Source organism: Vigna umbellata, chromosome 1 (genome assembly GCF_029865625.1).
Source record: "Vigna umbellata cultivar VRB3 chromosome 1, Vumbellata_1.0, whole genome shotgun sequence".
In the NCBI taxonomy this organism is placed as follows: Eukaryota; Viridiplantae; Streptophyta; class Magnoliopsida; order Fabales; family Fabaceae; genus Vigna; species Vigna umbellata.
The window spans coordinates 95,232,882-95,304,665 of NC_142165.1; the positions used below are offsets into that span (position 1 = coordinate 95,232,882).

Below are 71,784 nucleotides of genomic sequence, written 5' to 3' on the forward strand. Positions count from 1 at the left end.
TTGTAAGTCACGGTCGTCTCATATGGTAAAAGTGTACTCGGTTTTATTCCTAAATCAAACGGTAATCCCTCAGTCTTATTCCATTCTAGAACGAGCGACTTCTCAGTCTCGTTCTTAGTGTTCGTCCTCATTCTGAGTGAGGACTGAACGTTCGGTTTTTGTTGTTAGTCGAATTGGTGTTAAAGATGAAATTAAAATGATGTATAATAAGAAATGGAAAGTATATGAGATGGATAAAATGATGTGGAATATGAACGAGCGTTCCGGGAAGGAACGACTCATGTATGAATACTGGATTTGGTAAAGTATGACTGTGAGCATGCTAAGCTGGCCGTTCATCCTGATGTTCCGTGAGTACTCGTCTTCACGTAAAGGAGGGTAGGTCATGTGTCGGAACGGCAGGAGGTCCTAGTCCTTAGGGGTACTTTGGACAGATAGGGCTAACCTCGGGTGGCAGCTGTTGAGTGTATCCCAGTTACTACATCAGCCGGGTGCACGAACGCCTGTAGCTACACAGATTTCATACAGTCCAGACGGTCAGTCTAGTGATAGGCTTCGTAGTGATACATGTGTTGAAATGCTCTTGTGTGTTGGATTGTTTAACATATATGTTGATGCATGAATTAAATTACATAAGCTACCCTGTGTTTTCCTTGTGTTGTTTCGTCTTGTGCATTCGTCTTGTGCGTTCGTCTTGTCGCTGGAATGATCATCCGTGTGGATGTGAGCAGAAGGAGACGTGTTGCTGGAAGAGGCGTTGGAAGAAGAAAACTTGGTCGAAGTGGAAGTAAAGGCCGAACCGTAGGATGTTCGGTTAGTAGATATAGTTTATTATGAGGTGATCGTTCGGTCACCTCCTCTCTTTTGTTGTTATCTGACCGTTTGATTTTTGGCTTTTGTAAACCGTTCAATCATGTTTTCTCTTATCTTACACAGTTTAGTTGGAAAGTTTATGTAAAACCGTTCGGCCGTAAGCTTTAGTGTAAGACTGAACTGATATATTATTAAATGTAATTAATTCTACTATATGATTTATTACTGTATTTTTGGGATGTTACACTTACCCTTACATTCCCTTACAGTTATTTGAGCGATTGCATTATCCATTAGCATTAACAATAACTATATGCTAGCCAGATTCATGTCCACAGTGGACAAGGAGGAGTTGCAACATCATGTTGAGCTCTAGGAATGGTTGATTAAAATTCACCTAGACAATTAGAACAAAATGTGATAGAAGGTTAAGAACTTGATCCCTCTACAAAAAGTAGAGGACTTCCCATTTAATTTTATCATCAATATTATGTTTATAATTTTGAGTAGCAACTGTCCACCTATCTCTACACGAAAACTTTTTTATATGAAAGTACCGATGAAGGACGCTCAAACTGCCTGGTGTAAACGAAGCAAAGAAACTATTTTATTTTCCTGAAATGCAAACGTATCAACTTTAAACAATCAAATTCACTCAGGAAAATAAATATTACATTGTTGACAAATAAACATTGCTACCAACAGGAACTCAGCACCTACGGAAACAGGCCGTACAAACTGTAAAAAGTTTGATAATTTTGTTAAAATGAAAAATGCAATGTCAATAAACACCCGATGGCTGAGGCCTGGAATGTTGAGATCTCTCAAATAAACATCTAAAAGTGTTCACTTGGGACCTCCAAATTTGCTCATCATTTTCGCGATTACAGGAGCCACCTTAGGATTTGCTTGATGCTTGGCCAAATTAGCAGGGTTCTTCATAACTGCACCAAGCCAAATAAGCAAAAAAAAAAAGAAAAAGAAAAAGCAGAAATTAGAGTTAATAACCAGCAAATCAAATGTTTTCTGCATATCCATCTCTAAAAACATGAACGCAATAAGTAAAAATGGGTACATTTTGACATGGTTAGCCTATCAGGGTCATCATCCAACTTCTTATCGAACTTGACATTTCCTGAGCTGGTTAAACTAATATGGATATGAAAAATACTGACTGACAGGGAAGTTTCTTGTGAATTCAAATGTAAAGGATAGAAAATGTTCATTGTTTTCACATTTATATAACCTGTACCCAGCCCCAGCCCCACAACCCATAGCCAAGTCAAGCAATTTCATTTAGTTTTGGTGCCCGAACAAGATAGGAAAAACCTAATGCGTGAAAACGAGGGGGAGAGAAGGGAACTGTATATTTCTCAGTCCTATCCACTAGAAACAATCGGCAAATCCCATCCAAATAATATGAAAAAGTAATTATTGAGAATTTAAATCCAAAATACTAACCATGCAAAGATAAGCACGTGACATTGAAAGATATAAATGAACTATAACAGAAAAAGGATGGAACCAAACAATAGAACTGATAATTACCGTCTTGAAGAGCAGCCATAACCTCTGGATCACTAAATGCCGTCATCAGATCAGGATCCTGAGAAATGTGTCAAGGAACATTCAACATCAAGACAAGAATAAACATGAAATTGAATGTTGATTAGGTTGATAAGATTTTTCTTAGAGCACCTTAAAGGTGCACAAGATCCAAAGTCCAGATTTACTTACATTCAAGATCTTGCTAAAATCAACATTTCCTGGCACCCCTCCAGGCATGCCGCCTGCACCTGGGAAGCCTCCAGGCATGCCTCCTGCACCTGGGAATCCTCCAGGCATGCCCCCTGCACCTGGGAAACCTCCTGGCATGCCCCCAGCACCTGGGAAGCCTCCTGGCATTCCCCCAGCACCTGGGAAGCCTCCTGGCATGCCCCCAGGAAACCCACCAGGCATGCCTCCAGGATTTCTACTGGAAGATGATTGCTCTTGCTTCTTAGCTTTCTCATATGCAGCCTAGAAAAATACACAGCAAATTAGTAACAATTAAATTATATGGATATTACAATTTGTTGTATGTCCGGTGTTTTTGGCATAAATCAAAATTGGGAACCTGAGCTTCAGCACGACGGTGTTGCCTCTCACGCTCCTTTCTTTTCTCCTCTCTTTCTTTATGCAGCCTTTCATATTTACGACGGTGTTCCTCAATTTTGTGAGCATTTGGCTCCACCTAGGAATACCAATGTCTTTTATGAGAGACAAAATAAATTTCAAGGATATGAACAGTATATCATAAAGGTATATTACAAGAAACTTATGACTTTTACATGGATATTATCCCGCAGTATAAATAAACAACAGATTGCACTGGCTGTATACTAGAGGTGTAACTATTGTATTGTTATCAATGGAAGATCAATGATATGAAGGGTCAAGACAGCAAACCTTTTTAAGTACAGCGTTTATTTCCTCATCGTAGTCCAACTTTGAAGCCACATGAAGATCCTTTGCAGCTTCTTCCCATTGACCAAGCATTGCTCGTGCAATGCCCCGTGACTTGTATCCTTTAGCAGAATCGGGATTAATCTGGAAAAACAATACAAAATAAAAATCCTTGCGTACAGGTGAGATACACACTAGTATTAAAAGTACTGCGAGAGGGAAATATAAGAATATGGTCCATAGAAGAACAGGGATATGTTATTGAAATCCATAATCCTTCAATCCAGTTGTCATATCATATGAAAAAGCGGAAGCAGGAAAAAATAGCCAGGAGTGCATACAGTACAATTTTAGAAGGATCATACTTAATTTGTAACATACAAGAAAATTTTAGTCTTCAGAGCCCCCCAAACTAGTTCGGGCCTTGATAAAAAAAATAGCCTAGATCCTCTATTTCCAAAAATCATGAATTTCGTTCGGGAAAAAGGTCACCCCGAAAGAGTAGTGGGTGCATACCAATAATTTTATTGAAAAGAATCAAGATCTTAACCCATTATGTATCTTAGAGTGGATATCCTCTAGCTCACATTTGAGACAAGTTTAACTTAGAGCATTGTTCCTCCAGAAAATAATGCAACAAAAAAAATAAACATTTACAGTTATTCACAGATCTATTAATACAAGCAAGAATGTAAGCTTGTCAGCCTAAACTACAGAGGGGGAGAATATAACCTCCAAAGCAGCATTTGCATCACGGATTGCAGCATTGGGTTTCTTCATTTTGATGTAAACAGTAGCTGTAAATAATTTATAAACTATTAAGAATGAATCCTTATCTTGATGATAAAAATAAACAACTACAGAATGTTAAACTAGACAATTATATCAAGTTATACCTCTAGTTGCATACATTATGGCAGAGGTAGGATTGAGTAAAATTGCTTCCGTTAAGCTCTCAGCTGCCTCCTCCAACTTACCTGCATTACATAGTCAAATAATTTCCGATTACCGTTACCACCATTACTGTTTAAAACAATACAACCAGAGAGAATAGCCTAAACACTTCATAGATGTTTAAAATTGGGGTGTTTGCCAGTAAGATTAGTGGGGGAATATGTAACTTCAGCTGTTCAAAAGATGTAGCATATTTTGTTAATAAAATCTTTTTATCCATTCAAAATTCAAGAACAGAGGCGAGTTACTTAATTGTTTTCCTATTACAATCGTTGTTTTGTATTTGTTTCCTCGTACATCAATTCCTAAATGTCAGAGTCAGGTTTGATAAAGGGAATATGGTAAAATGTGCTTGAAGGAATGGAATGTAGAATCATCCATTGACACAAAGACCACATGTTATGTTATCTAGGGTGCGACATTATAAGGTAATCTATGGTGCCACATTATAAGGTAGGGAAGACGCTTCCCCACACCACACAGAATTTGAAATGCTGCTCTTTGACGAGAAGACTAATATCAGAATGTGACAGTGCACAATGCATGATCATTGTGTAGTGATCTGTTTACCTAAATACTTTGAGAAGAGTTAGTAATTATTAGCTGGTAAGAGGTCACAGAAACTTAAAATGACAATGTAGTGCATGAAAATCTATGTCATAGCATTGGTTTAAAAAAAATTAAGAATAACTAAAGAAACGATGCATCTAGCTTCATAGGTGGATCCAGACACAATACAAATGATGTCAGTTACATCTTACGAACCACACGATTATACAATCTTCATTGTACCATATAACTAAGCTTTCATCCATTAACCCGACAGGGTTCCTTCCTGCTTACCTAACTAATAGGTTCAGTGGGATGTTTTATACTAGGACAAATAAATATAGGAGGCAGTTATAACCTCCTGTTGTGTATAACTGACTATTATATATAGTCTTGTAAGAGGCTGTTGTTAGTAGTTTTTTAAGGAGTTTTGGAGGAAAAGGGTTTTGGTGGATTGTTAAGGTCCTCTCGAATGACCTTTGTGTTGGAGGAACATTGTTGTAATCCTGTCACATTGACAGAACAGTTTGGTTCTTAATAAAAGTCATTCAAGAACCTGTCTTGAATGTTTCTGTAAATTTTGGTTTGCCTATCAAAAGGTATTCAGAGCTTCCTTCTTGGCCCTGTGGTAGTTGTGTTGAATGCGTACGGTTAAGACCATAATGGAATCCAAATTAGGAAGTCTTGAACTAGGGATGAAATTACAAAAAAAAATAATAAAATATAATATAAAATAAATTAAATATAAATTAAAATTTAATTTTAAATAAATTTAACCTAATAAAAATATAAATTATTTTTTAATTAAATTTAAAATAATAAAATATAAATTAATTTTAATTTTAATTTGTTGTGGGTAATGGATATCCTAGTGTGATATCCACACCTCCACACCTGACCCATTTATTGACCTATTTATAAACCGGTATTAAAATACCCATTATCTAGAAATAATAAATACCATGGATATCAACTATGTGGATTTTATCCGTCGCCGGTATTTTTGTTTGTTATCCCTATCTGGAACACATGACTCAAGAAGATAGATGTGATAGACTAAAAACGGAACGTCTTCAAAGAATCGAGAATTTGATTAGTGGATTATCAAGAGTGGAGGAAAATATCACCTGAACACCTAGGTCTAATAATGTTGATTTTTCGACCCAAAAGATTGTTGAAAAAGATCAAGACAGCAAAGTAAATGCCAGTTCAAGGTGGCACAAATTGGATATACCAATCTTTATAAGGGAAGATGCTTTTGACTGGACCTAATAGATTGGACAGATATCTTCGTTTGCAAGAAGTCTCCGAGGTTGAAAGAATGCAAGCAATGATGGTGGCCTTGGAGAGAAAAGCTTTAAATCGGTTTCAATGGTGGGAATCTTACAACCAATATCCCACTTAGGAATCTTTCAAGATAGCAATGGTGCAACGTTTTCAGCCAAATATGTTGAGAAATCCTTTTGAAGTTTTGCAGGCGTTGAAACAAACAAGAAATGCAGAAGAATATGTAGCAATATTCAAGGTTGTTAAAAGGAATGAATCAAGATTATCTTATTCAGATATTCTTGAATGGGTTAAAGGATGAGATCAATGCTGAAGTCAAGCTGTATAAACCTTCAAATTTGGCTGACCTGATGATGACAGCCCAAATGGTTGAAGATAAAATTAAAGTTTTATCCAAAGGAAAGGGTTCTATTGACAATAAGGCTGTGACAATATCTAAATCTAATTGGATGACTAGAACTTTTGGGCGAGAGGGAAATTCTCAAGTGGCTGCTACGGAAAAAGGAAGTGAAGTAGGAGGCATAAACAATTTGGTTGGGAGAAACCAGGGTTCACAATGAAATAGAGAATCATCCTTTAGATGCTTGACTTATGAAGAAATGCAGAACAAGATTAAGAAAGGGTTGGTTTCAATTGTGATGAGAAGTTTGGTCCAACCCATGTCTGCCACAATAAACAATTTCACATGTTGTTAGTTACTGAAGAAGAGGGAGTAGATACGGATGACTTATTGGGAGGTATGTAGGAATTGCTAAAGGGCAATGCAAGTGAGCAAATTTTACAACTGTCCATGTTTACTTTGGCTGGACTGACTACCAAGAAATCATGAAAGTTTGAGGACACGGGGGAAGAGAAGGTGATTGCTATGCTGGATTTTGGAGCTTCTCAGATGAGGCCATTCAAGGCTTATACGGACATGATCCCAGTTTTGAAAGGAACAAAAAACGTAAATCAGATGCAAGATGAACAAGATGTGATTTTAAAAGCATTAAAAGATTACTTGTGCAAAGCACAAGACCAGAATAGGCTTCAAGCCAACAAGCACAGGAAGGATGTGGTTTATAATGAAGGAGATTGGGTTTTTCTAAAGATCCGACCATATAGATTCAAATCCTTAGCAAGGAAACCTAATGAAAAATTAAGTCCTCGCTATTATGGTCCTTATTAGGTAGTGGAACGCATTGGCCAAGTCACTTACAAGTTGCTCTTACCAGAACACAGTGGCATTCCTCCAACGTTTCTTGTTTCCTTGCTCAAGTCAGCACTTCAAGATGTTTCCTCTCAACCCTTACCCCCAATGCTATCCGAAGAATATATGTTGGAAGTCATTCCAGAAAGTTGCTAGATACATGCATTAATTCTACATGTGCATTAGAAGTGTTGCTCAAATGGCAAAAACTTCCGGAGATTGAGAACAGTTGGGAGTCTTCTGCTTCTATCCTCAGAGTTTCCAAATTTTCACCTTGAGGACAAGATGAAACTTCTTGGGCGGTGTATTGATAGGTTCAGTGGGATGGTTTATACTAGAAGAAATAAATAAAGGAGACAGTTATAACCTCCTGTTGTGTATAACATACTATTATATATAGGCTGTGAGAGACTGTTGTTAGCGGTTTTTTCAAGAGTTTTGGAGGAAAAGGGTTTTGGGGGAGAGTTAAGGTCCTCTCGAAAGAGCTTTGTGTTGGAGGAACATTGTTGTAATCCTGTCACATTTACAGAACAGTTTGGTTCTTAATAAAAGTCATTCAAGAACCTGTCTTGAATGTTTCTGTAAATTCTGGTTGGCCTATCACTAACCATCAACAGGAATTCAGAACCCAAGCCATTAAAAAATTGTTATATACCATATGGTATAGAATTGTTTTTCGTCCCTTCAAAGAATCATTGACACAAATACATACGACCAGTTGTCTTCCTTATTGCGTTTGTAATTTCATTTCTTGCGTATTGCTTGTGGATCCATACACTACCCAACAATCACTATGTAAAAACAAATTACTTTTTGTCCCTTCAAAGAATCGTTGATACTGATACGAACGACCAGTTGTCTTCTTTATCGCGTTTGTGATTCCATTTCTTGTGCATTGTTATACCCAACAATTACTATGTAAAAACAAATAAATTAATCACATAAATGCATCAGCATTATACACTGTACGATGAAGGATACCTTCGGAAATAGCTTCCATGGCTTTAACTTTTGCCATCTGCGATGCGTCGCGACTCTCTTCAGTGACCTCAACAGAGGGGTCTCCCATCTGAAAAGTGACACACATTTTCCATAACAAAAATCCCAAATGCAACCAAAATCAACTAAACTAATTACGTTTATTCTAAAAGTTAAACAAAATAAAACCTTCTGCGGAGGATCATCATCAGGCTCGCATGTTTCACCCTCGAGCTCAACATCGGATTCAATTATTTCATCTTCCTCTACTTCTTCCACCTTCTCTTGTTCCTCCGCAACATCCTCTATGTCGTCATCGCTCTCCACGTCCCTCTACCGTACGCAACACAAAGCATCACATATTACGTAAGGATTCACACACAACGCGCGAAAATTAAAAAAGTAGCGGCAAGTAACGCTAGGGTACCGATTTAGAGTATGCAGATTCGGGAAGCTTGGCGTCGAGACTGGGAGGAATAATAAAAAAAAACAAAAAGTTAGTAACTTAATAGAAGCGTGGTTTGGAAGACGCTAATATGAATGATGATCGAATTGAACTTATTCACCTTTCGAGGTAGTCGCGGAAGAAAGAAAGTGAAGGATCGGCGAGGAGGGAAGGGTTGGACTTGCACTGTTCGATGAAATGCTTCAATTGATTGAGTTTGGATGCATCCATTTTCTTTCTCTGTGTGAGCGCGGCGGAGTGCTTTCTTCGGCTTTTATGGTAACCGAGGCGACTGAGTTACTTACATGACGGGTCTAGACTTTTCTTGACGGATTGGGCTTCTAGTAGCTTCCATTCGATAGGTGTTACCTCTAATTACCGGGGCTACTATAGTTCTTAACGCTTTACACACTCCCAGCCAGAATTGGATTTGGGAATATTCAATTCGATGGATTTAGAGAATATATATAATATCTATTTCGTACTAATAGTTTAAAATTACTTTCAGTTTAAACTTAATCAGTATAATAAACAGTACTTTTTCATTAGTTGTTTACCTTTATTATAATTTTATTTTTATTTTTGTAAATCATGTAATAAATCAAAAATTAAAATTGTACAATTGTTACGGTGCTAAACTAAAGGTTTAATTGTTTTCTTTGTCCCCAGTTTGGTTGAATTGTGTCAAATTCATCCTCATTTTTAAAAAAGTTTCATTGTCGTCCTCACGTGGTGTAAAAGTGTCAATTGAATCCAAACATAGAAAAAATTTGTGTCAATGTAGTCATCTCCGTTAAATACACACTAACGGTGTTAAGTGGCTGATTATTTGGCACTAGAGAATTAAAACGTGGCAAATGAGTCACAGTTTCCCCTTTCCTCCCCAAGATTCATCTCCTCTTCTCCAACACAAAACAGAAACCCCCACTTTCTCTTATTCTTCTTACTCACTCGACAACCACGCACAAAACTCAAATCTCCCTTTCCCAGCCGAGATCGGCCACCGCATCATCTCCGCGCACACTGCCGCCTCCGTCAGACCGGCCGCTGCGTGTCGCCGTCCAAGTCGTCGCCAACTCATTCCCCCTTCCTCTTCGCGCGCGGGAAGAACTCGCCTTGCACCCTGCAACCGCCACTACCTCCACCGAAGTCGGCCGCCGCGAGCCTCCGAGGCCGCCAAGGGCCACTCTGTCCGATCTCCTCTTCTGCCATAGCCTCCGCGCCCAGTCGCCACCTTTCGGACCACGAACCAGGGTCGTGCCGGCGATGGAACCCGCTGCCCTCGCCGGAGCCCACTTCCTCACCGGCGCCGTCACTCTCCTTTTCTCATTCCCTTTTTTCATTTATTGATTAGTTTGGTGTTTCGACTTCTGAGATTAAGAACGATAGATGTGTGTTGTGTCCGAAACAGTGGTGGCCCCTTTTTTTTTTTGAATTAATCTGATGAATGTTGTATCATAGAAACGTTGAGGGAATGGGCTAATCTGATAGGTTGTGTTACAGGCTGAGGATGACAAAATTTTTGGTGCTTGGTGTTGAAGTCAATGAACATGAGGATGTTGAACTAATGATGCAGTTTGAAATGTCAATTTGTCACCCTTGTTTTAATGTGTTGGATATAGCAGAGGATAAAATGGCTTATTCCAAAGGACAAGCTTTGAGTGTATTGGCATGGAATCTGTGATTTGGTCTGTTTATTCGGTTTGATACAGGTGAATGATGATCTTGCATAGCTGCGGCCAAAATTGTTACTCAGGTTGAGGGAGATCTTGTTAGATAGAAAAAGGTTTTTCACCAAACGCGTTCTGCTTTCAAAAGCCGCAATTGCGATTTTTCACCCTTCCTCAACTCAGAAACACTCTATCTCAAATATCTCAAATATCTCAAATATCTCAAATGCCGTAATTAGTTTTCGTTCACAAATACCCTAAATGAATTCTGATTTTAATTTTCCCAATTCAATAACCTATTTCATTGACACGTCATTGACACGTCATTACCACTACTGTGACTCATTTGCCACGTTTTAATTCTCTAGTGCCAAATAATCAGCCACTTAACACCGTTAGTGTGTATTTAACGGAGATGACTACATTGACACAAATTTTTTCTATGTTTGGATTCAAGTGAAACTTTTTTAAAAATGAGGACGAATTTGACACAATTCAACCAAATTGGGGACAAAGGAAGCAATTAAACCTAAATTAAACTAGAGTATTAAATATTCGTGGTTTATACTCAATTAGAAATGTTTATACTAATTCATGATTAATAAACTTAAGAGAAATGTTATAATGGGAAGACATAATTTAAATCATATTTTCATGAAAATGTATTGGTTTCGTAAATATTTACTGATGTGAGGATGAATTATCAGGTAATTTTACAAATAAAGATATGTGTGTGTTGATTTAGTTCACGTTGAATTTATTTTTAAAATACGATTATAAATATATTCTAATTTAATTAAAGAATTTTAGAAGTTTAATCTACAATCTAACTTAATTTTATGAAATCCATATTTAAGATAGTAATAGATCAATTTTTATTAGTTCTATGTAAATCATAGTTTTTGTCAATATAAAGTTAAAGTTGGAAAAGGGCTTCCATAAATAAAGTAGCTTTTGAGTACTCTCGACATATACATTTAATAGTTTTTTTTCTTATATAACAGTTTTATTTTTAATTTAAGTATATAGCACACTGTAGATAATATTTACATGAATAGCACACTTTTATAAAAATTCAGAATTCAATTGTTAGGAAACTGAATTCTCACTTCTTATTTTTGAAACTTTTTACAAAAAAATATGTTAGAATTTGGTTGTTCAGAAATCGAATTCTGATTTTGTTCTTTCAAAAGTATATACTGGAAATCTTCAACGGTATACGAAAATCATCTAAGATTTTAACAGTTTTTCAAAACTGCTGAAAGCTTAAAACATTTTCTTTGAAGGCTTAAACGATTTCCGAAAACCGTTGAATATATTAACTTTTAAATATTTTTAAAATTTTGCTTTTAATTTAAAATTAACAAATAATTAATTTATTCTAATATTATTTAATATGTTACACTATATTAAATAAAATTTTACATTATTATTATTAATATTATTATATTTATTTTTATTTTTAGTTTCATTATTACAATTTTCATAATAGTTATTAAAATAATAACATATATTAAATTATATTAAAATAAAGTAAATATTTTCTAAATTTGTAATAAAATTAATTAAGAAATTTGTTAAATTCAAAAATATTACGTTAAAATATTAAACCAAGTTAATTATTAATTGAAATTTAAATAAAAAAACAGAATTTTTAAACATATGTTAAACTTCAAAAACCGTTTAACATTTTTTTTAAATTTTGTTTTTAAATTAAAATTGATAAATAACTAATTTATTTTAATATATTTTAATATTTTCAAATATATTAAATAACATCTTATATTATTATTATTATTATTATTATTATTTTATTATTATTACTTTTAGTTTTATTATTTTTATTATTAATTTAATAATAATAATAATAATAATTTATAATTAATAATATTATTATTAATTTATAATAATAATATTTATAAAATTTATAAATATTAATAATTTATAATTTAATATAAATTAATAATATTAATATTTTAATATATTAATAATATTAATATTTTAATATAATATTTATAATTATTATTAAATTAGTAATAAAAATAATAAAACTAAAAGTAATAATAATAAAATAATAATATAAGATGTTATTTAATATACTATAAAATATTAAATCATATAAAAAAATTTATTTATTTCTTAATTTTAATTTTTAAAAAAAATAAAAAAAATGTTAAACGGTTTTTGAAGTTTAACATATTTTTTAAATTTTGTTTTTTTATTTATTAACTCACTTTCATCCAACCTACCATTTGTCTTACCTAAACTGACAAATTCATGTATTTAACTTTTCTTTTCCTTCCGTTTTTTATCGAGCAATTCCTCACTTAGGGTGGTGGTTATGGAGATGTAGTGTTTAAGTTAACAAGGGAAATTGTAAAGGGGAAAATCAACAATGGTACCTTTAATTAAAAGAGAATAACAACGATAATAAATGTATTCTCAACTAATAAAAGAGTTTACATGAATAGTAATTAATAAATGTATTGACTCTTATAATAAGTATTTTAAAAATTATATTTATTGAACATAGTAAATAGGGATGACAACGGGTCGGGCACGGATAACGTGATACTCGAACCCGACTCGCATATAAAAAATTGTACTTGTTGTCCGTCCCGCTACTCATCGGATACCCGCATAAAAAAAACCGCAGATTTTTTCCTACCTGCAGATACCCATTTTCTTGTCTGAAGCTCAGGTGCAGGGAGCAAAAATAGAAAACAATAAAAAGTAATAGTAAACATATAATAACATACGAAAAAAAAATTATGGGCTGACCCATTTACTTTCTTAGATCAGAACCACTAGGGTTTATTCTTCTCAAACAAAGGGGAGCAAGCTCCTTCTTCTTCTTCTTTGTTTAAGTTAATCTTTGTTGCCCATCAGAAGCTTCAAGCTTCTTTCTTCTCCCTCCCTTGCGGACAACCAAACCTTAGGGCGGGAATGCTCTGCGTCTCGAGCAGAGGCACAACCTCGCGGCGGCGAGAATGGTGACACTGTGGGAGGCGCGACTCAGGCATGATCTCGCCTTCGTTGGCAGTTGGTGGTGGACTCGCAAGTTTTTTTGTCGCGTCAGGAGACCTTCTTCTTCCCTTCTCTATGTCAGGTTCGCGCATCAGCCATAACCTTAGAGGGTTTCGCATAGGGAGATATCCTTCTCCATCTCTTTTTTAGCGGACAACCAGCCTAGGGGATCGTTCTTAGCATAGCAAAGGCGCGACAATGTAGTGACGAGGGCGCGATAATTGCGCGACGAGGGCTTCTACGTTTAGCAGCGAGGGTTTCGTCTCCTCATGTCGTCGACCACTCCTTCTGCCACCTTTGTCGCCTTGCCGCAGACTAAGTTGTCACCACTTCTACGTGACCTTATTGTGATATGAAGAAAAAACCCTAAAAAGGATCTTTATTCTGATTTGAAAAAATAAACCCTAAGGGACTTGGGCTTGACCCAATTTTACAAGGAACATAAAAGAAAGCCTAATTGAAAATTAGAAAAAGAAACTAAAGGATAAAATTATAATTTCATTTTTCTAACAGGTAGCGGATATCCGCGGGTACGGACAGTTTGATACCCGAATCCGACCCGTTAATAAGCGGATATTAAAATACCCGTTACTCGCGGGTACCTTTTACCTGCGGGTACTGAATACCCCGTAGCGGATTTTATCTGCAGGTACCCGCAGATACAAATTTTTTTGCCATCCCTAATAGTAAAACTATGTTTAAGATTAATTTTCTTGTGTCTAAAACACACATAGAGTAATATATTTATAATGAAGAATGATACAAGTATATAGACAACTTAAATAAATATGGTAAATAAAAGATATTGTTAAAAAACAATATCAATAATATCTACAATATCAAAAGTCTATGTTTCCCTAATTAACATAAAACACAATATATTTAACATACTTTCTCAAGTTGGTGCATATAAATTGTACGTACCAAACTTGTCACAAATATAATCAATTGTCAGTCCCCTTAAAGACTTAATGAAAATATCTACTACATGATCATTTGAGTTAATGAACTCAATGTTGATGTCTCCATATATAATATTCTCCTGAATGAAATGACAATCAATCTCAGTGTATTTGATCATTTCATGAAAGACAATATTATAACTTAAAAAGAGTCGCCTGATTGTCACATATAATTGTCATTTGAGTGACATTTCCAAATTGTAACTCTTTAAGAAATTGTTTAAGCCAAACAAATTCACAAGTGACTAAAGTCATAGCTCTATATTCTACTTTTGCACTAATCTTACCATAACATTTTGTTTCTTGCTCTTATAAGAAATCAAGTTACTATCAATGGAGACACAATACCAAAAGGTGGATCTTCTATCAGAAGGAGGTCATGTCCAATCAACATCTAAATAATAAACAACTTTTGTGTGATTATTGGCACCATATAATAGACATTTTCTAAGAGATCCTTAAATGTACTTTAATATACGAATGACCGCATTCTAATGATCTTCGCATGGAGAATTGAGAAATTGGCTAACCATAATGATTGCAAAGGAAATGTCAGGATGAGTAATTGTAAGATAATTTAATTTTCCAACTAATCTTCTATACTACTCAAGATTTGAAATACGTTCTCCCTAATTTGATAGGAGTTTGGTATTATGATCCATGAGTGCGTCAACAAGTTTTGAATTCATCAACCTAGTTTTCTCCAAAATATTCAATGCACACTGTTTTTGAGATATAACAATACCATAGTTGAATTGTGCTACCTCAATACCCAAGCAGTATCTGAGTTTATTAAGATCTTTGATATGAAAATGATTGCATATGTGTTATTTTGTTTGGAAGATGCCATGGTGGTCACTATATGTAAGAACAATGTCATCAACATATACTATTAAATAGACGCATCAAACACTTGAGTGATAGTAAAAGACAAAATAATTTGTCTCACTTCAAGTCATACTAAATTGTTAAACTACACTATTAAACTTGTCAAACAAGACTCTAGGAGACTATTTTAGTAATTGTTAATACTTTATTTTTTTCCTTTTTAGTTTCTTAAAAGTCCATTCTTAGTTTTTTTTAGGTTGTAAATAATTAGGAATAAGTCAAATTTTAGTTAAGGTCTTAAAATATGATTTTTGTAAAATTGTTGTTAATTTTGTTGTTAGATACTTAAAATGTCTTGAAATAATTTGTCTCTCTCCCTTTTAGAAAAAATCTAAGAAAGGAAAAAAATAAAAATAATTTTTGCTTAGATAGGCCTTTAATTTTGCATATTTTGACTTTAACACCTTTCTGAATTCTCTCAATTTGCATAGTGGTCTCTAGTCAAGGGCTGACTTGGACTAAAGGAATTTGACCTAGCTGAGGTGGAGGGAAAACGCACAGTCACAAAGGCGCAGGCAGAACAATTTGGTTTTTTTTCCCAATTTCAGGGTTGAACCATGGTTGGAGGTTAACCTAATTTTGCATCATACCTAACTCATGAACCAGAGCACACATTAGCTGTGCCATTGCCTGAAGATGGAGTTGTCTCAAGGGCCTGCAGTGTTTTGAAGAGTTAGTCGTTGACCAAACAAAGAGGAGTTGAAGAATGTCGCTCAAGAGGAACCCTTTTTCAGTAGTTGTAATTGCACTATGGGGCTCGATCTCAGCTTTCGTTTTCCTTTCTTTTTCTTATGTAAAGAACAATGTGAAGAGAGAAAGTAGATAGATACCTACGAACCACCATAGAGTCATCATTCAATCATTCATTTTCTTTTCTTTTTTCACTAGGAATATGATAGAATGGAAGTGGTGAGCAAAGTAACCATGGGACGAGTCTTGAATCTGCTGTGTGAGGCTAGTATAGCGCTATAAGTTCTTGTGAATACAAAGTTACCTCATGAATCTGTAATGTAACCTTCTTGTACAATCTTCTTTTTGAATGCAATGCAGCTGGTTATTTCTGCCATTATCTGTTTTCGATTATCAACTTTACCAATTTTTTTGTCTTTTAAATTCAGTTCTTTTACTTTTCATGCACCAGTTAGATCTTTCTTGCATTATGGTATTATCTTTGTTACAATCTTATGTTTGCTTTTCTTTGTGTGTGTTTACGTAAGTCCGCATCTTGGTTTGAAAAGGGTGTAGGGAGAAACTGGTTCTTTTAAAAAAGATTGTTACTTTAATTTGAATGGTTAGTTTCTGGTTTCTGGGTTGGCATTGTAGCATTAGTGATCAGAACTTGTAAGTTTCTCTTCAGAATTGAACCTCAATATGTTTGTGTAATTGAACAAGAATATGTATTATTTCAGTTTCTTAAAGAAAGGCTATAAGACCCCAGAGTGAGCTTGTTTTGTTCAAGAAGTCTTCTTGAAGCAAATTCATATTCAATTAGCCAATTAAATTGAGCATTCAGTCCTAAGTTTTGTGATTTTTCTTGTATCTTATGTTGTTGGTTCTCTTTTAAGTTTGAATACATTTCTTTAATTTCTGCCTTTAACAATTGTCTGTGATTATAAGTAGAATATTTCCTTAGTTTAAAACCAATTCATCTTGCATTTGCACCTTGCCTGAATAATTTTTCTGCATCATGTTCTACTTCTGCATTAAGTTTCCATACTCTGCATTGATCTTACTTCCTGTTCCAGTGCTGTGCATAGTAGTTGACACCCAATTGGCTATTTTAATTTATGCATTTGCTTTCTCTACTTTACCATTTCTAAGCATAATTTCAGATTTATATTATTGTCATTGTGTGTTTGCTGTCATTTAGTTTCTGATTAGGCAAATGCTCATTTTAACATTTAAGTCAATTACTCATCCGCTTGGAAATAGACCCTTTTCATTTGTTTAGGTCATTACAATTGTATTAGCATCCTAGGAACTCAGTTTCTATTAGTAAACCAAAAAAAGTGCACAAAAACACATGTAGTCTGTCACATAGGAATCTCAATTATGTAATCATTTTCCAGTTTCATGCATAATCTGTAAATCCCACTTAGAGTTTTTACATACTTTGCATCCTCTTTACCAATTTAATATTGTTAGATTCATTTCATTGCATTCTTTGCATCAGTTTTCATCAATTAGACCATTCTATGATCAATTCACATGCATACACTAGGTTCATTTAGATAGGATCATGCATTTTTTTTATACAGCCATTAGATATTCGTTTAAACTCATTTTTTTTTCCATTGCATTTTATACTATTTTTAGCAAGGTCAATTATACAATTTATAGCTTAACATGTACCACTTCCTTGGATTGATATTGCCTTATGCAACGTTAGAGGGATTTATTGGATTTTGTTAGCCTTAATGCAATTATAAGGCTGTTTAACAAATGGCGCCGCCATTGGTGGGGAATTGAAGACTTAAGTTGTAGTTGTATAGTTAGCCTTGCATTCAATTTTTTTTTTTCATTTTGTTGTTCTTAAAATTTGTAAATATGTGGTTTTTTCAATTCTATGTTTTTTTTGTGTGTAATCCCTCTTTTTGAATATATGCCTAGTTGACAAGTTTTAACTCATTAACAAACCTACCAAATCATTCAAGTACTAAACTTAAGACCAAATATTGTTTCTTAAAAAGACTTGTATAATACTAAATAATCATACAATTAATAACTAGACTAAAGACTTGTCTTAATATTATAGAAAAAACATGATTACTTTAATTTTCTAAAAATAAAAAAATAATTAAAACAAAAAATTTGAGAAACCAATCTACTACTTCTAACAAAGAACTGGAACTACTGTAATGATTAAACTAAAAGTAAAAGTTAACTAACGTATAGATAACAATATTAACGTTTCTCTCTTTTTGAAAAACTAGTTTCAGTGTGCATAAAGCGTTCATCGCATTAACATGCATGTGTAAGTGCTCTAGCAAGACAAGGCAACACAGTTATAGAACATAGCAGAAACGTATAGAATAGATGTATAGAAAAGTGTATATATTGTTCAGAAATATGGTAGAAGAACGACTTAAACATGAATAATTTTTCTACTCATTACTGAATTCCAAGACTCGTTCAAGTTATAGGAGAGTTTAATATTCATATATTAATATTAAAAACGATCTTTTCATAATTGAATTGAGTTGTGGAATGTTTAGTTTATATATTATATATGTCATAAGTAATAATTATTCTAGTAACCTACACAAACATATTAATCAAGAGGCAAAATTAAGAAATTATTCTGTCTGTCTTCTAGGTGTATTTTAGGTTTGAAAAGGTGCTTCTAAAGAATCATTTCACCAATAAAATTTTATACTCAAAATAATGTAAAATTATAAAAATATTTGACTAACCTCACTACATTTATTAGCGTACACAAATATTTTTACATTTATTTTTAATTTTTTCTTCTTCTTTAAAAATATAAAAATTTATTCTAGACCATACTTAAAAAGTAAATATGTGTTTAAACAAGACCAATAGTTTTAAACCATGTAAAAAAATGTTGGAAAGATTATTCACAAAAAAAAAAACACTCACAGCTCTTTACCATAGAGTTGAGCTATGGGGTTCATGCCCGTTTACACGTAACAAAAGGTTGCACTTTCAGAATTTCTCAACAAAACCAAGAGTCAACGACAGAAATAAATAATAGAATTTGAACGGCCAAGCTCGTTATATTATATGGGTAGCACTACTAACTAAACAATATGGGCTTCTAACATATGCATATATATGCCTCCTTTGTTTTGTACAAGATCTATTTTCTATTATACGTGTGTTCAAAGCACACTCAATTAAAGAACCTTTGTTTATTCATCCGTCAAGCAGAAACCTTCTGCTAAACATGAATGCTTTCATTTTCATTCTTCTCACTTTTGTGTTGAGCTTCCATATTCATTTTGCTACAAGCAGTTCAAAAACATATATTGTTCATGTGAAGGGGCCACAGGATAGGACACTCGCTGAATTAGATGATTTGGAGAACTGGTATCATTCATTTTTGCCACCTACGATTATGAGCTCTGAGGAACAACCACGAATAATTTATTCATATCGGCACGTGATGAGTGGTTTTTCTGCAAGACTGACGGAACAAGAGCTGAGAGAAGTGGAAAAGAAGGATGGCTTTATCTCTGCTCGCCCCGAAATGATGCTACATCCCCAAACCACACATACCCCACAAGTTTTGGGGTTGCAGCAGCAAACGGGACTGTGGAAGGAATCGAACTTTGGAAAGGGAGTAATTGTTGGGGTGCTGGATACTGGAATCGTGCCTGACCATCCTTCATTCAATGATGCAGGAATGCCACCACCGCCACCCAGATGGAGAGGAAGATGTGAATTCCAGGTAACAACTTGTAACAACAAAATAATTGGAGCAAGGTATTTCGGCCGAGAAGTGAATGCAAGGAAAGGAGCAGATGCAATAATTGATGAAGAGGGACATGGGACTCACACAGCAAGCACAGCAGCTGGTGCTTTTGTTGATAATGCAGAAGTACTAGGAAATGCCAAAGGCACAGCAGCAGGGATTGCCCCTCATGCTCACCTGGCAATATACAAAGTATGTTTGGAAAAAGACTGCCCGGAAGGCAGTGTATTGGCCGCATTGGATGCAGCTGTGGAGGATGGCGTGGATGTAATATCAATATCCCTTGGCCTAAACGTGTCTCCTCCCTTTTTTTATGATAGCATCGCAATAGGCACGTTTGCAGCAATGCAGAAGGGAATCTTTGTAAGTTGTTCAGCGGGGAACTCTGGCCCTTTCTCTGGCACCTTGGTGAATGGAGCCCCTTGGATCCTCTCAGTTGGAGCAAGCAATGTTGACAGAAGCATTGTAGCAACAGCAAAGCTAGGAAACGGGCTAGAATTTGACGGCGAATCTGTTTTCCAGCCTTCCAATTATACTCCACTGCTACCCTTAGCCTATGCTGGTAATAATGGCAAACCTGAAGCTGCACTTTGTGCTACGGGATCCCTGAACTATATTGACTTCAGCGGCAAGGTTGTTTTGTGTGAGAGAGGAGGGGATACAGGAAGAATTGCCAAAGGGAAGGAAGTAAAGAGAGTTGGTGGTGCAGCCATGATTATCATGAATGATGAAAGCAATGGCTTCAGTCTCTTTGCTGATGTACATGTTCTACCTGCAACACATGTAAGCTATGATGCTGGACTTAAGATTATAGACTACATAAATTCAACTGAAACACCCACAGCTACCATTTTATTCAAGGGAACTGTAATAGGAAACTCCCTATCTCCGGCCGTTTCATCCTTCTCCTCAAGAGGTCCCAACTTGCCCAGTCCTGGTATTTTGAAACCGGACATCATAGGACCAGGCGTCAACATCCTAGCTGCCTGGCCATTCCCCCTTAACAACAATACTGATTCAAAATCCACTTTCAGCATCCTTTCCGGCACATCAATGTCATGCCCACATCTCAGTGGCGTAGCCGCTTTGCTCAAAAGCTCTCATCCTGACTGGTCACCAGCTGCCATAAAATCTGCCATAATGACTTCTGCAGACATAATGAATTCTGAACACAAACTCATTGTTGACGAAACACTTCAACCTGCCGATATCTTTGCCACAGGTTCTGGCCACGTGAATCCATCAAGAGCAAATGACCCCGGGCTAGTTTATGATATCACGCCAGATGATTATATACCTTATCTATGTGGTTTAGGCTACAGAGATACGGAGGTTGGTATCATTGCACATAAAACAATTATGTGCTCTGGGATTTCAAGCATTCCCGAAGGAGAGCTGAACTATCCCTCATTTTCTGTGGTGCTTGGTTCCCCACAAACATTCACAAGGACTGTAACAAATGTAGGTGAGGCGAACTCGTCTTATGTTGTCCAGGTTACAGCGCCAGAAGGGGTCAATGTGAAGGTCCAGCCAGATAAACTGAACTTTTCAGAAGCAAACCAGAAAGAGGCATATTCAGTGTCATTCAGTCGTATAGAATCAGGCAATGAAACTGCGGAATATGCTCAAGGATTTTTACAATGGGTCTCTGCCAAACACACTGTAAGGAGTCCGATCTTAGTCATCTTTGTGTAAGGCAACATTTGCTAGCATCGAGCAGAATTACAATGGGACCAGCTACAACTGGGATATCTTATAATAAACTTAAATTTAGGAATTATGTTTTTATATTTATGGTCATCATAATACAGTTTTTATAATAATTGAAAATAGATTATGCTTTTATATTTATGGTCATCATAAATTTTTCGTTTCAAATTGACTTTTTACTTGATTTTGTTCTCAATTGAATTCCAACTTATGAAAAATTAATGTAATTGAAATTTTACCGTTAAATTGGCTGGACTGAGTTAATATACGTTGATGTTGCACATTGATATGTTGACTTGATTTTTTTAAACAAGACAGTGAAATGGAATTTTGTATTTTTGAAAAAGAAAATTAGGAAAAGAAATACACCATCGATTCGTCTTTCAAAACGAACACATGAATTGTTTTATCTCCTTTTGTAGAAATACTAATTATACATAACAGAATATCTATAATAGTTAATTAGCATACTAATAACCTGAACATAAAAAACAATAATTAATTATACATAACATTTGTAATATTTAAATATTTAAATATTATATAAATACTATAAAAATAGTTACTATATTTAAGATTATATAAATAGAAGATTCATGATCTATATAAATCTGATAAAAAAAAGAATAGCCAAATTTAAAAATATATTCAGAATTAAAAATCAAAAGGAAAAAGTCAAACACGCATTCACCTTTAATTTAGGCTATGATTAACAATCAAATTTAGAAGACAGGGTCCATTCTTCCTCTTACCATACACAAATTTTAGTGTTAGAGAAAGATCGCGTGTATGTTCCGAGTATGGTTATGTAATTTTGTATTATTTTTGTTTTGTTTTTATATTCTTGTAATTATATATAATTAAAAAATTTCTCTCTCTCTATATATTTATTGTCATTATGATTATTAGATCATTTGTTGCATTAACTTTTTATTTAAAATTATATTATTTTTTTATTCATTAATTTATATTTCTACCATTTAATTTATGTATATTAATATGTTTGTTCTTTTTCTATGTTCTTATTATTTAATTTATTTTAGTAGTATATTGATATTTTTTAATCTCTAATTTATTTGTGCTGCTATTATTCAATTTATTTTCAATGGAGTTTATCTAATTATTTATTTATAAAAAATAATTAGTTTTATTCAATTTATTTTGTATTGTGTTATGCAAAATGTTTAATTTTCTTTTATAAAGTAAATTAAAAAATTGATAAAGAAAATTACTAAGGTTTAATAAGAGGCAGGTATTATATATGTATACACGTACACAAACACACATACATATCACTTAACATTATTACATTTGATAAAATAAGACTAAGTTTAAAATTCATGATGTAAAAACATATTTATTCTTTCTTAGTTTTACCATGATAAAATTATTATAAATACTCCACTCTCCTATATAAGATTTTTATTATTAAAAAAAAATTGATACAAATTTACATAAGTTCCTTTTATATATTTAGATTATTTTAATTTGTATTATAATATATATTAATCCATGTAAATATTTTATAATTAAGTTTATTCTGTGTAAGCTTTCTTTGAAATTTAATTAAAAAATCACTTTCACTTTTAATTAATCGAATAAATAAATGTTAATATATGAATGTTAGATATCCTTTGAACATACATTTATTGTTAACCCAAATATACTTAAAATTTTAAAAGCCTCTCTGAGTGAGTATAATATGAAGCTTTGAATGAATTCTCAAACATTTAAAATAATAATTTGTTTGTACACGAAGAGTTGTCAGAGTTTTAAAAATTATAATTTTGCCGTTCTAAAGATTTAGCGTAGAATGTTTAAAAATTAAAAATTACAGTAGCAGCAACCCAAGAGGCACCACAGCCTCTGTAAGCAATGAGGTCACATTCTACTTGTTATATGAATAAGATTTTAGGAAGTGCTGTTAAATAGAAACTATAGTTGTTCTAATTAGTGAGACGTTTTGTTCAGAAAATTAAAAGTATTAATGGATGACTAGATTATGAAAAGAAAGAGAAAAAGAAATATTTGCCATAATGCTCTTTCTCTGGCATGACAAATGGTTGCTAAAAGTCTAATAATCAGAGTCGCTGAAAATAGAGTGATGGTAGCTACGGATATAACGATGCCGGTCAAGTTCACTATATTCCAACCAGAGACTAATGCGCAATTGTGGGCCCAGAGCTATAATACAAAATTATAATTGATAGACAATATTCTTTTTTGCAAACTAATATTTTAAAATAAATTTATTTGATTTTTTATATTATTTATCGAAAGAAATCTATTTTTGTTTTATTTTTTCTCCAGAGTGAGGAGGACAAATAAAAAGTTAAAAATTAAAACTAAAATTATGAAACAATAATTTAAAGTAATTAATTAAAAATATTAAATTTTTAATTTTAATTAGTTTAATGGAAGGAACGAAATAAAAAACGTCTTATGATATTTTAATGTAATTTAAAATTAAATTTGTTAATATTATAATAAAAGTATATTTATGATCAATAATAAGAATAATAACAATAATGATTATAATATTGTAAAATTTTAAAATCATTTATTTTTCTTTATTATTTTACAAATTATTATAATATTAACAAATTTTATTTCAAATTATATTACAAAATTAACATCCTCAAAATTTTTTTCATAAATAATATCTTTCTTAAAAGAAATTCTTCAAACAGGTCCAATAGAACATTATTTCTTTAAATGAGTCGAATTGTCAACTGATTTTTTAATGTTTGATATAAGAAACCTTTTAAAATTTGAAAACTGAATTTTTGAGAGATTTTTTTTGTGATTTTTGTTCTTTATTTGCTTGTTAAAGGAGATTTAAAAAAAAGTAAATATTAAAAATTAAAATAAGAGAAAGATAATTTGGTTCTTTTCCTAAAATAATTAGAGCTGTCAAAACGGATAACCCAACCCATCACGGGTTGGCCACTTAGTAAGTCAACCTAACCCAGCTCATTTATTAGCAAGCCGAAAAAATTTGAACCCGATCCGACCCACCACGGGTTGGTGGGTTAAATTTTTTCACTCTCTTTTTCTGAGATTCTTATAACATGTTACTTTGATTGATCAAATTGAAACAACAGTAATAATTGAATCAATTAATATAAAAGAAAATGAAACAAAAGAACTCTATTGTTTTATATTCTAAGCTATGAAGCATGACAAAAGAACCATTTAATTAATTTGATTTCAATAAAAAAAATAAGATTTAAATAATTAATTTAATTAATTTGATTTCAATAAAAAAATAGATGGGTTGGTGAGCTAACCCGGCTTACCACGGGTTCAACTCAGGTGAGCCGGGTCAAAATTGGCTCGCATCAAAATTTTCACATTTTTTTCCAACCCAACCCGACTCAAATCCGTGATAAGCCATGTTGACTCTCGAGTTTCAACCCATTTGACGACACTAAAAATAATACCTTCTTAAAGAAAAATTTATCATTTTAGAGTTTTCTGATTTTTTTTTTCAAAATGGGAAGGAAAACAAAAAAAAACAAAATAAAATAAAGATTATTGATTTTAAATTTTAATTATTTTAAGAAAGGGGTTAAAATAAAAAATAATTTATAACTTTTAATATAATTTGAAACTAAATTTGTTGTTATTGATTTTTTGAAAAATAAAAATATTATAATATAAAATATTCAGGTAAATAATAATAATGCTAAAATTTATTTATTTTTTATTTCACATTCATCTTCAGTATTTTTAAACAAGAAGATTAATCTCGGTATTTTTAGTGAATTATTTTAAATTACTTGATTTTTAAAGAAGAAGAAGTTTTCATTTTAACATTACTGATATTCATAATACTTAAATTCTTGATCAAATATAACATATACTTAAATGGTATTATTTCTCCAGTCATAATCCAAAACAATAAAAATAATATAATTTTTGTTTACATAAAAACAAATTTTAAATCACGTAAGTCGGTCATGATTCTGCCAATACCACGTTACTCACTATACGTTACCAGGTCCTCATGAGCCCAGGCCGGCAGTGTTACAAGCTTCATTATATATACTAATAGTTTGTTTAAACCACACCCAACCAAAGATCACAGTCTTTACCATTTATTCTTCTCTCTACAGCAGACAGCTTCTGCAGTTCTGCTCAACATGGATTCCTTCTTTCTCGTTGCTCTAACCTTTGTCTTGATCTTCCATATTCATTTTGCTCAAGCAAATCAACAACCTTCAACCGCCACCATTTCACAAACATATATTATCCATGTGAAGGGCCCAAAGGGTGCGACACTTGCTCAATCAGAAGATGTAGAGAGCTGGCATAATTCATTCATGCCACCAACTACTATGAGCTCAGAGGATCAACCACGAATGATTTATTCATACCGGAACGTCATCAGTGGCTTTGCTGCAACACTCACTGAACAAGAGCTGAGAGAAGTGGAAAAAAAAGATGGCTTTATCTCTGCTCACCCCGAAAGGATGCTGCATCGTCAAACTACACATACCCCACAATTTTTGGGGTTGGAGCGACAAATGGGACTGTGGAAGGAATCAAACTTTGGAAAGGGAGTAATTGTTGGGGTGCTGGATTCTGGAATCACGCTTAATCATCCTTCATTCAATGATGCAGGAATGCCACCACCACCACCCAAATGGAGAGGGAGATGCGAGCTTAATGGGACAGCATGTAACAATAAACTAATCGGAGCTAGGTCTTTCAACCTCGCTTCAGAGACAACGAAAGAAACAGTGACACCAATTGATGAAGATGGACATGGGACTCACACAGCGAGCACTGCAGCTGGTGCTTTTGTTGATAATGCAGAAGTACTAGGAAATGCCAAAGGTACAGCAGCAGGGATTGCCCCTCATGCTCACCTGGCAATATACAAAGTATGTTTTGGAGAAGACTGCCCAGAAAGCAGTGTATTGGCCGCATTGGATGCAGCTGTGGAGGATGGCGTGGATGTAATATCAATATCCCTTGGTCTAAACGAGCCACCTCCCTTTTTCAATGATAGCACCGCAATAGGCACGTTTGCAGCAATGCAGAAGGGAATCTTTGTAAGTTGTGCAGCAGGGAACTCTGGTCCCGTTCACGGCTCCTTGGTTAATGGCGCGCCTTGGATCCTCACTGTCGGAGCAAGCAATATTGACAGAAGCATTGTAGCAACAGCCAAGCTAGGAAATGGACAAGAATTTGATGGGGAATCTGTTTTCCAGCCTTCCGACTTTTCTCCAACACCGCTGTTCCTAACATATGCTGGAAAGAATGGCAAACAACAAGCTGCCTTATGTGCCAATGGATCCTTGAATGATGTTGATTTTAGAGGCAAAGTTGTTTTGTGTGAGAGAGGAGGGGGGATAGGAAGAATCGCCAAAGGAGAGGAAGTTAAAAGAGCAGGTGGTACAGCCATGATTCTCATGAATGATGAAAGCAATGGCTTCAGTCTCTCAGCTGATGTGCATGTTCTACCAGCAACACATGTAAGCTATGATGCTGGACTTAAGATTAAAGCCTATATAAATTCAACTGAAACACCTACAGCTACCATTTTATTCAAGGGAACTGTAATAGGAAACTCCCTATCTCCGGCCGTTTCATCCTTCTCTTCAAGAGGTCCCAACTTGCCCAGTCCTGGTATTTTGAAACCAGACATCATAGGACCAGGCGTCAACATCCTAGCTGCCTGGCCATTCCCCCTTAACAACAGTACTGATTCAAAATCCACTTTCAACATCATGTCCGGCACATCAATGTCATGCCCACATCTTAGTGGCGTAGCCGCTTTGCTCAAAAGCTCTCATCCTGACTGGTCACCAGCTACCATAAAGTCTGCCATAATGACTTCTGCAGACATAATCAACCATGAAAACAAACTCATTGTTGATGAAACACTTCACACAGCAGATGTCTTTGCCGCAGGTTCTGGCCACGTGAATCCCTCAAGAGCAAATGACCCTGGGTTAGTTTATGATATCACGCCTGATGATTATATACCTTATCTCTGTGGTTTAGGCTACAGCGATACAGAGGTTGGGATCATTGCACATAAAACAATTAAGTGCTCTGAGACTTCAAGCATTCTCGAAGGAGAGCTCAACTATCCCTCGTTTTCCGTGGTGCTTGGTTCCCCAAAAACATTCACAAGGACTGTAACAAATGTAGGTGAGGCCAACTCGTCTTATGTTGTCCATGTTACAGCGCCAGAAGGGGTCAATGTGAAGGTCCAGCCAAATATACTGAACTTTTCAGAAGCAAACCAGAAACAGAAATATTCAGTGTCATTCAGCCGTATAGATTCGGGTAATGAAACTGCGGAATATGCTCAAGGGTTTTTACAATGGGTCTCTGTGAAACACACTGTAAGGAGTCCGATCTTAGTCAACTTTGTGTAAGACAACAACGTTAGCAGGCACCAACAGTACTACAATGGGACGAGTGTAATATTCCAACAATAAGCTTCAACTTGTATTAAGTGGCAAACCTAAATCATACGACAGTTTTTTTTTCTAGTATTGTTCCATATATGCATAGTGAACTCCAAAAGATTTTCAAATTTTCCTTTTAAGTTAAGTGACGAGCGTGCAAAAATGAAATGGAAAAGTAACATCTCCGTTCAAGTAAAATTCGTCAGCCAACCAAACAATGAATAGCTATTTCTTTTTTCTTTTTCTTTTTTTTTAGGAATCAATAACTAACGTGGAGAGCATGGTGTAAAATAACCATGCTTAATAGAAAATGCGGACAGGTGCCAGATTTTTCTTTGAACTGAAACTTCGGAAACGAACTAATCGATCAATTTGTGTAAACCACGAATTATAACTACTTAGACATAGTTTTTCTTTGGAATTTGCCATCAGTATCTGAGTTAGTATTATGGACTTCTGAATTAAAAGAAAATCAGTAGAATAAAAGATAAATGGCACCGCCCTCCCCAAATCAGAGTAAAGTACTCTAGACTCCAATTACCAAGACATTCTCCAAATGACCCTATATTATTCTCTCCCGTCCTATATATAAAAGAATTAGTTATCCTTTCTCTGTTCACAACTAACTCTGCCTCCTTCCCCATTTCCTGCCTGCGTTACTCTAAGGTTGACCCTAGATGTTGGGCCTACGCGGTATAGACCTTAAGAGGCCACTCCATTCTGTCCAGTTTCCTAAGAGATTTCAAGCACAGATTGATCCACTCCAACAACACTTTAGCACTGGCCATTATACAAAAGATTATACGGATAAGTGATTTATATTTTGTACTATACACATAAATGCTTTAAAAAAGAAAACCAAAATTAAAGATATATTCATGATTAACAAACAAAATTCAAAGTCAAACGCAGATTCATCATCAATTTAAGACATGATTGCGAATGAGAGCATAGGAGGTTTTGAACAAAAATAGCAAGTTGACGAAATTTTCAGAAAAAACAGAGCGCCAGCAAAACTATTATTCAAATGTGGAACTATGAATTGTAAGAACTCAATACTTACCCTTACAAAAATGTTTCGAACAGGTTATGCATGAGTTGCAACTAACAAGATGTTAACGAAGGCAACTTCATCTCCTGTTTGAAAAGCAAAATCAGAGGTTAAAGGTTTAAAGAGACAACAAAATGAATCCCCCAAAACAATGACTTTTCGTATTACATTGGGAAAAAGAAAACAGTTGAGATAAAAAAGAAGATAGGAAGAAAAATAAAATCTGGCTGTGCAGGCATTGTATTTGAACTAGATGGATGACAATGAGATTTGACAATATTTTAGAAAAACAGAAGAGCCAGAGCATGGTTAGCATGGAAGATATGAAGACAACAGGAAACAAAGATGTTGAAAGGCAAAAGTAAGGCTACAAAGGTGTGAGCTTTGCCATATTAGAGGTAGGTCAAGCAAAATTGGGGTGAGTTGGCTACAATATGAAGGGTTTGAGTTGTGGAAAGGGCTAGCAGTGATGAGTATGTCTGCTCTGTTCATTGTGATTTGACCACTAAAAAGTTTTCAACGCAGAGACTATTTGCATCTTTACACAGAAAAATGTGACACTGCGAGAGCAATATCAGAACTATTCGCTACTATTGATAACTAACCATGTACTTGGCAAATCCCTGATCAAATGAATAGAAAGAATGGTTTAGAAAAATGTACAAGATATTGATACCAGTTAGTAGTTAGAACACCTCAATAAAAGACGAACATGGGAGTAGTGGTGAAAAATAAATAGAAACCACTAAGGAAACGCATTATTTCAATGTCTTAAGGATTTCCGACAAAAACAATAAAATGATGAAAAACATATACAAACTGCAAACTATTGCTTAAAGAGCACCTATTTTGGTCAATAGACTTTAATAAAATTCATCGTGAAGATCCATCATCCATGTCAGAAAAACCTGGTAGCAGTTCCTACTAAAGATTACAGGTAATAGTTTGACCTTAAGACTATCAAATAAAATAGTGCATCCAATATTTGATAGGGATGTCAACAGGCCTCCAGATTGACTCTTGTTTTTAGCCGGTTAATCATAATCGAAAACAGAAATTTAACAACTGGAACATGGAACAACAGCAATGGCTGTGGAATACAAGAAAAAATAAAACACCTTCCAATACATCAACCAAAACCAGGAGGTACATCAGGGTCTTCATCACTGCATTCAGCAGGCGGTTTCTGCTCCACGTCCATTGAAAATCCAGGGGGGGCATTGCCATCAACATCATCTTCACCACGAGTATCCTGTGGTGGATGGGAATCTTCCTTCCTTTCTGCAGTTAATCCTTGCACCTGAACCTGCACCTTCCCTTTGTCCTGGTCCTCGTTATTATTCAGATGATTATGCCCGAGAGTGAAACCTGGCGGCTCATCGGGCTCATTTTCATGCAATGTATCATCAATTTCAGTAGCTGAAGCTGTTTCCCCTTGTCTCTGAATTGGCATCACATCAGATGTGGACAACATAACCTCATCTTTCCCTTTCGGGTTTGCCAGTTTATCATAGACAGATTGCACCGTCTCCATGATTTCCTTTTTCATGCCATCACCCGATCGAATTATTTGCCATAAACTATCAGATATCTGACCCATTACTTTATCACTGGTTACAAGAAAAAAAAAAAAAATTCCACACTAAGTACAAAGAGACCCGACATGCCTTGAAAATAAATAGCAACTTAGAACTACACAATAGCTATGGGAACTCACCCAACTTCTTCATATATAACATCAGAAAGTTGTCTAGGTTTCATATTTTCTGCTCCAGCACGATTGAGTGCTACTGATTGTTTCACAATTGAAGCAATATGTTGCCGTAGCTCTTCCTGTCATCAATTGTTGAATTTAATACTACCGAGACGCAACCTTATGTTACTAACACTTACAAATTATAGTCAATCTGAATAGTTTAAAAGTAATTAGGAAGTAATGAGCAGTTACGTAAAGTGTGATAGAGTAATTTTGTTCCTTCTTTCAAATCATTTGATATAAACCCTAACACGAGAAGAAGAAGAAAAATTAAGAAACAGGAAGAAAGCATACGTTATCCTTAAGCTTACGAACGATCTTTAAACGAAGCCTGTCAAAGTCGCCATCGTCCTTCAGTTTTGTGATAACCTCTTCTTTGCCGACCACTTCTCCGCTGTTTCCCATCTCACATTCCTCCTTCCGACGCTACCAACTGTATTCTCCTTCCCCGTATGCACCCGCCAAATTTCATTTACATTTTTTCCTTAAATAAGTTTCTTTCCATTCTTTTCGGTATAATATTTTTTTTTCTTCAAATTATTTAATAAATTATAAAATTTTGTTTTAAATTTATACAACAAATATATATATATATATATATATATATATATATATATATTAACACTATATTATTATTTAATTTATCAATATGTTTAATTCAAATAACTTAAATAAAATATTTAATTTATTAGATAAATAATATAAAAATATTATTAAATACTTAAAATAAAAAAATTTATTTATTAAAAGTTTAGAATTTATTTAGTTTTTCATTATCATAAAGTTATATATAATAATAATAATGAATTATTATTATTATTATTATTATTTATTATTATTATTAATATTATTATGTTTATTATTTTGTAGTACTGTCACAATGGGTTGTAACTTGCGAACAAACTCAGCCCACCATGGGGGGTTGAGTTTGAAACACTGTAATTTTTTTATGCGGGTTAGTTTTCAACCCGGCTCACTTAGAACCCGGTTTATCTGGATTGAACCTGTGGTGGGCTGAGTTGGCTTACCAACCCACCTAATTTAATTTAATTATTTATTATTTTGTGTTTCAATATTATTAGTTAGCATTTCTTTTATTATATTGTAAATAGGGATAAAAAAATATGTTTCAAGAGAGAAAAATATTATAGATTTATCTATTCAAGACTATAATATTATAAATTGACAAGTGATACAAAAATTATCAATATTAAAAACTTATTTGTTCGCCTTTTGTGCATATTTTTGGATTATGCTTGGATTGTATGACATATTTTTAGTTAAACCACTTCCGCAGTCCCTATTTACACGTCCAAGGACTTCGCGATTCACGTCGAACCTCCATATACCAACGATTACTCCAATCATGAAGCTCCAAAGCCCTAATTAAGCAAATATCACTTCGCGCAACATTTAAGAAGAACACTCTGCTTCAGATTTTTAATCCCAATTTCAATGAACCCTAATTCTTAATCACATTAAACATTTGAGAAATCCCTAATTTTAAAATGTTTAATGTTATCAAATTCCATATATAGAGCTTTGTGAATGACACATATAAAAAACTTACCACGTCAAGGTGTCAGGTCATAAAAAACTTAGGGTGTTGCTCCCTCCACCACCCCATTCTTGTTTTACCCCTCTCTTTATTTTCCCATTCCTATTTTACCCTTAGTAAAATTTTAGGGTTAATATTTTTTAACCTCTACCCATTCCAATCCTCTACATGTATGCAACGACAACTTTTCTTCCTCTTTATCGTTCGTCCCCTCATTGTTTCATTATGCTCTTCTTTTTCTTTTTCACGTTTCACTTCTTCCTTTCATTCTTTAATTGTGATAGAATTGTGGTCTCAGAGTGTGGTGGACTTTCATTAGCTGGTGTGCTTAGTGAGAGATTGCAAGTGGTGGTGGAAGCAATTAATCAGCCGTGCCAAGATCGGTGTGTGGTTGTGGTGAGGTGGTGCTTGAATGATTCGTCGTGAAGGTGCTTAATAAACCCTAAAAAAATAAACGTATAATCTTTAAATGGATGTGAGCATCCCTGAGCGGATGTCAACATCCGTTTAAGGGAAAATAGATGTCGATATCCGTTTTGCCTTAAACGGATGTTGACATCCGTTCACGGATACTTACATCCGTTTAAAGTTACATGTTTATTTTTCAGTTTATTTTTATTAGTTTATTTTTTTATATTAATTTTGAAGATATTTTAATAATGTAATTTATATGTTTTGATGTATTATTTTTTAATATATTTTTGATGTATTTTAATAATGTATTTTTGAAGATCTTTATTGTTATTAGTTTATATTTATATTTTTTTGTATTTTGCAGTTATATATAAGTAGTTTTTTGTTTTAATGTTTTTGTATAATATATATTTTTTATATATGGTTTTTGTATTCTTTAACAATTTTATAATTATATAAAAAATTATTTATTAGTTTAATTATATGAAATATATAATTTTATTATATTAATATTTTTGTAATTAAAACAAACGAATGTGGTGGAGTGGGGGATTTGGGAATCTGAAAAGAGAGAGAAGGAGAGTTGGTGCGGCGGAGTAAAAAGTAAAAATGAATAGAAATATAGGGTTTGAGTTTAAAGTAAATAAATAGGGTTAAAAGTAAAAACAGGTTATTTTTGTAATTAATTTTTTTTTGAGAAGGTTGGGGAGGTGGAGGGAGAAGTGGTGGTGATGGAGGGAGCAACACCCAAAAACTTAATCTCGTTAAACCAATTTAACTAGAGGAACCTAATTGAGTCAATTTTTCACTTTTAAGGACTTAATTGGGAAAAAAAACTAATAAAGGGATCTAAATGGGAAAATCCAACATAAATTGGGATTGCGAAAGTGGTTTAACCTATATTTTTTTTATTTTGAATTATCTTTGGAGTTTAACATCATTGTAGAGTGAAATTTATTTAGATTTGAATTAAAAAAATTATAATTTTTATTTAAAAAAACTTATAATTAAGTGAGCCAGCCTGGTTAACCCACCAACCCGTGGTGGATCGGACCGAGTTCGAATTTTTTCAGCTCGCTAATAAGTGAGCCGGATTGGATTGACTCACTAAGTGACCAACCCATGATAGACTGAGCCAAATCGAACCGGATTACCCATTTTGACAGCTCTATTATTTTGTATTTGTAATACTTTATTTGCATATAACTTTTAAGTTTATAAAATGAAAGTGATAGAAGCACTAATATGCCTCCTCTTATATCTTATTTATGAAATTAATCCAAGTTTAATGAAATAGAAAAAAAAAAGTTTGTTGAAAGGCAAATTATATCATCATGGGGTCAATTTAATAAAACTTTATGGATGTAAAACATATGAGAGGTATAACAATATGCATTAAGGAGTTCATAAAATTTATTTAACTTGATCATGACACAATGACGTTAACAAATATTTAGTTACATTATAGTTAATTTTATAACCTCTTATATATCATACGTATATTCAAGGTAAAATTACTCCTGTAAAAAGAATTATAATGTGAAAGTAATATTAGATAATGTAAAATTGTTGTTAAAGAAAACCTTTTGATAGTGAAAGAATTGTGCCTAGATCAACCTTTTCAACAATTAACTCTTATGCATGTATTGTATTAGGTCCATAATTTGAGAAATAACATGTATCTTCTTATATTGTCTTAGTTGAAGTAAACATTCTAAGACATGCTAAGATCGTTGAAATGTAACCATAGTTTGAAATGTTAGTTAAGTGTTGTAATAATAACAAGTAAAATGAATAGCCTTTTAGAATTATAGATATTTGGCATTTAAAAGCTATTAAGCCATCACGTCATTAATATGTGTCATGTAAAATAGATACAATAGATAATTTTTTTAACTTGGTGATGTTGGTTGTCAAGGAATGTGTAACTATGGGTAAAATTGAAATACTTTAATGTATGTTTTCATGATATTGTTCATATATTTATTTACAAATTGATACATTTGACCCATTTATAAGACCAAAACCATTTATAAGATTCATGGAGTTTAATTTCATCAAATTCAAAAATAAAATTATTGATTTTTGTACATAATAAGTATAAATTCTCTTCCCAATAAAGATCATAATCCTTGAAATTGTCCTGATAGACCATGGAGGTGATAAATATGATAGCATTGTAAAATTAAATTAGATTTTATCAATTTATTTGAATTTTGATTTTCTCTTTTAATTTACATGACAAAACAATAAATACACACACATATAAACTAACTTTAAATTAATAATTAAAAATAAATAAAGTTTTTAATTCATTACCTAAATAATTTTACTCTGTATACATTATTTTCCATTAAAGTATGCTTTAAAATATTATGCACTGTTTAAAAACATATTTTTAAGAAATTTACCATAATTTATTTGAATTTATTTAATCTTTTAAATTATATTAGGAAAATAATCTTTAATAACATAATCAATCTAAGCTTAAATTATAAGTAAATTAATTAAAAGTTTATAATCTTAAAACCAAGTAATTAGATCTTAAACAATAAATACCTTATTAAAAATAAATAAAACTATTATAGTTAAAAAAATGTAAATTAATAAACTGTAATCAATTAATATAAAAATAATAATTTATTCATCAATTATTAATTTTTATATTATTTTATATTTTAAAATATTACGAACACTGTATATTTAAAAATTCAGAAGTAGAAAAGAAAAACTAAATGCTCCATTTTTTATTTTTTATGTTTAATGTGGTTAGACAAAAACTTCTCTAAAAAAGATTAACATGTTATTAAAATGAGTTGGAATTCGTGAGTTAATTGGTTTATCATAAATTTGAGTCGGTTAGAATGAAAAAAAGATATTAAAATTTTTATATGAATCAATTTTAAGTTTAATTCACTAAAAACTCTTCTCGTTTGCAACTCACCTAATTTTATTTTTTTATAACTGCTTTTGGATTATATTTAAAATTTAAGATAAATTTGAATTATATTATATTTTTTATTTTGAATTATTTTTAAATTTTAATATAATTTTATATTAAAATTTATTTAAATTTAAATTAGACTTTTTTTTAAATTAAAAATTTTTGCAAGTAAAGTCAATCTATTTAATCGACTGTAATAAATCCAGTCATATTGAAATTTTTTTGATTTGTTAAAATATCAATCAAATTCACTCGCTAAACCAACAATACATAATAAAGGTCGAACTGAACCCAATAACCTGTTTGAGAACACTACTAACACTAATATTTTGTCCGCATGATCCTCGAGTAAAAGTATCTTCAAGTCTCTCCAAAGCTAATTAAGATGCCAACACTTTTGAAATATCTCCTACAAGTTTTGCTGTAGTTGACTTATGACAAGTTGAAGATGACTTCCTTATGAAATTTCTTTATTTTTATTCTTCTAAATAATGAATCAAGAAACTAAGAAAAACTCTTAATCACAGTCATATACAAGAACTTGAAAAAAAAATGCTAGATTCTGTATAATAATTTTTTTAAAATTAACTTTCTTTTAATTCGTTCTATAAACCAATGACATGATTGTCACGATTGATGTGGGCCCGTCCTTGCCTACGTGAGGGAAAACCCGTGGCGATAGTAAAGCCAACGCAACAGATGAGGGTGCCCACACCAGATTTTTAAGGAACACGTAATCACAGACATGTAAGAAACAAACGTAGTAAGCGATATGATGAGGTTGTCTAGTAGCGAAACAACGAATGAAGAGAAGGAAGGGGAATAAGCCGTCGCATTTCCCTCCACACGTTCCAGTTACCTTATCTTCCACCTCTCTTCATTCTCCATAATCTTCCTTTCCCTCCAAACAAAACAACCACCACCACCTTCAACTTTCCCAACCGCACTGAACTGTTTTCATTCACAACAACCATCATCATCACCATGTTCACGGCTAGCAAACTAGCCTTCATATTAACACTCCCTCGTCCATGCTCTGCACCCTTCACACCAATCTCTTCCTTATCTCCTTCTTCTTCTTCTCCTTCTGGTCTCCACCTCATTCACTTCAATGGACGCCACTTATGCCTCCGCCGCAGACTATTTTTACTTTCTCCTAAGGCCACAGCAGATCAACAAGGTCTCCTCAATACATCATCTCTAAAAATCATGATTCCTTCTGCATCTTCTAACAACAGCTTCTCTCACTGCCCACTTGTTATTTTTCAGGCAAGGTTACTGAATTTGAAGAGGATGGAAACATTGTTGATGGTAAAATCCTCCCTTATTGTAGCATAGACAGAAAAGAGAAGAAATCAATTGGTGAACTTGAGCAGGAGTTTCTTCAGGCACTACAAGTATGGCTCCACAAGTTCTGAGTTTGTTTCTGTCTTATTGGTTATTATATGTTTTTACGTGTGATCGGCGATGATTGTACAGAAAACAGGAATTGACTTTTCGTGTATGTGAATTAAATTTTTTATTGGTTTTGTTTTCTGTATTCGACAGGCATTCTATTATGAGGGAAAGGCTATCATGTCTAATGAAGAATTTGATAATCTTAAGGAAGAACTCATGTGGGAAGGGAGCAGCGTTGTCATGCTAAGTATGAGACAACTTCGACCACAGTAGCTGAAGCTGCTGTTATCATTGAATCTGTGTTAATTCGGGGAACTCTATTTTGAAGTATCTTTGTTGGTTGATTGCAGGTTCTGATGAGCAAAAGTTCCTGGAAGCTTCTATGGCCTATGTGTCTGGAAATCCAATTATGAATGACAAAGAGTTTGATGAGTTGAAACTGAGGCTAAAGGTTTGCCATTTTTTTTTCATCGATCAAAATTTGAAAGTCTTTTTACGTATAGCAGATGGTGCATCTATGAAAATGTGTAAAATCATCATCATCTCCCTGATAATTTGAGGTAAAAAGAAGTAAAAGTATATCATCCAGGTCATATCAATGGTTAACAACTTTGGGTTGATACCAACACAAATTCAAAAAAAGGGAGAACTGGTACAGCAGTTCATGAAATTTTGTCACATGGGTTTCGTTTTGTTAAGTTTTCACATGAAATGAAATTGATCACGGAAATTAGGGAATGCAATTGGAATGAGTTTAGTAGGTGAAACCTTCTGGTATTATTTACTGATGTCAGAGTTGTTTTCCAGATAGAAGGGAGTGAAATTGTGGCTGAGGGACCAAGGTGCAGTCTTCGTAGTAGAAAGGTATTTTTTGAATTCAGTTTTGCTTGTCGGTTTTGGTTTTATGTATAGTTGTTCTTTGATTAAGTCATTCTTGCAATTATTAAACATAGGAAACAGTAATTAATTTTTCTTATTTCATCACAAAGAGATTTGTTTTCAAATTCGAATATAAACTACTAAGATCTGTTGTATCACAAAAGTCAAATCAATTGCTTCTTAGTCACTAGAATTCAGCTTTATGATTTGATCAAACCATTTGCGATTCATGAATACTTGGATCTGAGCATTTTAACCTTTATTCTTTACTAATCACACTCCGTTTATAGGTTTACAGTGACCTATCAGTTGATTATTTAAAGATGCTCCTGCTGAACGTCCCAGCTACAGTGATTGCATTAGGACTGTGAGTCCCTTTCTTCTCTCTATCTTTTTTGTTGGAGTTCATGAGTAGGGTTTATGATGTATTTACCGAAAATTTTAGCTCAAGATGCAATCTACATTTGGTTTCTTTGATACACAAGACATATCCCGAGACATGAGTAGGGTTCATGTCGTTTTTCTTTAGACAGATAAGATTTCATTTCAGCACTAGTTTACTTTTTATTCTTTATCGTTTCTGAAATCAAAGGTTTTTCATCCCAAAAATAGATTGAAGTATGTGTTTCTTGGTTTGATTGTTCTGAGTCAAACTGAAGGGAAGGTACGATTTGCATAAGATAGGTCTTGACTTTTTTTTTTCCCTCTAATACATTAGGTTCTTCTTCCTTGATGATCTGACTGGATTTGAGATCACATATTTGCTAGAGGTATGCTTCCCTGATTTTTATCTTGCATCTTGTATTCCAAAACTGGTCATTTGGATGCAGTTAGATTCCATAATGTCATAGTGTCAGGCAGCAATTTCATTTTGGTGGTCTTTTCTTTTATTCTCTTATTTTCAGGAATTATAACAGATAACAAATATTATGAATTGTTGAGTGCAGCTGCCAGAGCCTTTTAGTTTCATTTTCACCTGGTTTGCTGCTGTTCCTCTCATTGTGTGGATAGCTCTGACACTAACCAATGCCATTGTAAAAGACTTTGTGATTTTAAAGGTATAGTTTTACTGATATGAACTTGAAGGTTGTATTTGATCATTACGTATTACTGACATTTGATTTCTATAGGGTCCTTGTCCGAACTGCGGAACTGAAAATACCTCTTTCTTTGGGACTATACTGTCAATTTCGAATGGTGGTGCCACAAACACTGTCAAATGCTCAAAGTATGTAAATACAACTGATTAACCAAGCATCGTTGCTTCGTGTGATTTAAATTCTTATATTATTTATATTTTGCCTCAGCTGCGGCACTGCAATGGAATATGATTCAACTACAAGATTGATTACATTACCAGAAGGAAGTAACGCCTAAGGGGAGGTACATTGTGCTTGACATATATGGTCAGAAATAAAAGTTATGAATAACTCTTACATAATCATTTACATGTTGAATTTGTGTCTACATACAGGTATGCTTGAAATCATGTTTATTGTTCAAGCAATGGGTAGCGATCATTCATAGAAGTTCTTGTGAGAGTGACAGATTAATGATTTAGTAAATTGCCATGTACGTCAGAAAACGGTATTGGAAGTGATGTTATCAATATCACACCCAACTGGTGTCATCTCAATTGAATGTGCCACCATGGTACTTGTGAGTATATGGTCTTTGTATACTTGTAAGTAATATGGACTTTGTATAGCAACACTGGATTGTCTCTGCTTCAAGAGTTAAGTTATGAGGGTGCTTAACACCATCGATCAGACTAACCTACAATAATGTGTGTGTAAGGATTTTTCTTACACACTTGTTCAAAAATTTTCTTCTATTATTTAGGCCACAACTTTTACATCCCCAGGAGTATAAACAACACCAGGGAAAATTGACAATATTTACGCAATTAAAGCTAATTCACACACATATATATTTCTTGTATTCTATTAGGCTTTCTTAGTTGGTTGAATACCTTAAATTTTAGGATGGTATTGGTATCTTTCAAATTTTGAACCAATAAAAAAAATAAGATTTTGTGAACTAGAAATGAAAGTTTTTAAATGATTTAAATTAGTGTTTTAAATTTTACAATCACAAAATTGAACTTTATTTTTTCCTTTCGATTTCAATATTAACGATGTGAAATATGAAAATATGAATAGAATGGGCAGCAAGACTAACTTCGGAGTCTTAAAGAAACTAAAAAATAACATGATCTTAAACGAATAACAAATTAAAATTTTTATGTTATCCATAGTGAATAAGTATATGTTTTTAAAATTTTTAAAGAGGCCGTAGAACTTGTGTAAAGAAAATGGGCTCTTAGCTTAACAAAAAACCGAACAAATGAGATCCATGTTTTTAAAATGGGTTTCGACCTGAGTGTCTTCTTTGGATGTCTTTTGTTTTTATTTGGGGCTTCTCGATGCACTTTTAAGGTTTCAAATTTACAATTTTGTCTTTCAGTAGAATAAAATAAAATAAAATACATACATATATATATATATAATAAAAAAAATTAGGTAACCAGTAACTACTGCTTACCAAATTGCATTTACAGTCTTTTCTATATTTATTGTCATGCATTTCCGAATCTCTTGATGCATCTGGCTTATTCTCTCGTCTCTGCTTATGTGGTTTTCATATCCTTGCTTTGGTGGTGTGCTTGCTCCATTCAGCTTTAACTCTTCTTACATTAATATTATTTTTTTCATCCGTTCAGTTTGATCTTTTTCGTTTCATCTCGTATCTTTTAGGCATAAGTGGTTTTGTTTGTTAAGTTAGATTTAAAATTTTATATTTACTTTCTTTGAAATTTATATTTATTTTTATTATGTTTTTTCATATTTCGAATTTCGAAATCTTGTTTAGAAAACTCATTGCATTAAATGATTTCAAAATCTAATTTAAGAAATTTGAAAATTTGAAAATTCAATTAAAAAATTCATAACATTTTGAAATATGAATATGAAACTCACCAAATTTTAAAATCTAGTATAGGAATTTATCAGATTTTGAAATTCGGTTAACACTCTTACCAAAGCTGTGGTGAAGGGTTGAAGAGCAAAGATGTGCAGAGTTAGGTTAGAGAAAGGTTAATGAAGTGTGAGAGTAAAAGTGGATGGGTGAGGATAATTATACAGAGGGAAATTTTTTTTACCCTTGTCAGAAGGGTAGTTTTGGCATTAAGAGAAAGTTTGGAAGTGTAGGGAGAAACCTTAGAGAAGCAAAGAGAAACTCTATTTTATTTTCAAAGGAAACAATTGAAGCTGAAAATAAGTTGATTGAAGATTAGGAAAATATTAACAATGTCAGTGTTTTACGACTATGTTGATCTAACATAACTCAATTTTACTCATGGTTGACCCAATTTAGTTGAGTTAAAGGAAAACCTGACCCATTTAAGTTAAAGGTAAACTCAAATCAACTCGATTAAAGGTAAACCTAGTTCAACTCAGCCCGACTACTATTGGTCTAACATGTATCCATTGTGGATTTAACTTAACTCAATCCAACATGGGGCTAACTCTACTTGACTTGATGGAGACACAATTTGATTGTGCTCGACATGAGCGTAACTTGACTTCATTTGATTTGATTGGACTCGAATGAATCCTATTCAAGTCAGTGCATTCAGCTCACTTTGGCCCAAGATATGCTCAACTCTCTCAACTTAACCTTTTGTGAGTTTGGTTTGATTTTGTTTAATATAGACTCATCATTGTCCACATGCTCATATTCATTTTAAATTACTAAAATATTCATACTTTATGAGTTAATTTAACAAACTTATCTTTACTATTATTTGACATGTTACAATTCAAATATTAATTTGAAAGTTATTTAACATGTAAAAAAAATTAAAGTAGTTCGATTAAGAGAATTATATTTATACCTGTCTTATGTTTTAAATCAAAATATATCCAAATTTAAAGTAAAGTCAAATTATAATTTTGCTAAAAATATATTTAACTCTTTAAATAGATAAAAAAATACTTGTTTGATATTATTATTAGTATTTTTTTATAATTGATTAATATAAGCATGTTGATATGTAAAAAGCAATAAACATATGTATTCTTTTAGAAAATCTTAGTGAACTTTTAAACAAGTTAGTATCTATTAGATTTTAAAAACTAATTTATATAATATATATAAATAGTTTATGTACTAGGTGACGAATCGGCTAAGGAGAATTTGAAGCCAAAAAAACAGGCAATTGACCGTCTGTCAGTCAAACACTAATCAGGAAGGTAAATATCATTAATGACCATATTGAATGGGAATATACGCTATTTATGAGCGATTGACAGGTTGTATTGTCTAAAAATATATTGCACATTAATCAATGGACTTGGCTGTCACAAGTCCTATAAATATATAATTGATGTTGGAGTGTCTTCTGCAGGTCAACAACTCATCAAAGTGGATTGCGGAGAGGATTGAAGATCAAAAACCCTCATACCAATTCAACCGAAATATACTAAAATCTTATTACATTAACTAACTTAAATCGAGCCTTGTCTCATTTCTTTTTACTAAAGATTATTTAAATTTTTGTAATTTATATATGTTTGACATATAATGTTATAGCTCATTAAATATATATCTTACGGGAAAATATATAAATTCAGTTTCTAAACGTTGAGAATTCTTAATTTAATTCTTAAACGTAAAAAAATATTTTTCAAACTTAATCCACTTAAAATATTAAAAATTTGATTTATGTCACTGGTAACTCTTTACGGTTTTTTTAAGAATATCAAGTTTTACGTTTTTGATATAATATTTTACATAATTTATATATATAAACCGTTTAATAATTTTTTATATGAAAAAAAATCAAATTGAGAAATTTTCATATTAATTTATATATTTAAGCGAATCTTATTTAAAGTTCCCAGAATGTTAACATACGAGATAAGTTTTAAATATAATAGATGAAATTAATCATAGGTAAGAAACTTAAAAAACAAACCTATAACAGGTAATAGACTAGACTCGAACCTTAAATTTTAAAAGAGCAGAGAAATTTACCTATTTCCATCTCTAGTGGAAGGCAGGAACTCTTCTTGCCCAAGATTTTCTAAGAATCCAGATTTTGATGCCAGATTGTTTAAGCCATCCAAATTCTTTCTGCATATGTGTTTAATATTTTTCTATTAAAAAAAAGTATGTTGAGGCTAAACGCTTATAGGTTCAACTAAGTTAACTTTTTAAGATATAAGTAGAAGTTGAAGGCTTAAAACGTTCCAACTAATCTAACATTATTCATCACTAAAAATGTTTCTCTAGTATTGCATGGATAACCATCATCATCCACGCCAAAACATATGCTTTTTTATTGCGGTTTTAGTCCAAAGTGTGGAATTGAAGAAATTATTATTATCGTTACGAAAATGGATGAACACCTAAGAAACACGTTCGCACGTTTTTCACTTACGTAATGATATATAATAAATATTCCTTCCAACATCATTGGCTAGCAATACGGTTTGAAAGGGAGAAAACGAGAGTAATAATAATGTTTGACTCGAGAGGTGGAGATCACGAAGACAATTTTCTTTGAATCAGCAGCTATGTGGTATTAGAATTGGTCCAGTGGAAATTTTATATAAAAGCATACATGTACAAACCCCTTAGCATGCATCAATTCTCGCAGGAAAAACAGCACAACGAGTTAACAAACAAAAATTTAGCAATGGCTGTCTCTCTTGAAGATCGTAGGTTGTTGTTGATGTTGTTTTCATGGATGTTCATAATGACGGGAAAGCCAGCAACAGTAGCGGGTTTATTTCAGCCCAGTGAGTGGACACAAGCCCATGCCACATTTTACGGTGACGAGAGTGCCTCTGCCACAATGGGTATGTTACCAAAAATTAATCCATCGATTAATAAGAAACCATTAATTACATTAACCAAATGAATATTACTAACACGAGTTGATAAATTGAAGGAGGAGCGTGTGGATATGGAAATTTGTTGATAAACGGTTACGGGAAAGACACAGCAGCATTGAGCTCTACACTGTTCAACGATGGATTCGCATGTGGGACTTGTTACGAGATAAAGTGTGTCCAATCCAGTGCATGCTTCTCCAATGTGGCTTACACCACAGTGACTGCCACCAATATCTGCCCTCCTAATTGGGCCGAGGCCTCTGATAACGGAGGGTGGTGCAACCCACCACGTGCACATTTTGACATGTCCAAGCCCGCTTTCATGAAAATTGCACAGTGGAAAGCTGGAATCGTTCCTGTTATGTACCGAAGGTAATGTTAAAGTCTAATTAATCCTTTATTATATTCTTAATTCATCATGATGACATGGGTGAATATGAATAATTTTTCAGAGTGGCTTGCGTGAGGAGTGGGGGATTACGATTCTCTTTCCAAGGAAATGGTTATTGGTTACTGGTGTATGTGATGAATGTGGGAGGAGGAGGAGACATTGCAAACATGTGGGTGAAAGGAAGTGGAACTGGGTGGATCACCATGAGCCACAATTGGGGAGCTTCTTACCAAGCATTTGCAACATTGACTGGCCAATCTCTTTCGTTTAAGGCAACTTCTTACACCACCAAAGAGACCATAATAGCTTGGAATGTTGCTCCCACCAACTGGGGCGTAGGATTAACGTATTCCTCCGACGTCAATTTCGGTTGAACATCACACATCCTTTTTACTTACTTCATTAGACATTCTCTTTTTCCAATGTTTTCTGCCACAGTTCCCACTATCACAATTTCATTCCTTCCACCGGTCAAATGTTTAGAATCGTTGAAAATTATGAGTTGTTTTATTTACTCATATAAACATATGTTCCACGCACGTGTAGCTGGATCGAACAACAAAATCTCCTTACGTATCTTGTTTTTCACGTCTCACTCGATGACTCACTGCTGCTTTCTTTTTCCGATCTTACGTTAAAGATTTTATACTTTTTTGCAAATTTGGAATTAATTACTCATTTTGGTACTGGACTCTCCATGGCCGAATTAAAGAAAGGACAAAACTTAGAGTTTTTTTGATATTATTATTTAATCATGGAAGTGTATGATCTTAATAATTCAGCCTTACGGATGCGTGAATCGTAAAAGTAAATAATAAGGTGTTGGTTATGATTGAGAATTGGGGTTGCTGATGAAGGTGAAACAATAATTATGTGTGTTGGTTGTGAAGGGAGGGTTTGGTGGCCATGACATGTGCTATGCTACCGTGACAGTTGGTATGGTTAAGCAAGAGCTTGTATGGGTTGTGGGTCGTCACTTTGTATGTAGAATATACTTAAAAAGTTACGACAACAATGTCGTAATTTTGGACCGTATTATACTTTATTTTTTTTATTTAATGTACAATATTACCTGTCGGATTAAATTAAGTTATTATCGTTATCACCATAACCAAGTGCATTAAGTGATTAACCGTTGTGACACGAAATGAAAACTTGATTAACCAAATTATATAAAGTTAAAAAGTTAGAACACCAATATAAATTCCAAATTAGACTCAGAGGACTAGATTGTAATTTTCTCAATAATCAACAAAAATCTTTTATTTCAAATTCAAGAAATGGATTTACTTAAACTACCAAACCAAAACTTTACATCTTGCATCAGATGAAAAATATATATTTTAATTACTGTTTTTTATAATAGTGACGCTAAATTTAACGTATAACTATCTGTCTTAATCTTTCAACGTAGAATCTGTTTATTACAGCTTTGTTTTTGGGTATACGCAAAAGTCAATTCGTAATTTTTTTTAAGAAAGTTAAGTAAACTGTTTTCAAACATTCTTTTTATTATTGAATAAAATTTATTAACAATTTTGTGTGGATCTTGATAAGAATTTTTCCTTATTTAAAAGTTAGATTCACTAAAACGAAATTATAATTCCTAACAAATTTGAACCAATAAAAAAGTTCTACAGAGAACTTCTTGATTTAATATTGAACAATTCAATTTAAACGAAAATAAACGTAAATGTTACACCATTAATTAATTATTATTATTGAACAATGTGTTATCATATAATTTAAATTCAACCGTCATAATTATTTTCCCAAATATCTAAATTTTTGTAATATTCTGTTAACACTTTAATAAATATTATAATACGAAGATTTTTTATGGTGATAAAATTCATTTTTGTATATAAAATCCAGTCTACTAGATTCTTGCGACAGATATATTAGAAATAAATGAAGTTGATCTTATTTCCAATTTAAAAACATTAAAAAGAATAAAAAAAATTCTTACTAGCATGCATGTTACTTGAAAGATCCAATCTGATATTGAGAAAAACCAAAAAAAGATCTAAATCTGATTAAATTGGTGTATAAATAAAAACAAAATAGAGACTGTCTGTTTTAAATCTTGGAAGGTAGTAGATTTGAGCTTGTTGTTTTCTTAGCAGCTTGGGATGTACTTCAGCCATGGCTGTCTGCTCCTAACCATGATGCCATTTTAATTTTCAGTATTTTATATTTTCTTCTCAAAGCCACATACTTTCCTGCTACTACCAACATTGTATTTTTCATTTATAAAATCAAACCTTTCATTCTACCGGCTAATATAATATATATTTCTAATTATTCAAACACATTAATAATTTCACAATACAATTTTTCTTATCTATTTAAAGCACCTTAAAAGAAAATGTTTTTAATAATTATAAAAAATGAATTATTGTATTTTTTAGAAGAAAATAATAATAAAAATTGATATTAAATGAATGTAAATTATTTTTATGTATATGAAAATGAATTATAAAAAAGTTACTGGATGATGACTTAAAGAAGAAGAAGCAATGTTATTTACGAAATATATCACGTGAAAACACCATACGGACGTGGTTCATTCCACATTCCTCATCATCATGTCTATGTATATCTATCAATTTCTTATTTTGTTATACTGCGTGCTCTAAATATAAGAACTTCTTCAATGAATTTATAGCAAACTTTAATAAACCCCATGTGATAATGTGTCTACAAATTTTAATTCTCTTTATAGCTTTTGCCTTCGATTACCTGTCTCATCAAGTTAATGACATAGTTTTTTTTTACCTAAATCGTGTTATCATGGTTGGTATAACTATATATAGAAAATTCACCTTTTTCTAAGATATTCAAATTTTTAAAAACCTAAAAATTTATTATATTTCTATAAATACATTTAAGTTAAATACAAATAATATATAACGAACCCAATTCAATTAAACTGAAGTTTGATTAAGATGATTTTAATGTTATTAATTTTTTTACTAACTCAAGCAGTCAATCTAATCAAATTTGATCTATATATCAGTAAATTTTATCTTAAATACATTTCTGTCGACTGATATTGAATACTTTATAATTAAAACTCATTATTTCATTTAAATTTAGTATTTCTACATAATGGTTTTACGTCCATGCACAGACCAAATAACCAAGTATTCTTAACTACAAATTAATAAAGGGATAATTAGATAATTAATGTAATATTAAAATTTAAGTATCTGTTAAAATTAAAAATTAATTATGTGATATCTCAATTTAAAATATTTTTAAATTCCAGGGCTTTATTTGCTGCTATTTTTAATTATTTTTACAAGAGATGCCTTTGCATGATAAGTGCAGAGAGCACCTTCAGTTCATGTAAACAGCGTTGTTTAACCACTATGAAGAATGAGAATAATTACAGTTAATACTTTTTTTTTTCAATATTTTATATCAATACTCAATTATGCGTTTTTTTATTACTATTTCCGTTACTATAGAGGTACAGAGTATAAACAGAAGCAAGGGACAAAGGGAAGATGATATGTATGAAGAGTTGGAGTTCATTAAAAGTTATTTACTATATTAAATAATATCACTAACTAACAGCTAATAAAACGATTAGACGCTCTAATTGAAATTAACGCCATGAAAATATAAAAAGATGGACACCAAAGTAACAGTTGTTGGCTATTATTAATATGTATGAAGCGTTCTAATTCTTTTTAAAATTACTAAATGGTATAAAAGTATACATATTTTCTTTTGTTACCCAAATAATATAAACTTTTGGTATTTACGTTTTAGTTATACAATTGATTCAGTGTTGGATTAGTAAAAATGATCAGATATGGAGAAAGTAAGAAAATATTATTGAAATGGTATTTAATGTGTGCAGTGTGATAGTGAATGAAGGTGAAAAAAAAGAAATGTTGAGAAAAGTGATATATTCTGATGCTAAAGTGGGAGGGCATAGTCTAAATGTCACAGAAAAGCATGGAGAAGAATAAATGGCAGAAGAATTAATGAATGTGATTAATTAAGAAGGAGGAAAAAGTGAGAGGGGTGAAGTAAAAGAAGATATTAAGAATAGTTTTGATTTAATAAAAAAGAGAGTGAAAGTGTGTGAAATGTAATGGTTGCATGTAAAAAAGAGTATAAGAAGAGAGGAAGAGAGGAGTATAGGGTCCGGTGGTGGAGCCAGAGAGAGGAAACAGAGGGGTCCACCACGATCCACGGTGAGCGTGCACGAAAACCGAAGCCTCTCTACGCCACTTCAAAAATAAAAAGAGCATAAACGGAAAAAACAGCTGTAACCTTTTACTGGGTTTTTTCCCGGGAAAATATTAACAGCCTCGCCACCACATCCTCACCAGATCGCTCCACCGGAATCTTCATGGACCGCTCCGCCGCCCGACTCAATGTCCCTACGCCGGTAGCCTCCGGACCCTCTGCGGAGGCCACTCTACGCCACGTGGACCGCCTCATAAACTCCAATCACTACACGTCGCCTTCCAGGACAATCTACTCCGACCGCTTCATTCCCAGCAGATCTGCGTCCAAATTCGCGCTCTTCGATATCGCCTCGCCACCCGAGGGCCGCGACGACAGCTCCAGCGCCTACACCACGCTCCTCCGCACCGCCCTCTTCGGCCCCGATGCCGCCGGCCTGGCGCCGCCCCTCACGCCGCAGAAAACTGCCTCGCCGCTCATGACGCTCCCCAGCCGGAATATTTTCCGGTACAAGAGCGAGACGCGCCAGTCCATGCACTCGCTCTCGCCGTTCATGTGCGACGATTCCGTACCCGGAGTTAATCACGGTCCGGTCAAGGCTCCCAGGAAGGTTCCCAGGTCGCCTTTTAAGGTGAATTTTGATTTAATTCAGTTTAATTTGGTTTAATTTTGTTTTTGCTGCCTATGGAGATTGAGATGTTTGTTTGTGTTGGTGTTTGGAGTAGGTTCTGGATGCGCCTGCGCTGCAAGATGATTTTTACCTGAATCTAGTGGATTGGTCTTCGCATAATGTCTTGGCTGTTGGTCTGGGTAACTGTGTTTATCTCTGGAATGCTTGTAGCAGCAAGGTGACCTTTTTTGTTGTTGCTCGATTTAGGAACTTTGATTTCGCTTTGGTTGTGACGTGTGCTGGCCGGTGTTCTGTTTATGCAAATTGAAAGAACTGTCTTTGTGATTATTCTGTATTGATGTGATCACGCAGGTTACTAAATTATGTGATTTGGGGATTGATGACCTCGTTTGTTCCGTAGGCTGGGCTCAACGTGGTACGCACCTTGCTGTTGGAACTAGCAATGGTAAAGTTCAGGTAAGAGTTTACGCTCTGATCTCGATCGCATTTACGGATTCGTATCAGGGGTTCCCAAAGGATGATATTTGATGACCATGTGTTATGATTTAAACTGGGTTTTGGGGTTCGGTTTTATTGCCATCCCCTCGATCGTGAAAAAGGGTGCTGCAAGCTTCAGTCATGGCAATTGATATGTGTGTAGTAATGCAATGATGCATGGTAGCCTTCACCCTAGTGGAGCACTACAGCCATTTAGCATTATTGTTGTGGGGGTTAATTAGCTTCTGTTGATCCTGAAGCCCTAAAGAAATTCTTCAAAAAGAAGGCAGCATTGGGGTAAACTGTCAAGATAATGATGCGGTCCTTCATTTTGGTTGGAGAGAAAAAAATGGCGTAATTAATTAGAACATGCTCGAGTATATGGGAAGCAATTGAAGATAGCTTCTAAGGGAAGTCAGTTAGTTGCTTGACATCCTGTAGGTGAATTGAGTCTTCCAGGGGACAGACCTGGTTGGTTTTTTAGCTTTCAGCAAACGAGAATCAAATTGCATGTCACTAGTGGTTTATCTGTCTATGTCCAGAATGGAATGGAAATTATTTTAATAGTCATTAAGGAATGCAATATCATGGAAAATAATCTGATGATTTTTTTCTTTAATGACATGATTCATCTTAGACAAATAATAAGCGTGTAGATATGTTTGTTTGGGATTAGGCTAAACTTTCAATAAAAGATAAAGATTTTCTGTACTATTTTCCATTTTAACATTATTTTGTTTTAATTTTACTGATGGTGTTTAAAATTGGAAAGTTAGAAAATTTCTGTGTTTATCATTTTTGTGCCCCTCTCTTCTGTTCACCTCAGTAAAATGCTTTCTTGGGGATGAATCATTTGCTTTCTTTCAAGAAGCAGAGACACTTAAATACCTTATAAATGCTTTAGTTCATAGGTATATTTGTGCCATTCCAAAACCTTGTATTATAGACCTTGTCATTTTGTGTCACGTCATATTGCTTTTTATTGTCAATATAAAGTTAGGTTGATAAATTTTGGGGGAGCGTTCAATATAGAAGTGAGTTATGTTTCTCACACTCTATCTGTGTACTGGACTCATGCTCTCGTATAAAACCCAGTGGGTTGAAAAGAGCCTTCAAAACTGTGATACTAATGGTGTGAAGTGAACTAGAAGCTAAGCTGATGGAAGTGTAGAGGCTCCACTTAGAATGGGAGTTCTGTGCTAGGTAAGAAGCACAGAAACTCCAGTGTGCAGGTATTTCTACATGTCTAACGTCGGACACTGACACATGTCAAAAAGTATTTACTTTTTGGCTTGGAAACTTGTAGACATAGCTCAGACACTGCTTCACTAAAAAAAAACTAAGGATACGGCTACAACATATCCAACTTTTATTTTAGAAATTTCATAACCAAATTTCAAACTATTAGATTATAGAAAGATAGATTGCAAATAATCTTGTCGCATACACCTTCTCTGTTTTCCATTCTGGTGTTTAAGTTTCACTTCCTAATTCATCTCTGGTGTTCGATTTGGCTCCTGACTTCCTCTTAGGTTCTTGTTCTCGACCTCCACTGCTTTTTGGTGGCTTGCCCTATTTTTATTTTAGACGCTCCCTATTTCAATTGCTTTGTGATTTTGTGCTATGGGCAGTTTTGGCTTTGATTAGTTTATAACATTTCTTCTGATCTTTACAATAATTGATTACTTTAACACCATTATAAATCATTACGTATAGGACATTACCAATGTCTCTGTGTTGTGTTTGGTGCCTGTGCTTGGGTGTAACAGCCAGCTAATGTGGATTGTGCTTGTGTCATTAAATCATTTGTTAAATGGGTTAGTGAAGTTTTTGGTTTTATCATATTGATGCTGAAAAACGTAACTATGTCAGTTTGTGTCTTTCTTGTATAACTTGTATTTTTTATCTTTTTGACTGAGACTATACTAGCTCCAGGAAATATGGCCTTTTTATGACAGTGATTCTATGCCACTTAGGCTCCATTTTTGACAAATTGTATTAGTTTGATATTGATATAGTAGATAAGCATGCCATGCATAGACTTTAAATGTAGAAACTTAATTTACTTGCTTGATTGCATATTATTTACTTTTATGTAGTCCAACTCCTTTGCTCTCAAGAAGCTAAATTGGGTCTGGAGAGATATAGATGGCTCAGTTTCATTTTGAGTTTGATATCTAGTGCATTGCTTCTACACATTTTCCTTGAGACTAAGTTCCCCAAGAAAACAAATTTGATCTCTGCTTCACTATTTTACATACAAAAGGATTTTTTCTTCCTATTGTATCTGTGAAACTTGCTTGTTCATTTTATTTTTCTCCCATCCACCAATTAAACAATGCCTGGGTCTAATTATTATCCATGTAGATTTGGGATGCATCTCGTTGCAAGAAGATAAGGTCTATGGAGGGTCATCGGTTACGTGTTGGAGCCTTGGCCTGGAGTTCATCTCTTTTGTCTTCTGGCGGCAGGGATAAGAATATTTATCAAAGAGATATCCGTGCACAAGAAGATTTTGTCAGTAAACTGTCAGGGCACAAATCAGAGGTCAGTCTTGTTTTTATTTCTTACGGTTTCATCTTGTCCAACTATTCTACTGTACATGATATCCAGCACATATTGATATTCCTTTTTGTTTCTTTAAAGGTTTGTGGACTGAAGTGGTCTTACGATAACCGTGAGTTGGCATCTGGAGGAAATGACAACAGAGTATGCAAGTGCAAACTTAAGCATTCTTCTGAACTATTATTCTTTATTATCCTGCACAAGTACTAATAATTTTTTTTTGCAGTTGTTTGTATGGAATCAACACTCAACTCAGCCTGTCCTGAAGTACTGCGAACATACAGCAGCTGTTAAAGCTATTGCATGGTCTCCTCATCTTCATGGACTTCTTGCATCTGGGGGAGGAACTGCAGATCGATGCATACGTTTCTGGAATACAACCACCAACTCACACCTAAGCTGCATGGACACTGGAAGTCAGGTAAGAGTACTTGTTTATACTTTCTGCAATATGAGGATGGCTGTTTGTTGGTTCTACAAATTTTTTTACTGGTCAGTGTATTATGTGTTCCTTCTGGTTTGGGTAATTTTGATAACTCGTTTAAAGTGTGATAGAACAACAAACAAACTGCTTAAATAAAAATCTATGAAATGGAAATAATAAAATAGCGCTTGAAAAATGATTCAGGATGCACCATTGAAGAAAGATAAAGATGTTTAAGAAAGGATTAGAGAACGTCATGGTATAGTGATGTTGAACCTCAATATGAACAGGTCTCTCTAATAATGCAATCTTTATGATTAATTTTGAAAGATAAAGATTTAATGATTTGTTGTAGACATACTTTCTTTTCCAATTCTTTTTGAGTGGTAATAAGTCATGACGTTTTTTTTTAATGTGAAATAGGGGCTTAAACCCTAAAAATTCAGAATCATATTAAATGCATAGTAGCTGAATGATTAGTTACCAAAAGAAAGAGGTAGAACTAGGAGGTTAGTCATTTTCTGCCTAAAGGTTATGATGACTGGCAAATTATAACATTCACTGTTTGCAATGGACCAACTCTCTTATAAGCTTAGACTATTAGTTGAAGGCTTATGAATGACCATCACATCTCTAACATCATAGCATGCCCTGAGGGTGAGGGCCTTTTAAGCTTGAAGTGTGAACAATGCCCGAGCCTACTAAATCATGAAATCCAACCTTAATTTAAAGGAATGGGGTAACAATAATTGAACCCTGACCAGTTAGACAAGGAATCTGTAATACTATGTCAAAGATCAATTCTATTAAAAGCTCAAGCTATTGGATGAAGGCTTACACCTTTATAGCATCTCTAACTAAGATCATCATTATTATTATACCATAACTCTAGGAATGTACCAAGTTGAACATGGACTGGTTATTGTTCTTATTGGTATTGTTATTGTAATTCTGGGCTGGGAGGTGTGAGTGAAGGTATGATAAGGGAATATTTCCCCCCTGCCCTCCCCCAAACCTAAGTTCAGAATTCACTTGAGGTTCCTTTTACATGGAGGCAGTCATCTCCCCTCATTAGAAATCCAGTTCTGGTGGTAAAATCATTATTTGCTCTATCATTGTATAAAAACTGAGACATTACAAGGAAAATAGCTTGTCTAGAGTTTATTATACTATTGTAAAGTTGTAAAAATTGCCTAAAGTAAATGTCATTTTAGTTGACCATTCATAGCTGCGAGGTATGGTTCTTTAAGTTTCTTTTGGCATTTACCACTTCAAATATTTAGACATTTACCACTTCAAATATCGAGAGTAGGATAAAAGAATCTTCCTGCTATGCCCTTTCCATTTCTTAATACAAATAAAATGGTGTTCAACCTTTATATTTGGCAGGTTTGCAATCTCGTCTGGTCTAAAAATGTCAACGAACTAGTAAGCACACATGGTTACTCCCAGAACCAGATAATTGTTTGGAGATACCCCACCATGTCAAAGGTACAACATCTACTGTCCTAAGATGTGTCTCTTCTTTTATTTTTACTTTATTCAAACCTGTTTTACCATCAGTTTTTGTCCTTTGATGCAGCTGGCCACCCTTACTGGCCACACATACAGAGTTCTCTATCTTGCCATTTCTCCGGATGGACAGGTATTTCAGTTCTTTAACCTATTCCTCTTTCTATCACTCTGTCTTTGATTAAGAAAATGATTTCTTTGTCGTATCATCTATATGTTCTGTTTCTGCTTGTGATGAGTTATACTGTTTCAGACTATTGTAACTGGAGCTGGAGATGAAACACTTAGGTTCTGGAATGTATTTCCATCCCCTAAATCACAGGTAATTTACTCATTTAAAGATGGATAAAAACAATTTGTGATGTGGATGCCCTGCGGCTTTTTTGTATTTGTGAACATAGTACGTTTAGTCTTACTAGGAACTGTATCACTTATTCCCTTGACTGGAGATACATTAAATTCACTTTAAATAGTTTTTATGACAGGGCTGCAGTTTTCATTTTCTTTCTTGTACTTTTCCTCTTTGAGAAATGAATTTTAATTTGTTTTGCATTTTATTAAAATGAGTGATGTATCATTACTTGCATTTATCTTTTTTATGTTTGTTCCTGGAAAGAAACTGAGTATATAGGACAATTATTGTTTGTGCACATGAAAAATGCGTTGTATATCTTGTTCACGTGGGATTAAAAAATGATTTAACCAACAACACAATTATATATTTGCACAAACTTGAACAACAATCATCATGCCAATCCTTTTACTTCATGTCATATATTGCTTAAATATGTTTGATAGATGGTTAATCATCTAGTTATCCATGCCAAAAATCGGTATTTAAATTGCATTGATGGATGTTCTCATCAAGTAATGGGAATAAATCGTTTATATTAAATTTCATATGGCCATACCATGTAAAAAATGTGTCTTCTCTCACTTCTTAAATGACATTAACTATTTAACTAACGCAGTGATTGGCAAAAAAAAAAAATCCGCATGTTAGGGTGTGTTTAATGAAAGCATCCATTCCCTTTATCTCCATGTTTATATGTTAATGAACATGACCAATGATGCAGAATACTGACAATGAAATCGGAGCATCATCTCTTGGAAGAACTATTATTAGGTGATCGCTCGTGGCATTTTGATTCAATCATGTGGCATATTTCAAAGTTTGGACTCATGCACAAAACAAATTTCATAATGGAGCAACATGATGAAAAAACATACCATAAAAAAAATAACATGAAAAGGCATGCTTTACCGTTTGGAGAGCATTGCAGGGAGCTATGAAAGTATATTGTGGCTGCCAAAGATAAAAGACATTCATGCGATTCGTGTGATGTCTCATTTCTTACTTAAAAGTAGGTCATTTTTTTATTGCCCATCGGAATTTTATACATGTTAATGGAGTTGTAGCTTCCTTCTTTCCCTCTCCTTCTATTCTTTACTTCTTTTCCATAATGCTCTCCAATGTTATACATTCAAGGCAAGTACACAGAGAACACATCCTTAGCAAGCTTGTAACAACTGTTGTATATAATTATTCCATTTTAGGAATTTTGGTACTTCCTTCAATTTTTTAATCATCTCATTGCTTCTGATTATTGAAAGTCTCCTGATTTTAAAAGTCTACAAATTATCACTAATTAGTTGATTATTTATTTTTGCCTCCCAAATAGGGAGGGGTCCAAATTTTCAAAATTTTTAAGACAATACACTGATTATTTAATGAAGTTTTATTTGAATTCCTGTGTGAATTCTCTCCCAACATATGTATTTACCAGAAACTTGAGAACAAAATTTAACACCCTGACCCTGTGCGGTACTGCACCTTATCAGACTAAAGTAAGACCTTATCAGACTAAAGTAAGATCAATTTTATGTTCAACATAGTTTAAAGTGTTTTACTTAGCGAGCTAATATGTAGAAGTGTATGAATCAACCATTCAAACCCCAAAAATGTATAGAATCAATTTCATAAGTTACAATTGGTAATATCATTATCACCAATCTTTCTCAACTGTTTGGAAGTCTTAAATATCTCCAGGAAATACAAAATCTAACAGTACTGTGTGATGTAGGGAAACACTATAGTTGTTTTAAAATTTGTATTAAATTGTTAATATTTAAAATAATAAATATTTTAATATTCGTTTATAAAAAAATTAGATATGATGTTATATCATGTGTTTACGAATTTTCTTTAGTTATAAAAGATTAAAATTAAAATTTTATTAAATTAAATAAAATTAAAATTAAATTAAATTTATATTTTATTAAATTTAATTTAATTAAAATTATATTATATTTTATATTTAGATATTCAAATTTTACCATCCCAGATTTTGTTTTTACTGTTTTATATCTTGTTGACGGGCATTCTTTTAATAGACAAAAAAAGGAAATTGTATAGTTTGGCTTACACAAAAGCAGTGTAATATGAACTTTCATACATTTGAGGAAGATGGAGTACAAGAAGAGCATTGGAAGGAGTGTTGTACATGAATTATTTAAGTAAACGTTCACAAGCAGCGTTGTGATTAGAGAATTTGAACAAGAACTACATATATTTATCACTATCATGGCTTGCTGGTTTATATTTAAGTGGTGAGGTAGCATTTATATTGGTAATGTTAATTTTGCATGTGTAGGTATTTATGAGCACTATCATGGCTTGCTGCTTTCAACTTTAACTTCATTTGTTTCTCAGGTCTTCCTATGAATAACTCTGTCTCCACCTCTTCTTCCCTCTTCTTTTTCACCACTTCCAAATCCTCATCACTCAAATAACGCCCTCTTTCAATCAGGTACTACAACAAACAATTCATCTTCCAAGTTAACTTCTAATCAACATCAAACAATATCAAAAACACTCTTAATATTTTTAATTAAGGATACAAGCTACTTAAACATTTTTAATATTAAAGAAAGGAGAAGAGCAAATTTTCCATCTCTAAATTACCAAAGTTATGTAACTTGTATAAATATAAATAAAAGAGAATAGATTGAATTTATACTAATTTATCAGTTTATGCAAATAGCGAAGAATGATGATAACCTGCTCGCGTAAGCGTTTATTTGCTTGGAGTAAGCACTTTTCCTGAAGACAGCTCAAAGAACATGGTAATTCTAATTAGTGAGCAATTTAGAACAGATTAATTAAAGAAAGATATGTTCAATCATAAAGATAACATTACCTCTTCTTTTAACTTCTCAATTCGCTCCATGAACAATTGATTCTGAGCAAAACCAAGTTTTTGGACGTTAGGAGTGATGGTTATGTTAATTATACTAATTAGGAGTCTTACCAATCAAAATCGATCATTATGTCATAAGTAGGTCGTTTTGCGGTCTTAGATGCTCTGTGCTTGTTATATTGAGGAATTGATTCAAGGGAAAAAATTTTCAGATCTCTCCAGGCTATATGATCTTAAAAACATTTACCTTATTATATGTTGAAGAAACTTAACCTTCTAATTATGATATCGTTTATTAACATGTTCCAATATTTATATCTTTAACATTTATATAGTTAAAGATTTCAACTTTGAACTTCTTTATGAGTTTCTCACTACTTCTTGTCACATATATATTATCAATAAATAAAGAAAATTGATTAAATTTGTAATTTTTTTTAATTTGTAAATTTCTTCCTCCTCTTCTTTGATATGAAACCCCTCAAATTGTTCTACATAATTCTTTTCCTACAAATAACCATTTAGAAAAGCATCTTTTACATATAAATGATAAACTTTCAATCTTTGTATAAAATGAAGGCAAATAACATTCTGATTGTATCAAGACTTGTTGGATTCACTTCAAACACGAGCATAACCTTTCCTTTTACTTATTTATAGAAACCACAAGTTGTGCCTACACCTTGCTTGTATTGAAGGTTGTCCACTAGTTCCTAAATTTCCTTTTTTTTTTCTCAATAATTTCAATTTTTTTAAGATAGTCAACCTTACACCTTTGATAAATTTCAGATAAAAATTTTGTATCTCTATGTCAAAACTGTCATCAACTTCACCATCAAGGAATTGTGAGTTTTTGGGTAGTTGTTTACTTATGGGCTCTTCCCAACTTCATTGTTTATTTTCAATGAAATTTACATCTTTACTTATAACAACTTTTCCATTTTGTTGTTAAACAATTCTGTAAAATATCCACTAAATGTTAAACCAAACCGCACACAAACAAATAGGTGTACCGCTTTAAGATAAAACTGTGACACATTTGGGGATTTTTTATTGAATCATGACATTTTTTAAATAAGTGTATATAAGATCTTGATCAAATACAAAAAATAAAAACAAAAGAAAATACATCAACTGTTTAATCTAAATATAATACTACTTAATCTATCTCTGTCTATATCAATAATAGAAATATTGCACACCAATATAATAATGAAAAATAAAAAATATCAATCTATATCTTATCTCTATTAGAATCAAACTAATATTATTAGATCCAAACTAATAATTAAGAATCAAAACACCCGACATAGGTGGCAAAGATAAAATAAGATTTAAAATCTATCCCTCCCTAATTTAAGTTTATTCAAAACTTCAATTTCAACATTCTTATCAAACTTGACTCCTTTAACCTATAGAGGAGATACAAGTGAACTAAATATTCTTCGTAAATCAGTTTGTATTTAAATGAAGATGTTTTGTTTAAAACTCTTCTCAACAACCTATTCAGCAAAAATATAGTAGTTCTGGCAGCCTTTACCCACAACTTCTTACAATCTTTGTCATCTAGCATACACCTTGTCATCTCCATGATATTTTTATTTTTCTCTCTTTTACACCATTTTGTTATGGAGTGTAAGACACGACAGGTTGTTGTTCAATGTCAGTTTTTTTAACAAAATTTAATAAAAAACATCATTTTTGTAGTGCTTTTTATTGTCAAACTTTATTATTTTGCAACATGAAACCACTTTGATTCTTTACAAGTATTTTATGTTTTCAACAAATAATGGCAACCTCAATAGTGGATTGAAAGAAATAAATCCAACAATATCTTGTATAATCAGCAATATAAGTAATATAATATACACTATCATTTAAAGACAAAACTGTCTGAGGTCTTCCAATATTTGTGTGAACCAACTGCAGTTTTTGAGTTACTCTCCAAACGGTTTGAGGAAATGCTTTTTGACAAGCTTACCATATTGAGAATTCATGTATCTTTAAGTACTCTTACCATGTTTTTGCATGAACAACAATTACCAAGATGAAATTGTCTTAGTCTCTTATGCCATAATTCAACATTGTTGTTGTGCTTGAAAAAACAATTTGTTCATCTTCCATCACATTTAGAGCATAACTTTTAGATCTCATTTTCACCTAAAATGCGTCTTTTCAATTTTGTTTAATTTTATAAAATTATAAAATATTTTGTATTTTGTTAATGAGATCCAACAATTATATCTTGATCGGACAAAAGGGATTGTGGACCCGGTAGAAGTGTTGACGTTGTCATGTCATATGATGTTGGACATGAATCCAACTTCTACAGAATTTACTTAGTAGGAAAACAATTCAGATCAGTAGCAAACCATGTGTATTCTGTCATGTACAACACAGAACACAATTTTCTATTCATAAGGAGGACTTCTCTTTTCTATTTCAAATTGTTCTTCGGTGACATGTTCTTATAAGGTGTGGCGAATTTTATGATATCTTTGATTTGGTTCTTAGAGGTTGTTCGATAAGATTTTAGAAACGGGGCTTCTGATTTAATTTCCTTGTTAATTAGATTTTATCAAAATCTAGTCTTGGTCCTGCTTATCTGCTAAATTCAATTTTGTAGTTTTCACCTTCTTAGATTGGTGTAATAACGTGTTTGATTGTATTAGTTTTGCAATTTAAATTGATGACTAGGATGTGAATTTTATACAGGTTAGGGTATTCCTCACATTTTATTTTCAATATAAGCCTTTGCTTAAAGAAATGAACCTTCTAAAGCCACGACATCCAATAGAAACAACATTGCATAAAATGCATAACCCAGAACATGCATTGAAGACATCCTTGGATACATACCAAAATAACTCTAAATTGATGTTTATTGATTATACTTTGTGAATAAATTCGTGCTCAAAACCTTTGGAGATGAGTTAATACGTAGTAGAAGCACATATTTTTCACCAATTTGACTAATTCATTTGTAAAACGTATACATTCAATAAATATGTTTTCCAAATAATTGCAGTTTGGTGATCTAAATGGTTGGTTTTTGCATATTGTGTTTTTAGTAGAGCTGTCAAAATGGATCACAACCCGCGGGTCAATCCGGTCCACCACGGGTTTGAGTCGGGTTGGGTTTGAAAAAATTATATTTTTTTATGCGGGTCAGATTTAAACCCGGTTCATGCGGGTTGAACCCGTGGTGGGCCGGGTTGACCCACCAACCCACCTACCTTATTTTATTTTATTAATAAATGAGTTGGGTTAGGTTGACTCACTAAGTGACCAACCCGTGGTGGGTCGGACCGGATCGAGCTGGTGTCCCGTTTTGACAGCTCTAGTTTTTACTAACCAAAATCTTGATATTAGTAATTAACTTAGAATCTAATTCACAAATTAATTATAAGTTTTTATTTATAATAGAAACTATTTTAAATATCAATAATTTTAAATTTATAAATTGATATCTAAAGTAATCTTTGATTAATTATTTTTTGTTATTAAATTTTATTATTATTTAAAAAAATTCTTAAGTATTCTATGTTTGAGCTTCCATTAGATTTCACTTTCAAGCCAATTATTTCAACCTTGATAAAGTGTGATTGAAGAGTACCTTTCTTGCCCTAATTTTTTCCAAGCTGTGTTCGAGCTGGTTCTCTAGCTGTCGTAACTCGTCAAGACTGCATGTATCCAATTCATCTCCCAAAAGCTTCCTACAATATCAAAGAATCTCGAATGTTGAGTCAATTATTTTGTTATCTCAACGCCAATCAGAATAAAACTAGTAAATAGTGGGTTCCGAAACCTTCTGGAATTTTCTAGGTGCTCGATCGTCTTTGCCATGCTCATATCACCGTCCTTCAGAATCTGCATGTAAACACAGAATAACAGGCGCACATAACGTAAGTCATACACAGAAAGTTTAAATTCGACTAACCGAATTCAAGTAGAGAAGTCGTGTGTGCATGTGTGGAGATAGTCCATTAACATATAAAAGCAGAGAATTCAAATAAGTGAGGAAATATTATATCAGAAAAGCGTGCAATAGTTGAAAACAATGTAATTAGACATGCAGAAAATTAATTATTTACAATTTAAGTTGTTATCATGACAGACACAAATAAAAATTATATAGGAGGCTAAGCTGATTCCGAAAGATAGAATCTCCAAGTGCATTTGTCAGCAACAATATTCGTATCTATCTGTCGAAGTTTAGGTCATGTTCTTTTGAGTGGATTTGAAGGAGTAAATTTGAGGGGATTTGAGAGAATTTGAAGATAAATTTTTTTGTTGTTTATTTGAGTGAATTTGGAGGTAAACGAGAGTGAATTTAGAAATAATTTTTTTTAATTTATTATGTCAATACAATTCTATACTAATTCTCATAAATTTTATTTCCAAATTCACTCTCTTTTATCTCCAAATTCACTCAAATAAACAATAAAAAAATTTATCTTCAAATCCTTTCAAATCCCCTCAAATCCACTCCCTCAAATCCATTCAAAAGAACAGGGCCTTAGATTGTTCATCACCGTAAATTAAAATTCTTGAAGATGCATATCTGTTTTTAGGAAGATAAAAAATGGGGAATCGACCCGTTTCTGACATGATACAATTGCATGGAAAATGTTAGCATTAAACATTTACTCCTTCACACCAACATCAATTCTCCAATCAGAATGTTTGTTTTGCTGAAATGTGGGAGTAGAGTGGACTAAAAATAATTGGATTTGGGTGGAGAAGGGCTCTTTTCAACGTATGAAATGAGATGATAATCATAATAGAATTTGAAGTGTTCGTTTAACTTAATTTTCCAATGTATATCCTAATTTAACTATTTTTTAATCAATATAAAATCTGACACATTTTTTATGGTAAGGAAGGACAATAAATATCAAACAATATTAGCATACTTCAATAGTTCTAAATGATATGATAATGGTTTAATAATAAACTTAACAAAAATCACTTAGATGGGTTTTAATTTATTTAAGACTTTAAGATCTAATTTAATTTTACAAGCTGATAAAATGAAAATTATTCACCATATATATACCATATACTAGTTACTGATATAATCCACGATTCGATAAATGTCTTGAGCATTGTCTATATGAGCAGGTAGAGGAAAGAGCATTTATTCTGAATTTGTATAGCTAAGTTAGCTTAGTCTTTTATATAGCCTATTTGCTACCAGAAAACTTGCAATCTTTTTTTATGCTATTTTACTAATTTCTAGAAGTGCCTCGTAAGGTGTGTATATCTTCTATTTTGTCCTTTTCACTTTGAAATATACTCTTTTAGCTACTATTCTTTTGTAGTGATTTGAGAGAGATGATTCGAGAGATGATTTAAATGGATTTCAGGATAACTTTTTGTTGTTTTTTTGAATGAATTTGTGAATAATTGTGAGTGGATTTATAAGTAAAGTTTGTGAAAATTAGTGTAGGATTTGATTGATGTGAGAGATTTAAAAAATTTGTTTAATTGATAGAAATGATAGATTACCAAAATACTCCTAGTTATAAAAATAATATAAAATGATAATTGTTAATGTTATATTAAATTATAAAAATGTTTATAAAGAATAAGAAATTAACCTTAATTATTTAATTATTAAAATTTAAATTTAAGAGCTTATTTAATATTATCAAATTGTCTTAATTAGTTTTTAAGATAATATTAAATGTTGTTAAAGATTTATATATTAGACTTTAAATTTTAGAGGCAATTTAATACATTAAACATTTTATAATTATAATAATCAATTACGAATAATAATACTGCAAAACATAATACTGTACTAATATTAAGAATAAAAGAAAGATTAAAAAAACATTAAAAAACCTTCTTATTTCTTCCACATGTTCTTTGGATAAAGAGACAAGTCAAAGTTCTTTATTCCACATGGTGTTCTTTCTTCCACATGTGTGTGAACATTTCCTTCATATATGCTTCCTTTTCAATGCGCTCTCGCATCACATACATGCCTTCTTACTCTTGAAATTTCAACCACCTACATCTCTCTCTTCCTCTCCATCTCTCTCGCAACAAACACCAATCTCTTCCTCCAACCACTTCCCTTGCATGTTCTTCCCACTTCCTTTTCGGTTGTGTCACTCTCCAGGTGTTTTTCTCTCTATTTCTACGTTTTCGAAATTGGATTATCTGAATAGTTTGATTTAATTAATTTCTTTATGGTTCAATTTCTTCTATGTAGAGAGAAAGTTTTTTAGTTGCTGTGTTGTGTTTGCTTTTCCTTTTCTTTTTTTTTATCTTGAGAGAATCATTCTTCCCACCCCTAGAACTGAATAGGGATGGAAGGGAACCTAATACACTTCTAAGATATTTCATTTGAGCAACTCTTCTTCATCTTCTTCAGCACAGTGTAATTATGCATGCTTCTTCGATTTGATTATGAAACTTTGGGATTGAATAAAATCGTGGTATTTTTTAAACGAGGGCAGACCTGACATTTGGCTATAAATCAATGCAAATCTTCGCAACACAGCGAGATGCTTAAATTGAACTTATCTCGCAAATCCTCGCAATTCCATCTTCGCAAATCTATACAAATCCACACAAACGAACGAAAAGAATTTTCTCTCTACGCTTTTCATGTTTGTTTTCTCACTTTTGTGTCGTTTTAAATTAATTTTACTCCGATTACATCACTCTTTGATGCATTATCTTTTATTTGAACGGATTAAAATGTGTTTTCGTTGGGTTTTGATGCAGTTTTGCTCGTGTCCTTGGGCGGCGTTTTCTTGTGTTTTCCACTCCTCCAATACTCTCCACTATGTTTTTAAAATCATCCAATACAAAAAAAAAACGTACAATACATTCTCTTCAACTAAAATATAAAGTTGTAAACTCGAATTACCATGAGCCAAGAGCAATCTGAGAGGCCTCAAGCGGAAAAAAACCAATCAAATACGGCGACTTTTTAGACTTTTGATCTATAGTGTCAGACGTCTATATAGACGTCTGACTTGTATGGATCGGACGTCTATATAGACGTCTGACCTATCGGGCCCGACGTCTCATTAACGTCATCCATATAGACGTCGGACAGACATCAAACGTTAAAAGCTCAAAATAACATAGTGTTTCTCCTAGTTTTTAATTAATATTGTAAAACTTTTACTGATGAGTTAGAATACTTTCTCGTCATGTTTCTGGATAATATTTTGCTTGTAAAGATAAGAACACAATCCCAACAATATCATTGACATGCAATAAATATATATATATATATATATATATATATATATATATATATATATATATATATATATATATATGTGTGTGTGTGTGTGTGTGTGTGTGTGTTATTTGTGTGTGTTTATGTATGTTATTTGTGTGTGGAGAACTGACCTGCGTATTTTCATGGACTCCTTTGTGGCTGTCACCAAGGTCTTTGATTTTCCTTTGATAGCGTTCAACTGTTTTGTTTATACTGGAGCATCTCCAATAGACAAGAGCATTAAAAGTTTCTTAGGCACCGCTGATTTGATCCAACAGTATGACAGAATATTTAAGTATAAATACTAATGGAAGTTAACTAGATAATCACATTTCGCAAGAAAAAAACATTTATCCATGTTATGTTGAGTATGAATAACGTTGTGAAGTGATACAAAATCACATTTCACAATAAATCTTATTATGTAAATCCCTTTTTCTCTTTATTTTTTTTATCTCTTTCTGCTTTTCACCATTAGAAAAAGCTAAAGAGTAAATTTAACTACAGTAGAAAACACTTTTAATGTGGCCTATTTTTGACTAACTATCACTTGTGAAATAACCAATACTATAAGTTCTATATGTCTGTTGTCGTTACAATTTTCATAAAAAAATCTCACACTTTTGTATACAATCTTTCTTTTCCTAAACATTTCATCCAAATACCTTTATCACACCACTTAACCTCAAATTTTCACATACATGTCTCCTGATAACAATCCATTTTGGTTGTCATAAGTTACAATTTAGATTATAAAAAAAATAAAAAATAAAAAATAAATTGTCATGGACACGATCTTTGAATCATAACAAGTAAAACAAAGGAGCAACTAGATTCTTTAACAATAATTTAGCACTTTTGTGATAATTTTTTAACTATACTTCCATATGCCTTCACATTACTCATATATATGTTATATATATATAGGGTATTAAGGGAGGTCATTTTCTACGTATATTCTGTTTGAGGTCATTTAGTCTAAGTAAAAGTGTAAGGTGGTTGGTAAGTCTACATGCAGATTTGCGCATGATACTAAGAGGTTGGTTCTATATGTACCCAAACATTGGATTATTCATATCCAACAGGGTGTATGAAGTGAAGTTCTTCTGATTGTTTCAAATGCAGAAGTAGCAGAAAAGGTGTGTTAGAAAGAGATCAATGAGGGAGTCTTGCAGAGAAGACTTATGAAGGTTGTGTTACATCGTTACATGTCTTTAAATGGGGGTTTTGAGGTATGTTTTGGTTATGTACTGATATCATATGCAGTATGTCATGTTGGGTATAAGCAGACCAGAAATAGGGAGAGTATGTTTTGTTTACCTAATTTTTATGTCTCTTGTCATAAATATAATATAATCATTTTTGTTTATTTTTTTAATTTTTAGCATATATTTGGACACCTCTATGTCTTTATATTTGTCTCTCTTTGCTGATAAAAGAAACATTACTCGGATATTAATTTTGTTCTTTACATTCATAGTAATTTGGGTCTGACAATGATAAATAATGTCTGTTCACCTTTAAGACAATCCAACCTTAATTAATAGTTAATGTACTTCCAAAAGTTGCATTTACAAGGAAACTAATAGGATAAATAATCATAAAACTGTAGGAGATACTTATTATTATACTTTGAAGATTATGTATATAGAAAACAATACTTTGAGAACTATAACTAATACTTAAATTATAGTGCTTTCACTTAAATGTTGCATAATTTTTAATTTATGTTACGCTCTCCATTAAAAAAAAAAACAAAAAATATCATTTTCACTTTCATTTGTTAAATTTTATTGTACTTTTTTAGTCTTTCATTCTCTAAATGTGATTTCTTTTGTGTTAAGAGTATCATTTCTTATTATTTTAACTATGCAGTTTTTAATCCATTTATGAACTTGACATCTATTTCTGTAATAAATAAAGTGTTATTAAGCATGAGAGGTACGCTTTAGACGTGATACAAAACATAGCTGATAATTTACAATTTGGTACCACATTCTTTAAATGTTTAATGTATTTTAAAATTTTCCATTCCAAGTATATGCACACTTGATTCATCCAAACAAGTTCTTCTGCATAAAAGTTGTAATTGTTTTTCTGATTAAGTCAAAATGTACTGAGTAGAAGGATACATAATAACAGCATACATAATCCCATCAATATAAGACAAACTATAAAAACAGAGATAGAAAAACGGAGGAGTACTACTTTCCAATCATGTATCTAAAACAACATTGGAATCTGGAAGGAGCTTTTGGCATCTTTTTTAAATATCTGGCATAAGATACTTCATGAAATTGACCATAGTTCAGACATCAGACATAATATAGTTATGGTTACCGATATAACACAGGACAATGTTTTGGGTTTGTAAGTTCCATCAATCCAATGCCCTGGGTTTCTGTAACTACAGTGCACACTTTAAACAATAATTTCACAGATACAAAAGGATGAAAAAGCAGCATAGTGGCAGAAAGGTTTTGAATGGATAATCTTAATAGTATTTGGTAATTGGTTGATCAAAATAAACTAGACCATGCAATCGATTCACCAAGTATAACTTTAACAAATAGTTGATACTCATGCATGCCAGAGAAAAAAGAGAAACAATTCCTTTTGAAAAAGTAAAACATATTTTAAGTAAATCAAGGCTAGCTCTTATTTTTATGTTTATCTTATTTTAAGATTCCAAGACGGTAGTATCATAATCCAACCTGTCCTCCTTTTAAACAACTACTTGTTATGAAAGAAACACTGCATCTTCGATTAAACTGGTATTCATTTAAGGTATAATATATGTATCTTAAAAACTTATTAACCCATAAATTATTATAATAGAGATTTATTTATTAAATAACAATCAAAGATTAAAAATAATTAATAATTATAGTAACTAATTTAGATATTAATTTATAAATTATAAATTATTAGTATTTAAAGTAATTTTTATTATAAAACAAAAATTATAATTAATTTGTGAATTAAAATTTAAATTAATTTCTAAGATTAACTATCAAAGAATTAGTGTATAAATTAGTTTCTAATTTTTAATTTAGACATTAATTTAGAAATTAATTCAGACTCTAACTCAAAAATTAGTTACAATTTTTATTTATAATAAAAATTATTTTCTATACGAGTTAGTTAGTAGTTAGTTTATAAATTAGTTATTATAATGAATAATTATTAACTTTTATCTTTAAAATTAATTGTTATTTAATAATTTTATTAAAGCATTATAAAATGAGGTAATGTATAATTGTGAAACTCAGATATTTAAGTGAGATATTTTTAAATAAGGATGTTTTAAAAATGATTTATCTTAATAACAAATATATCTTTAATGTTGATAGCTTGCTTAGAAAGGACAAAGCAGGAGAATATGATTGTATCACGGCATTGCATTATTCTACAATTATAAAGAAACAAAGTAAATAATACTACTTGAAATTAGTATTTTACTGTAAATTAAAAGAACACATTTAGAATAATATTCTTAGATTCTTTTACACAACAAATAAATAATTATATACTTTTTTTAACGCATTGCTAACCTCGTACAAACTAGCATTAGAACTCTTAAATATCTCTTTTAATAGCTCAAATGTTTATAGAATGGTAAACATTTAAAGTGATATTTCAATTGCAATTCATACTGATTTTAATTTGGTGATGTCTATTCATTTCTTCCATAGCCAAATTTCTTCCTTCTTTTTTTACCTCTACTCCCACACATGTACACACTAAAAATTTATATATATATATATATATATATATATATATATATATATATATATATATATATATATATATATATATATATATATACATATATAATATTTTATTTATAACAAATCAGAAAATCATGATATCACCCTCTATTTTTACCACACCATGAATAAGCAAGTAGAAATCCAAATGGTCACAATATTATCAGTTGTGTAAAAAAAAATAAAGAAAATCATGATATGAATTATCATCCAATGACAAAAAGAGAGAAAAAAGAATGATCAAGTACAAGAAAATTTAAATGTTATCTATTATATACAATTGTAGATTAAATTGGCAAGTCATGTGCTTTTGTTGGAATTAAAGGCAGAGTATAACACATTTCTCATTGTAACTATGAACATCCTTAGTATTTTATACGATGATTTTACTTATATTTTATATAAAAGTATGCTACTAAAACAAATAACGAAAAGTTGAAGAGTAAAATTAGAGTTGTAAAAACAAAAATCCGGCTCGACTCGGCCTGACTCACCACAGGTTGGTCACTTAGTGAGTCAATTCAATCCAACTCACTTATTAGCGAGTTAAAAAATTTTGAACTCGGCCCGACCCACCACGAATTGATGGATTAAACGGGTTGCCTAATTAGCTCATTTAGTTATAAGTTTTTTTAAAATAAAAAAATTATAATTTTTTTAATTCAAATCTAAATAAAGATCACACTAAAATGATGTTAAACTCGAAAGTGAACATATAAGTTTTTAATATTGATAATTTGTACATCAACTTGTCCATTTATAATACTAGAGTACTAGATAAATTTATAATATTTTTCTCTCTTGAAACATCTTGTTATTTATCACCATCTACAATATAATAAAAAAATACTAACTAATAATATTGAAACCCAAAATAATAAATAATTAAATTAAATTAAGTGGATTGGTGAACCAACCTGACTCACCACGTATTCAACCCAGTGAACCGAGTTCTAAGTGAACCGTGTTAAAAACGCGCATAGCTGAGTTAGCCCATGAGTTACAACTCATTTTGATAGTAAAAAGTCCTAACCCCTAATAAAATTAAAATGAATAAAAATGTGAAGAGTTTAAGAAAGAAAACATAATTGAATTTAAATTTTTAATAAATTTAAGTATTTTCAGTTCGGTAAACTTGTTTTTATCTATTATATATTTAGTATTTGTATATTTTTCATTAAATTTTTATAGTTAACATTATTTTTATTTTTTTTCTTCATGAATTTGATAATTTTAATTAATAAAAGAAATATTTTTAAATATTATTTACAAAATTTTATTTCAGAGATAAAAATACAAGATAATAGAATAAATTATAAGAACTCAATTAAAAAAATATAAAAATTTTAACCACTCAAAATTTAATACTCACTTAAAAGTACAAAAAAAATTATAAAGATTTACAAACTTGTTTAAATTAAAATTTAATAATAATAAAATGAAACTAAACATTATAAAATTAATATCAACATTAAGTACAATTGATTCAAATATTCACCATATTTTAAAATTATGATTTAGTAGAAGGTGTTTAAGATATCTATGGCCTTTATCATAGGTTAGTAATACGTTTTTTCTAATAAAAAATATTATCTACTTTTATCCTTTTTATCTGTTGCTTAATATTTTCATGTAAAAATAAAGAATATAATATTTCTCTTTTCATTTTGAAATATAAGACATTGGTAACTATCTTTATATATAATATTTTTATCTAAATGTATCCTTAAATCATTAATGTACATAAAAAAATTAATGAAGTTTTAATATTTAAAACTAAACTATTTCATTTTTCAAGTTTATAAAAGGGAAAAGATGAACATGTATTGCATTTATTGTATATCAACTAGAATTATTAAATATTTTTTGATAAAAATTAATTAATATAATAAAAATTTAAAAAGAGTATTATGAAAAGAAAAATAAGTTTTTTAGAATAATCCTTATAATTAGAGCCAAAGAGAGTTCCTTTTTTATTCTAACAAAATAATTATAAAATTATATTTTAGTTTTTAATGTTTGCATTATAATTAATATACATAAATTAATTTAAAAATATGTAAAATAAAGTAAGATATAATTTTAAAATCAGTAAATAATAGATGAAGCTGCTCAGAAGTTTTCTAAAAATAAATTTGTTACATGTTAACTACCTCGTACGCGTGAATAAAAATAGTAATGACAATCAGAAAAATAAAAATATTTCTTAATAAACTAAGTGCAGAAAAACAATTGAGAGGGTAGCTGTAATATTTTTATATTTTAAATTTATTATGAAATTCATGATAATTTTTTTTTAAATTATTCATTTATTTGTTAACCATGTACATCACATTCATAAATGAGAAGAGAAACAAGATTAGGTTTAATAATGCAATTAAATATATGAAAATAGAAATAATTCAATTCTGTAAGAATTATTAGAAATCAAAATTAAACTTGTGATATCCTTTAATTAAAATTAATAAACTTAAATATTTCTATATTTAAATAAGTTAACAATTTTTTTACTTAAAAGACGGAAAAAGCACAATTTAGCTAAATCATAAATAAATTTCATTATTTCTCTTTTTGTTTAGTAATCTTTGAACAATACACTAAGAGTCAGATCGTGGTAGTTGATTTCTTTTATTAAGGTTAATGAGATTTAGCCAAATAAATAGATATTTATTAACTCTTTTTGAGAGCCAAAAGTTTTGATCGGGTTAAGAATTAACTTCTCAAAGTTTTAAAACATATATTGCATACGAACTCCATCTATATAAGATCAAAATATAATTAATTTCCTTATAATAAACATTTCATTTTATATAAATAAATTTATTAGACTATTTCCATGATTTTGATTATATGTATTTACATTTTGTAATTTAAAATATAATAAATAATAGCACTTAAATATATATAACGTAAAATTTGATCGATTACGTTGTGTTAACAAAGGACCAATAATTTTTCCTAAACATGTGTCTAAAAGATACCATTAAGCTGTATTAATAATAGGTAATTATTATAACCCAATTTAGCCACTATAATGGAATATGCTTGGTAGATTGTTATATAAATTATAAATTAAATATTGCTACGCTTTGTAGTGCTTTTTTGTTTTAAGCATGAATTGCATGTTGAAAAGAGTGATCAGTATATGAACATGACTCTAAATACCCTGTTAAAATTTAGTATTTTCAACATTTTTTTTTCTTATTTTGTTTTATGTACTTTATTACACTCGTTTTTTTAAAAAAAATCAAATAAATTGTGTTAAAAGGACAGCTTATCTTCAATTAACTGTGTCTTTTAGGGGAAAGTGCACCGAAATAACTTTTGACAAAAAAAAATGACAGGAGTAGAAAAATATATCTAGACCCTTAACTAAGACTATTCCTTTCAATTTACTCTTGATTAATTTGAAGCCTTTGCCAATCAGTGAATCTTGTCTTCTTCCATCTTATGCAAGAAGTTTTATTCTTATTCAGTAAAGTATAATGTTCGGGTGAATTTCTAAATAAGCTCTTTTAAGATAGAAAAAAATCACCAGATGCAGCGTATATACACATAACTACCATCAATGATCCTCTTTACCTTATTTCTTTTCCAGCTTCACCATGGACATTCGATGAGTTCACAGCACAATGAATTTCTGTCTAATATTATATTCCTTAAGGCAGCAAGCAAGTAT

The 71,784-nt window shown here is 32.1% G+C and overlaps 7 protein-coding genes and 1 pseudogene across 8 annotated transcripts in view; 5 read left to right on the forward strand and 3 right to left on the reverse strand.

Annotated features, from left to right (window-relative positions):
- Positions 1-1,398: 1,398 nt before the first annotated feature.
- HIP1 (HSP70-interacting protein 1) lies at positions 1,399-9,065 on the reverse strand. The gene is made up of 11 exons (XM_047302320.2): positions 8,782-9,065; positions 8,643-8,682; positions 8,405-8,548; positions 8,219-8,306; positions 4,155-4,235; positions 3,991-4,055; positions 3,262-3,402; positions 2,930-3,046; positions 2,551-2,832; positions 2,362-2,419; positions 1,399-1,757 (listed from the first exon to the last, which is right to left on the reverse strand). Exons 1-11 carry the CDS (start codon positions 8,889-8,891, stop codon positions 1,660-1,662), a joined length of 1,224 nt encoding a protein of 407 aa, XP_047158276.1. The 5' UTR covers positions 8,892-9,065; the 3' UTR covers positions 1,399-1,659.
- Positions 9,066-19,114: 10,049 nt separating this feature from the next.
- Positions 19,115-21,337, forward strand: LOC124828957 (subtilisin-like protease 4 pseudogene; annotated as a pseudogene).
- A 4,112-nt stretch (positions 21,338-25,449) lies between these two features.
- On the forward strand, positions 25,450-28,556 carry LOC124828923 (subtilisin-like protease 4). The gene has a single exon (XM_047302318.2). The coding sequence runs from the start codon at positions 25,498-25,500 to the stop codon at positions 27,745-27,747; it is 2,250 nt and encodes a 749-aa protein (XP_047158274.1). The 5' UTR covers positions 25,450-25,497; the 3' UTR covers positions 27,748-28,556.
- Positions 28,557-29,693: 1,137 nt separating this feature from the next.
- LOC124828924 (uncharacterized) lies at positions 29,694-31,059 on the reverse strand. The gene is made up of 3 exons (XM_047302319.2): positions 30,882-31,059; positions 30,549-30,664; positions 29,694-30,441 (listed from the first exon to the last, which is right to left on the reverse strand). The coding sequence occupies exons 1-3, from the start codon at positions 30,990-30,992 to the stop codon at positions 29,961-29,963; spliced, it is 708 nt and encodes a 235-aa protein (XP_047158275.1). The 5' UTR covers positions 30,993-31,059; the 3' UTR covers positions 29,694-29,960.
- A 5,264-nt stretch (positions 31,060-36,323) lies between these two features.
- On the forward strand, positions 36,324-39,637 carry LOC124828921 (PGR5-like protein 1A, chloroplastic). The gene is made up of 11 exons (XM_047302316.2): positions 36,324-36,683; positions 36,773-36,900; positions 37,052-37,148; positions 37,252-37,352; positions 37,709-37,765; positions 38,071-38,147; positions 38,499-38,550; positions 38,728-38,838; positions 38,911-39,008; positions 39,088-39,163; positions 39,255-39,637. Exons 1-10 carry the CDS (start codon positions 36,488-36,490, stop codon positions 39,155-39,157), a joined length of 987 nt encoding a protein of 328 aa, XP_047158272.1. The 5' UTR covers positions 36,324-36,487; the 3' UTR covers positions 39,158-39,163; positions 39,255-39,637.
- Positions 39,638-43,391: 3,754 nt separating this feature from the next.
- Positions 43,392-44,943, forward strand: LOC124828922 (expansin-A18-like). Its single transcript, XM_047302317.2, has 3 exons — positions 43,392-43,644; positions 43,737-44,052; positions 44,133-44,943. The coding sequence occupies exons 1-3, from the start codon at positions 43,407-43,409 to the stop codon at positions 44,443-44,445; spliced, it is 867 nt and encodes a 288-aa protein (XP_047158273.2). The 5' UTR covers positions 43,392-43,406; the 3' UTR covers positions 44,446-44,943.
- A 3,263-nt stretch (positions 44,944-48,206) lies between these two features.
- LOC124828920 (B-type cell cycle switch protein ccs52A) lies at positions 48,207-55,464 on the forward strand. Its single transcript, XM_047302313.2, has 10 exons — positions 48,207-48,908; positions 49,003-49,125; positions 49,260-49,364; positions 51,753-51,932; positions 52,032-52,094; positions 52,177-52,371; positions 53,764-53,865; positions 53,957-54,019; positions 54,140-54,208; positions 54,963-55,464. Exons 1-10 carry the CDS (start codon positions 48,441-48,443, stop codon positions 55,014-55,016), a joined length of 1,422 nt encoding a protein of 473 aa, XP_047158269.1. The 5' UTR covers positions 48,207-48,440; the 3' UTR covers positions 55,017-55,464.
- An 854-nt stretch (positions 55,465-56,318) lies between these two features.
- The window catches only part of LOC124828919 (agamous-like MADS-box protein AGL19), a 16,329-nt gene continuing 863 nt past the window's right edge, over positions 56,319-71,784 (reverse strand). Inside the window, exons 3-8 of one of the 2 annotated variants that reach the window (XM_047302311.2) lie at positions 64,467-64,557; positions 60,895-60,956; positions 60,703-60,802; positions 57,087-57,128; positions 56,948-56,989; positions 56,319-56,699 (exon numbers count right to left, since the gene is read on the reverse strand). In XM_047302311.2, the coding sequence (XP_047158267.1) occupies positions 56,523-56,699; positions 56,948-56,989; positions 57,087-57,128; positions 60,703-60,802; positions 60,895-60,956; positions 64,467-64,557 (514 nt within the window). In that variant the 3' untranslated portion in view covers positions 56,319-56,522. The remainder of the gene's footprint in view (positions 56,700-56,947; positions 56,990-57,086; positions 57,129-60,702; positions 60,803-60,894; positions 60,957-64,466; positions 64,558-71,784) is intronic. The other variant, XM_047302312.2, reaches the window with a different exon arrangement.

Excerpts from the sequence above, each read along its gene's own strand:
- LOC124828922 (XM_047302317.2), top strand. The coding sequence starts at position 43,407 with ATGTACAAACCCCTTAGCATGCATCAATTCTCGCAGGAAAAACAGCAC. Across the intron at positions 43,645-43,736 it reads GAGTGCCTCTGCCACAATGG|GAGGAGCGTGTGGATATGGA; the intron begins GTATGTTACCAA and ends GATAAATTGAAG. Across the intron at positions 44,053-44,132 it reads GTTCCTGTTATGTACCGAAG|AGTGGCTTGCGTGAGGAGTG; the intron begins GTAATGTTAAAG and ends ATAATTTTTCAG.
- LOC124828924 (XM_047302319.2), bottom strand. The coding sequence starts at position 30,992 with ATGGGAAACAGCGGAGAAGTGGTCGGCAAAGAAGAGGTTATCACAAAA. Across the intron at positions 30,665-30,881 it reads TTCGTAAGCTTAAGGATAAC|GAAGAGCTACGGCAACATAT; the intron begins GTATGCTTTCTT and ends AATTGATGACAG. Across the intron at positions 30,442-30,548 it reads GTTATATATGAAGAAGTTGG|TGATAAAGTAATGGGTCAGA; the intron begins GTGAGTTCCCAT and ends TCTTGTAACCAG.
- HIP1 (XM_047302320.2), bottom strand. The coding sequence starts at position 8,891 with ATGGATGCATCCAAACTCAATCAATTGAAGCATTTCATCGAACAGTGC. Across the intron at positions 8,307-8,404 it reads ATGATGATCCTCCGCAGAAG|ATGGGAGACCCCTCTGTTGA; the intron begins GTTTTATTTTGT and ends GTCACTTTTCAG. Across the intron at positions 2,420-2,550 it reads ATTTTAGCAAGATCTTGAAT|GATCCTGATCTGATGACGGC; the intron begins GTAAGTAAATCT and ends CACATTTCTCAG.
- LOC124828923 (XM_047302318.2), top strand. The coding sequence starts at position 25,498 with ATGGATTCCTTCTTTCTCGTTGCTCTAACCTTTGTCTTGATCTTCCAT.
- LOC124828921 (XM_047302316.2), top strand. The coding sequence starts at position 36,488 with ATGTTCACGGCTAGCAAACTAGCCTTCATATTAACACTCCCTCGTCCA. Across the intron at positions 37,149-37,251 it reads GAGCAGCGTTGTCATGCTAA|GTTCTGATGAGCAAAAGTTC; the intron begins GTATGAGACAAC and ends GGTTGATTGCAG. Across the intron at positions 39,009-39,087 it reads AACACTGTCAAATGCTCAAA|CTGCGGCACTGCAATGGAAT; the intron begins GTATGTAAATAC and ends ATTTTGCCTCAG.
- LOC124828920 (XM_047302313.2), top strand. The coding sequence starts at position 48,441 with ATGGACCGCTCCGCCGCCCGACTCAATGTCCCTACGCCGGTAGCCTCC. Across the intron at positions 51,933-52,031 it reads TGTCAGGGCACAAATCAGAG|GTTTGTGGACTGAAGTGGTC; the intron begins GTCAGTCTTGTT and ends GTTTCTTTAAAG. Across the intron at positions 52,095-52,176 it reads CTGGAGGAAATGACAACAGA|TTGTTTGTATGGAATCAACA; the intron begins GTATGCAAGTGC and ends TTTTTTTTGCAG.